This window comes from Chenopodium quinoa, unplaced genomic scaffold, assembly GCF_001683475.1.
Source record: "Chenopodium quinoa cultivar QQ74 unplaced genomic scaffold, ASM168347v1, whole genome shotgun sequence".
In the NCBI taxonomy this organism is placed as follows: Eukaryota; Viridiplantae; Streptophyta; class Magnoliopsida; order Caryophyllales; family Amaranthaceae; genus Chenopodium; species Chenopodium quinoa.
This window is the reverse complement of record NW_018742815.1, coordinates 2,497,144-2,551,146: the sequence shown is the minus strand read 5'-3', so window position 1 is coordinate 2,551,146 and position 54,003 is coordinate 2,497,144. Positions and strand designations below refer to the sequence as shown.

The 54,003-nt window shown below is 32.5% G+C and overlaps 3 protein-coding genes across 3 annotated transcripts; 1 reads left to right on the top strand and 2 right to left on the bottom strand.

Annotated features, from left to right (window-relative positions):
- Positions 1-6,593: 6,593 nt before the first annotated feature.
- LOC110725731 (floral homeotic protein PMADS 2-like) lies at positions 6,594-9,598 on the bottom strand. Its single transcript, XM_021905199.1, has 7 exons — positions 9,210-9,598; positions 8,994-9,060; positions 8,214-8,275; positions 7,930-8,029; positions 7,786-7,815; positions 7,557-7,601; positions 6,594-7,013 (listed from the first exon to the last, which is right to left on the bottom strand). Exons 1-7 carry the CDS (start codon positions 9,395-9,397, stop codon positions 6,894-6,896), a joined length of 612 nt encoding a protein of 203 aa, XP_021760891.1. The 5' UTR covers positions 9,398-9,598; the 3' UTR covers positions 6,594-6,893.
- A 14,046-nt stretch (positions 9,599-23,644) lies between these two features.
- On the bottom strand, positions 23,645-29,695 carry LOC110725730. Its single transcript, XM_021905198.1, has 6 exons — positions 29,099-29,695; positions 28,665-28,733; positions 27,593-27,697; positions 27,261-27,380; positions 24,075-24,164; positions 23,645-23,933 (listed from the first exon to the last, which is right to left on the bottom strand). The coding sequence occupies exons 1-6, from the start codon at positions 29,573-29,575 to the stop codon at positions 23,817-23,819; spliced, it is 978 nt and encodes a 325-aa protein (XP_021760890.1). The 5' UTR covers positions 29,576-29,695; the 3' UTR covers positions 23,645-23,816.
- A 4,293-nt stretch (positions 29,696-33,988) lies between these two features.
- Positions 33,989-50,252, top strand: LOC110725729 (ubinuclein-1-like). The gene is made up of 13 exons (XM_021905197.1): positions 33,989-35,113; positions 36,227-36,313; positions 36,478-36,567; positions 36,763-36,839; positions 37,290-37,827; positions 39,809-39,908; positions 40,017-40,126; positions 40,242-40,328; positions 40,760-40,885; positions 42,096-42,230; positions 42,358-42,405; positions 43,749-43,850; positions 49,452-50,252. Exons 1-13 carry the CDS (start codon positions 34,775-34,777, stop codon positions 49,959-49,961), a joined length of 2,349 nt encoding a protein of 782 aa, XP_021760889.1. The 5' UTR covers positions 33,989-34,774; the 3' UTR covers positions 49,962-50,252.
- The last annotated feature ends 3,751 nt before the right edge of the window (positions 50,253-54,003 follow it).

Genomic DNA, 54,003 nt, shown 5'->3' with positions numbered 1-54,003 from the left:
ATAAATATTACTTATTAATCTGATCCAATCACCCATTATACTTCCGCTGTCTCCAACAAATTTGGTATCAGAGCCGGAATAACTACATCATGGCTTCCAGTACATCAACACCATTTTTCTCTTATTCCCAACCGACACTTCCTATCTTTGATGGAGAATATTATGACTATTGGAGTAGTCAAATGCAAACATTCTTTATATCCCAAGATTTATGGGAGCTCGTGGAAGGAGGCTATGAAGACCTTTCAGAAAATCCTAATGAAGCACAACAAAAACTACACAAGGAAAACAAGAAAAAAGATGCACTTGTTTTACGATATATTCATGCAGCCGTGAGTAAAACTATATTTCCCCGCTTATATGGATTGAAAAAATCCAAAGAAGCTTGGGATACATTAAAACAAGGATTTCTAGGAAATGAAAAAGTTGTTGCTGTTAGATTACAAAATCTATGGAGAGATTTTGATAACCTGGAAATGCAAAAGACAGAAAATATCCAAGTTTATTTTTCACGAGTCACGGAAATAGTTAATCAAATAAGAAGTCTCGGTGATACATTAGAAGAAAAAAGAGTTGTTCGAAAAGTATTAAGAAGTATGACAAAAATATAACTCTGCCACATTTATAATAGAAGAGTCTAAGGACTTGTCAACTCTCACAATGCATGAGTTGATGGGATCTTTGGAATCACATGATCAAAAATTGAAAAGAAATGCAAATACCGATCAACTTGTAGATCAAGCGTTTCAATCCCAACTTAACATATCAAACAAACAATATCAAGGAGAGTCAGAGAAAAGAGGGGGAAACCAAAGAGGACATCAATATGGTAGAGGCCGTGGTACCCAAAATTTTAGCCGTGGCCGAGGACAAAGTAGAGGAAGAGGTCGCGGACAATATCAAAATTATCAACAAAGGTCAAATAATTCTTGTCGTATTTGTGGTAAGTCTAACCATCAATCATCTGAATGTTATTTTAAATGTAAGAGATGTCGTAATTCAAATCATTCTCAAAAAGATTGTTGGCATCAAAATGGAAATAATACAAATGAAGCGAATTTCACCGCTAACGCTGAAGGTGAACAATTATTTCTTACGTGCATGGATGCACAAAATAAGTCTAGCAATTTATGGTTTCTCGATAGTGGTTGTAGCAACCACATGACAGGAAATAAGGACATGTTCATCAAGTTAGATATAGGTGTAGAAAATCAAGTCACCTTAGGTGATGGAAAAAAGGCAAACGTCGAAGGACGAGGAGTCATTGCTGTTAATAGCAAAGCAAATAACACAAAATACATACATGATGTTCTTTATGTGCCTAATTTGACACATAATCTCCTAAGTGTTGGGCAACTTGTTCAACGAGGATATTCAGCAAATTTTGACAATGGGGAATGCATTGTTACGGACAAAAAATCTGGTACTATATTGGCGAAAGTACAAATGGCTGATAATAAAGTTTTCCCGCTTCATATGCCACAAAAGAAGCTGGCATTGCAAGCAAATGTTATGGATGAATCTTATCTATGGCACTTACGATATGGACACTTGAACCAAAAAGGATTACAATTATTGAAACAAAAAGACATGGTCGTGGGATTACCACACATTGATAAAAATATTCAAGTTTGTGAAGGATGTATATATGGAAAAATGCATCATCTTCCATTCCCAAAAACTTCATGGAGAGCTAAAGCTCCTCTTGAATTAGTACATGTAGATATATTTGGCCCCACAAGAAATCCTTCTCTACAAAATAAGAGGTATTTTCTATTATTTGTCGATGATTACACTCGTATGATGTGGATATATTTTATTGATCAAAAGTCAAATGCTTTCAATGTATTTCTCCAATTTACAACATTAGTTGAAAGACAAAGTGGTTATACGATAAAGACATTGAGAACTGATAGAGGGGGTGAATTTATATATAACCCTTTTATGGAGCATTGTAGAAATGAAGGAATAAAAAGACAATTGACAGTCTCACGAACACCTCAGCAGAATGGTGTAGCAGAGAGAAAGAATCGCACAATTGTAGAAATGGTAAGAAGCATGATGGAAGAAAAGACTCTTCCTAAAACATTATGGGCTGAAGCAGTAAATACAGCTATTTACATACTCAACTGTTCACCAACTAAAGCAGTTAGTAACAAGACTCCTTATGAAGCTTGGAATGGTAGAAAACTGGTTGTTAGTCATTTAAAAGTTTTTGGATGTATTGCATATGCCTTAAACAAAGATCAAGGTAAAGACAAGTTCGATCCAAAAGGGAGAAAGTATCTTTTTGTGGGATATAGTGATGAATCAAAAGGCTATCGTCTCTTAGACCCACAAGCTAAGAAGCTAATAGTCTCCAGAGACGTTATATTTGAAGAATCGGCAAAATGGAAATGGGATGATGAAATAGTTCATTTTCCTGGGCAAGAAGAAGCTATAAATTCTCGTAACCCAGCTCCAACAACAATAAATAATGAAGCAAACAGTCCGCATAGATCTCCTAATAATGTGTCAAATACACAAACACAAGAAACCCCATCTTCTCCACTTTTAAATCAACCAGGAAGAATTAGAAAAAGGCCTTCTTATTTGGATGATTACGAGTGCTATTTATCTAAAGCAAATGACACGGAAACATTAGCTTTATTTGCAAGTGAGCCTTCTAGCTATAAAGAAGCATCAAATGACGATGTTTGGATAAAAGCAATGGATGAAGAAATTGCTATGATTGAGAAAAACAAGACATGGGAGCTTGTTGATTACCCTGAAGGTAAAGATATTATTGGTCTAAAATGGGTTTATAAAACAAAACTAGACCAAGACGGAAATATTCAAAAACACAAAGCAAGGTTTGTTGTCAAAGGATATGCTCAAAAATCCGGAGTTGATTTCAATGAAACATTTGCTCCAGTAGCTCGTATTGAAACCATTAGGACAATGATAGCCATAGCTGCACAGAAAGAATTATATGTTTATCAACTTGATGTGAAATCCGCATTTCTGAATGGTGTATTAGAAGAAGAAGTGTATGTGGAGCAACCACAAGGTTATGAAATTCAAGGGCAAGAAGATAAAGTTTATCGTTTGCATAAAGCGCTCTATGGGCTTAAGCAAGCGCCAAGAGCTTGGAATAGTAGAATTGACAAATATTTTATGAATAACGGATTCAAAAAGAGTCCAAGTGAACCATCACTTTACATTAAAGAAAACAATGATGGGCATTTTCTCATTGTTTGTCTTTATGTTGATGATCTAATCTACACTGGAAATGATATGAAACTCATTAATGAGTTCAAAGAGTCTATGATGCAAGAATTTGAAATGACAGACTTAGGACTCATGAAATACTTTCTTGGAATTCAAGTTACGCAAACCAAGGGAGAAATTTTCTTTAATCAAGAAAAATATACTGTGGATCTCCTAAAGAAATTTCATATGGAAAATTGCAAACCAGTGAATACTCCTATGGCATTGAATGAAAAATTAAGTCAAGATGATGGAGCTAGTAAGGTCGATGGTAATGTGTACAGAAGTTTGGTAGGTTCTTTACTATACTTAACTCATACAAGACCTGACATAGCTCAAGCAGTGAATAAGGTATCAAGATTTATGAATAATCCTAGCAAATTACATTTTGCTGCCGCAAAAAGGATATTACGATATCTTCAAGGTACTAAGAAAGTAGGTCTAAGATACCAGAGTGAAGTTGATAAAGAATTGATTGGTTATACTGATAGTGATTGGGTTGGTTCCATTGATGATCGTAAGAGTACATCAGCCTACATTTTCTTAGGCACTAAGATAATATCATGGAATTCAAAGAAACAACAAACAATAGCACTTTCTTCTGCAGAAGCAGAATACATGTCTGCTACTGAAGCAGCATGTGAAGCAGTTTGGGTACGAAGAATTTTAAAAGACTTGGGTCTTCAGCAAGAAAGCCCCACGATGATATTTTGTGACAATATGTCTGCTATCGCTATGACAAAGAATCCAGTGTTTCATGCTAGAAGTAAACACATTGAGATTCGACATCATTTTATACGTGAATTAGTCAATAAAGAAGAAATACAGCTCGAGTTCATCAACACTAATGATCAGCCAGCAGATATGCTTACCAAAGCTATAACAACAGAAAAGTTCGAGAAATTTAAAACATTATTAAACATTGCAAATTAAGAGGGGGAATTTGTGAGATAAAAGTTAATTGTGCAATGTATAAACTATGTTAAGATAAGTAAAATTAAGAAAAACTAATAATAAAATAGTAAAACCTAAATAAAATGTAAAGCATATAATGCTCCTAAATTTTTTATCACTATTTATTTAGGATGAGTTTTTCCTATATAAACTGTAATTGATATCATTTTCAATATAAGAGAATATAATAAAAGAAAACATATTCTTCGGTATTATTTCATTTTCAAGAATAAATATAAGTAGGTGCGGCAGCTCTACTCGTTTCTCATATAGTTTATAAATATTACTTATTAATCTGATCCAATCACCCATTATACTTTCGCTGTCTCCAACAGTTAACCGTTGGTCATTTTGCATCATTTAGATGTACTTTTTTGTGTGTGCAAATGGTGCAATATCTGTTTTGTGGTAGTTTCTTTATCATCTTTTTTACTAGTGTGTTAAATGCTGTTTTTTAAAAAAAGTTTATTATTAGTACTTTAGACAAGAGTTTAGGATTATTTAATCTTTGTCCGATTATTTTTCGAGAATATTGATGAACTAGATTGGAGGGGGTGTTTATCAATTGACACGTGTCATATTGATTGGTATGTTTTGTGTTCTGTGAAAAATGAAGGTCTTAGTCGTAGGGAGAGTTAGGGTTTTGACCTAGCCATTCAAATCATTTTACAATTTCTTGTATGAAAGTCACACATATTATTCACCATCAAATCACATAGATGTGTGATAATTAAGCTAGATAATTGTGTGTTATTTTGTATATTTGTATAAATAGTATAGCTTGTTGAAACTCTTTTTGGTACAAAAATTTAGACATTGACTTTGTACAATTTTGGAAAAAAGATTGGATAAGCCAAGAGTAAGACTCATTTTCAGATGTAGTACATGTTCGAATCCTCTGTAATAAATGAATTAACGAAGATTATTGCCTTGACTCTTTTTCCTTTTTTTTTTTAATTTTTTATTTTAGCATATCGGAATCAAATTGGTCAGGCTAACACGAACCGCTTAGACCTGGTATGATTGACCCGATGTTGATAAGTACATTGGTATTCCATGTGCGCAAGGACATTTTTTTAAAAAAACTTTACATCAATGAACTATTAATTTCAAAACATTCAACTTAAAATAGTTAAAAATCAACGTGACTATATCACTAAGGACAACCCTAAGAATCGCATAACCTTTTAGCATTAATCCTATAACTTGTTTGTTGCATCTTGCAAGTACCTATATATGTGCTTAAAATTATTAGATGTAACTATATATATAAGTAGTCTAAGGATAGATTGAGACACCAAATGATCTACATACTACGATACTTAGTTGGATAAACAAGTCATTTAGTCATAATCAGTGAATGAGTGACCAATGTATCATGTGTGCGGTTGCTCTATGCGTGCAAGCCATACATTGCATTATCCATGCGCTCACTTGATCACACCTTCAATTCATTGTATGCACTCTCCACACACACATAGAAAAAGATGTATGTAGTATTATCATCATATTTATGTCGCTAATAATATGAAGTAACAATCAACCTTAATCAAAACTTCATCGTAAATTATGATCTCGTAATTGTCCTGAAAGAAATAAACTCGGTCTCACAAGTCACAACCATACGAACATTGATAAAAAAAAATAATTAAAAATAAAATAAAAAATTATGGTCTCGCTAAATTGAAAGAGACATACATTTAAAATAAATTAGAACAGGAAAATTTGCAAATTGCAGCCATTAAATTTTTTTTTTGCAAACTGCAGCCCAAAAGTTCGTATAAATTGTAAATTGCAGCCCGATTCAATTTTTTCATCGGTTTACAAGTTGAAAAATCTTCGGTTAAGGTTTTAGGGGTCATTTTAGCTCTTAAGGGCCTGAATTGAGCTCGGAATTAGCAAAAAAATAACGTGAGTATCTCGTTTTGCATAACAAAATTGTATCGATTTGTGGGAAACTGTAAATATGAGACACTTACGTTATTTTTTTTGCTAATTCCGAGCTCAATTCGGGCCCCTAAGGGCTAAAATGACCCCTAAAATCTTAACCGAAGATTTTTCAACATGTAAACCGATGAAAAAATTGAATCGGGCTGCAATTTACAATTTATACGAACTTTTGAACTGCAATTTGCAAAAAAAAAAATTAAATGTCTGCAATTTGCAAAATAAGAACTTTAAATGGCTGCAATTTGCAAATTTTTCATTAGAACACGAAGGGAGAATAACAAAATTAAATAGCCAATGCATGCTAAAAAAAAAAGCCACAATTTTCAATTATTTGCCTAATTAAAAAGATATATTTTGTGGAAATAATTAGGGTTAGAATATGATTTAACAAAGGAATATAGAATATATTAAGATTATTAACCATCATAATCAGCCATGACTTACATAACCACAATTCATTTGCTTAATTATCTTATTAGGTTCTTAGATTTTTGGAACGAACAAACAAGCTATTGATATATATAACAAGCACACACATACACGATACACCCACACAAATACATAGTATCAAGGCAATGATGATAGCCTTCAATTATTACAACACACACACGCTTGTAGCTAGCTAGCTAGGATCTTGTTCCGGGTATATATGGTATGGCCGGAGAAGTATATATAGTAACTAGCTAGCTATGCAAGCTAAGCTGCCATCGATAGCAGCATTTTTCCGAACATCAGATCATCTATATCCTTTCTTGTAGGTTTGGTTGCAATCGATAACCATAAGGAATCTGATAATGGAAGTCCCTCTCTTGTGGAGCATGGCGAACACCACCATCCATCATTTCATTTTCTTGCTTGTTCTGTGTATGTACAAGAATGCAAAACACAAAATAAGGAAATCATTCAACCAAATACATACTAATTAATTTAACATACATTCATATGAGGTATATATAACATAATAAGTAACTTAAAAAGTTTATAAAAACAAAAACACTTAGATTGGTTTTAGACCAAGGTATGTAATAGTGTATATAGCACAAAACAATTATAAGGCCCAGGAAACAACATACAATGATAAATTGGTAACAAAATTGTTCCAGCATAGTGATGACCAAGTGTCCAAGAAATAACTTAAGCTTAATTATATGCAAAAGTCTCATCACACAACATCGTGTGTTTATTTTGTTAGATTTAAGTACATTGGCCGAAATTAATTTTAGGATGCCCTGTGATAATCTTCTTCATAGTTAATTAATTAGGTTGCGTTTAGTTTTTTTTACTATGTATCACATAATTAATTAACTAAACAGGTATTTGTGTGTTTTTCATAAATCATTATCCTCGTGCTCACCAAGCATTAGTAAGCATGAAAGTAGCATTATGGAAATCAAAAAACTTACCAACATGTAAGTGAGCTGTTTCTCTTCCTCCTCAAGCATCGATGTCTGATCAATTTTCAACAATCACATTTTCATTCATAAATCAATGTACAGATAGGCCAATAAATCATTATTGATAATTCAGCAATAAATCTCAATGAATTATATTTGATGATCCAAATCAAATAACAGTAGAGTAGTTCAACAATAAATAGCAATTAGGTCAGTAATAATTAAATTTTACACTTACATTATTTTTGTGCATTGTATAAATTTCTATCTGTCAAAAACAATTAAACAAAAATAAGTAACATAAATACTCCTTGGTAAATAATAGACTCAATATAATCTCATCTTTTATTTCATTTATAAATCAATAAAATCATATACTTGCCTTCCTGTCATTAACTCTAGCAGTGCCAATATCCAGAGCTTCTTCGAGGCGAATCAAATCTGGGTATTGTAAAGATCCAATGTCCTCTCCATTCAAGTGCCTACATAAAGTTTATAAATGTAACACATGATCAATTAATTCTTTTTTTTTACCTTGTTAGATTATGTTATTTTCGAGTACTCCATATCATGCTACGAATTATAGAGGATCAAGTTTTGTTTAAAAAATTAATTTTAATACTTCATAATCCCAAAAAAATTAAGAGGTTGATTCTAATTAATTACCTGAGTTCAATCCGCATGTCATCATTTTCTTTCTTGACTCTATCTATCTCATTTTTGAGATTCTGAGAATACACAAATTTTGCATCATGAACCATAAATTAGCTTGTCAATAATGAAAAATAATAATTAGCTTAGAAACACAAACATTTTATTAACTTATTTAATAAAATTAGCAATTAATTAGTACACAACCCTTTACTTTTGCCAATATAAATTTACCTAAAAATGTGTAAGCAAAGAAGAACTAAAAAAATTATAATAAAAATGATATATGAATACAACTTATGTTTTTTTAATTGTAAATAGGGTTAGGGATGACCAAAAACAAAATCAACAAAAAGAATTTGATAAAAAAATAAAATAATAAAAAAATAAAATGGATATTTTGTTGAACTTGCATAGATCTATGATACAATAATTTTTTTAAAAAAAAATTAAAAATAAAATAAAATGGAAAAAAATAACTTGAATAGAAGAGATCTACAGGATGTAACATAACAAGTATTCAGATCTGATATCTAGGGTAGTATAGCTTTCCATATTTGTCAAAAACACCATAAAAATACTAATATAAAGCTTAATACTAAATCAAGCCCAACCCATTTATAGATCTGTTCATATGATCAATTTTCCTATTTTCTTACATATATTTCTATAAAATCCCAAAAAAATAAATTTAAAAACATAACAAACACCTATTAAAGAGTTTTTTTTTTTTTTTTTTTTTTTTTTTTTTTTACAAAAATTAAATTGTATGCAATAATTAATTCATCAACCCACCTCATGCTTAGCATCCCACAGCTTCGCCCCGGAAAATTCCTGGTATTTATCCAGTATATGTTCCAACCTTCAAAGAAAAATAAAATCAATTAAAAACTCTGACTATTACGGGTTTAAAGTACATAAACTATCAACACGGCTATTAATTCTGGACGGAGGGAGTAATAATAATAAAGTAAAGGATCGGAAATAAAAAGATTAAAGACGATGACATACGTGGTAGAAGGGCTATGGTAAGCATGCATTTTGCCATTGTTAGCAAAGATTACAACAGAAACCTTAGCATCACAAAGAACAGTAATTTCAGTAGCTTTTTTTATAATTCCATTTCTTCTCTTTGAGAATGTTACTTGCCTATTTGTTGAGTTTTCTATCCTCTTTATTTCTATTTTTCCTCTCCCCATTTTCTCTCTCTAAGTATTTATTTATTTTTTGTTGTTTTTAATTTGTAAACTAGCTAGTTTTTGAATAATAATGAAAGAAAGTAAGAAAATAAAAAAAAATTAAAAAAAATAATAAAAAAAAAAGTAATAAGAAAAAGAAAGGAATGAAGGACAAGGAACTTTCAAAGGGAGGGTAGTAGGGTTTGGCTGAAAAGGGGTTGGTGTATTTGACAAGTGATATTCAACTGAATTTAAAGATTGATTTTTTTTATTCTTAAAAAAAAATTAATAAAAAAATAATAAAAAATTTTAAAAAATGGAAATTTTACTTTCTTTAATTTTGATGGAAATATTGGGTTGTTGTTGATTAGTGTCACCTTGTTAACCGTTGGTCTATTGTTTGCATCATCATTGAGAGTGATGATTGATTGTTTGTGTTCTATTCCTTTTACTTTTTTTACTTGTTCATCTACTCTAGCATTGAAATCATGGTTACTTACATTATTTTGGTATGTTTGGGGAAGTTAACATAAAGTAGAATTCAATTCTATGGTATTTCATGAATGTTACTCCGTATTTCACAATATGTATTGAATTACAAGTACATTCATATTTGAAACTTATTTAAAAATAAATAAATAAATTTAAAAATTATGTACCATATTTTATTTTGGTGTGTGAAAAACAACTGGTTTTTGTTGGACGTTTTAGGAAACTAAGCTTCGTTACGAAAGTAATTACAAAAATGGTTGCGTGGCAAAAGTATTTACAAAAATAAGCTTTTGGGGTAAACCGCTGCCTCGGGCAGCGTTTTACTTTCTATTTTTTTTAAAAAAAAATTCTGCTACAAAAACGCTGCCCCAGGCAGCGTTTTTATAGTTTGACTTTTTTTTTTCCTCGTTTATTTTTTTTTAAAATTAATTAAAAAAAAAGGCAACAGCATAAAACGCTGCCCCAGGCAGCGTCTTATGCTTGAACATAAGACGCTGCCTGGGGCAGCGTTTTATCTGTATATGTTTACAGGTAAAACGCTGCCCCAGGCAGCGTTTTACCTGGTTGGCAGCACCAAACCAGTTTCTTGCCCCAACCCTCAACATCCTTCCAACACCACCCCCAACCTCCTTCCACCACCTCCAACCCCTTTCCACTACCGCCCTCCACCACCACCGCCTTCCAGCACCACCTTCCACCACCTCCAACCCCTTTCCACCACCGCCCTCCACCACCTCCAACCATCACCTCCACCACCTTCCACCTTCCACCACCACCGCCTTCCACCACCTCCAACCACCACCTTCCACCACCACCTCCAACCACCACCTTCCACCACCGCCTTCCACCGGCTTCCACCGCCTTCCACCACCTTCCTCCACCGCCGTCCACCACCTTCCACCCCGACCTCCCACCACCACAACCACCTTCCAACAACCATCCACCACCACCTCCAACAACCTTCCACCACCACCACCTCCAACAACCTTCCACCTCACACCACTACCTTCCACCACCACCGTTGACAAGTCAATATATACATAAATCAAAACATATTGGGAAACAAAGAACATAACACACAAATGTTGACCGAAAAACATTTATTATATTAGAAATGTAAATGTTATATACCTAATCTATACAAAAATTTTACTACATGAAATAACTAAGCTAACACTATCCCGATTCATCTATCCGGGGCAATTGATCTAGGTCAGGTAGCTCGGCCCTCTGTCTGACACGCCGCCGCCTGTAATGAGTAATGGTGGTGAATGGGTCTAGAGGCGGCGGGGGAGTCAGCTGGCTGGTATCTGGCACCTCCTGGGAGCCGGACGGTGCAGTGCTGTGGAAGGTGTAGTCCTCTGAGAATGTCGGCGTCGTAAAATCACCTCCACAACTACTCTGTCCGAGCTCGAACTGCGAATGCATCGAGTGGCCATCATACGTGTCCCGTTAGGGGACGAGGTAGTCGTGTCCATATCGACGCAAGCTGGCCATGCCCATATCCCGAACCCGCTGGACCTCGTTCCCGGTGGGCCCGTCAGCCAGGCTAAGGGACAGCGCGTCAACCATCGATGCCATGTATGCCGCCTGCAATAATCATTGATCAGTTATGCATAGAAACCTAAAAAGAGATGAAAATTAATCGGTTGGAAGTGAAACTCACATATCCATAAATCACGTCATATGCTGGATGGTAATGGGTGGAGGGAGGTGTGTAGCTGGGGTTGATGAAACGCCGGGTAATCCGCTGGTACCAGACCATGTACGGATCGTGAGGCTGGAGGACGCCCTGCATCGGTACACCGCCCACAACGAACTCCAGTCGGCGATGCCAGAGCTCTACGTACGCACGATGCTCCACCGACCAATCCGTCTCTGCCTTTCCTCGTCGGTCAACCCCGTGCAAACGAGTGCTGGTGTCACATGGCTGAGGGACCGGCTGACGTATCCCATATTGCCGCAAGACCCGGTCAGGGAGGTGACTCTCCACAACCTCAAAACAGATCACCGGGGTCCGAGCACGCCACTCTGCCTCATGCTCCAGCAAATGACCAGGCATGGCCTCCACTAACTCAGGAAGGTACGGATCCCATGTCACCTGCACATACACATCAAAAAAACGTCAGTGAACGCTAAACACATCAGACAGTAGAATAATGAGTACAAGTGAAGAAATACCTGGTCCTCAGTAAGTCGATCGAAGGCGTCTCGGTAGTACGGTAGACTCCTCGCCGCATGGGAAAGTGTGAGTCTAGGGGCAACCCACCTGCATCCGTATGCCTCGTCAGGTGTAGGAAGAGGGGGAGCGTCGTACGCCTGGTACTGCTCGTCTTGATCCAGCTCCCCCGGTCGATGCCTGACTGGCCTACCTGGCCGCCCGACGTGGAGATGCTCCCAAGACCAGAACTGTTACACGAATTAAAACGTAAGTGTTTACTATTCATCTATACGTCGAAGACCCAGGTTGCCCGGCCATTGCTGTATACGTCGCCCCATGTACAGGTGAAGCTATGTGAGAGCTGAACGGCATGTGAAATTGATCGTCATTCAACATTCGACTAAAAGATCCCATCCCATATTCAGCCGGGGGAGTGTCGTGTGAGGGCACTTGCGGCTGTGTGTTGTTACCGGAAATAAATGTAGAATGTGGTTCTGCCCTGGTACTTTGTTGGGTACAAATAGGCACCATCTCCACATAAATCTCGGTGGGAACACCCTTCAACGCTACAACGCTCCTTAAATCTTTCAAATGCTTATTCGAGGACACAGGTAACACTTGAACCCCATTCCCGGTCTCAAACCTCATTTTAATGTTTAGTTCAACACTCCCCGGGTTTGAACTAACGCTACTATGGACCTCGTTCATGAAATCACTGAAGGTCATGTTCGGTTCAAGTGTCAGTGGTTCCATATTTCCACCATTATACTCGACACGAGGTCCGTCAAACAAAAATTCACCTCCCCACCGGCACAACAAAACTACATTCTGTGCGGCCATATTCTACACAACAACCAAAACACATTACACTAAAACACACTAATCCATCTCTAAATCACATCCAACTAACCACTTTGGAACAACTAAGCATCACTAGGTCACCATTAACAAGAAATAATTCTAGAAATTCAAATACTTAACATCTTCAATATTTCAACACCAACAATTCTACATTATCCAAATTAATATTTAACAATCACAATTCATCAACTCAACCCTAAACCCCTAAATTCAACAAAAACCCCCAAAATTCAACATAAACCCTAGAAATTCAACAATTCAAGAAATTCAACAATAACCAATAATTCAACAACACTAACCAACAATTCAACAACACTAACCAACAATTCATGAATTCAACAACACTAACCAACAATTCAACAACAATATCCAACAATTCAATAATTCAACAACACTAACCAACAATTCAAGAATTCAACAAACATAACGAACAATTTGTAAATACTCAACTAATATTTAACCATACCTTGAATTGGATGTAATACGAAATTGGGTTGAAGAGGATTGAAGAGGAAATTTGGGAAGGGAAGGAAGAGGATTGCGAAGGAGGCGAAGGAATGAAGAGCAAACGTGATTGAAAACGAAGCTCGAGTTTCTGGTTTTACAACCAGACAGAAACGCTACCTGGGGCAGCGTTTCATTAACAAGATAAGACGCTGCCTGGGGCAGCGTTTTATGCTGTTGCCTTTTTTTAATTAATTTTAAAAAAAAATAAACGAGGAAAAAAAAAAGTCAAACTATAAAAACGCTGCCTGGGGCAGCGTTTTTGTAGCAGATTTTTTTTTTTAAAAAAATAGAGGGTAAAACGCTGCCCGAGGCAGCGGTTTACCCCAGAAGCTTATTTTTGTAAATACTTTTGCCACGCAACTAAATTTGTAATTATTTTCTTCGGGAAGCTTAGTTTCCTAAAACGTCCGTTTTTGTTGCTGCCTCTAGGGTCATATTCGATCTCATGGTTAGGGTTTATAATTTGCCCGGTCTAATAGGTGGTAAAATCAATTTCGAGTTTGTTTTTAAAATGTCTTATCATGAAAAATAATCCTACTCTCTTAGATCAATTTAATCCACACTCATTATTTTCAAGTAATTATGTTAAGCTATTAGGGAGGAATATAAAATTTGAAACACCCAATTTCAAGTATGGATTAGATTCAGTTCAAGTGTGTTTTTCTCAGTCTTAAATTGTTGTCATACTTGTATTATTTTTAATTGACAAATAGTTGATTGAGAGCTATAGTGACAACTACAATATTTTGCTCAGTCTTTATTCAAGTGTATTTTTAAGCTTTCTTTTAAATAATCTATGTACAACTATAGTGACTTTTATTACATACGAAGTAGTAAAAAAAATATATGTTTCAATAACTTCGAAATAAAATCAAGTCAATTACTCCGTAACATCTTAACTGTATACATTTGTCATTGGTGATCCACTACATACTTCTAAAATAAACTTGGAAGTATATATAGCATTTTTATTTTCTATATACTACCTCTATTTCATATTTTTGTAAATTTGGAATATTTTATATCTTATAAATAATACGCTAAAGTTGTAAAAAATTAAACATAATACGGAGGTAGTATGATGCATTTAACTTTATATATATATACATATTATGGTATTTATTTAAAGTCGATTTACAAGCTTTCATCATAAGAAAGTTAAATAAGAAATTTATCCAAAACTGAGGAAGTGGTACTTTGGAGAAGACTCGATCTTTTGGATACAAATAAATACAATTCTTTGTATGAATACAACTCCTTTAATTCTAAGGATACGTGTTTTGTTGATGGACAACTCTTCATCAGCTGACGGCCATTGGATTAGTTGTGTGATAATGATGGTCTCACCTCTCATGTGCATGATTAGCCGTAGGAGGGTTAGGGTCTTCACCTTCTAGATTAAGGACATGTTCTCTTCAGCTTAATTTCAGTTCATTTCAATTCAGCTCTAATCAGTTTAGTTCAGTTCAGTTCAGTTCAGATCAGCTCAATAAATCAGAACAGGCCCTTAACCTTGGACGTACATATCCTACATAGTCACGTGGAATATTGTTGAATTAATCTCGATTGCTAGTTTTAAATGTGTAATTTTATAAAATTAAAAAAAAAAAAAGTTAACTAAAAATACTATTATTACAATATTGCAATGAAAATTTTGCAAGACTAAGATTGTACAATAAATAAGACAATCTAAACAAAACGGAGGAAGTATTCAAGTATATGTTGGGAGTCTTGGAACATTGGGGAAAAACCTTCACACAAGAGCAAGTTTAGGCCAAGTCTTAAGATTCGTGGTGACATCATCAATTTGAATCTTAAGACATATGCTCAAGACTTTTCCCATTTTTCTTCAAAAATCTCAAGCAAGTCTCAAGTTGAGTCTTGAAATTTCAAGACTCAACTTAAGACTTGAGATTGGGACTAGGGCTGTACAAAGTGCGGTTTAGACCGTACCAAACCGCGCAATTTTGCGGTTTGGTGCGGTTTGAAAATTGCAGGCGGTTTCCAAAATTATTGAGACCAAACCGCACCGCAAACCGCACTTTAATGCGGTTTGCGATTTTTATACTATATTTTCATTAAAATTATATAAAAGAACTAAAATATATTAGCTAATTTTTTACTATTAGTTAATTAAAGGTTAATAAAAAGAGTTTAATATTTAAATTATCAACTAATAATTATAATATAAAATAAAAGTTTTGTTTTAAAAAGAATAATTACAATTTTAATAAAATACGATTAAACCGCAAACCGCACCGCACCAAACCGCATCTTACGGTGCGGGTTTTTTAAAAGTGCGGTTTGGTGCGGTTTGAAAAAATTACAAACCGCACTTTTACGGTTTGGTGCGGTTTATGATCCAAACCGCTCCGCGAACACCCCTAATTGGGACCCACTTCACCCATCTCACATTTATTTTTATTATTCCTTTTTTTATTTTTACACTTTTCTACATATAATATGTCAAATATTTAAGTCTTAGGGCTAAAGTGATAAATTTGTGTAAATCTTAGTGAGTCTTAACAAGAATTTTATGACATCATTTTCATTGAGGACCACAAAAATTGATGTCACAAAAAACTTGCTCTAACTTCACCATCAAGTCGAATTTAATTATGTTCAAAATAAAGTACTACGTAGTTTGAAAAAAAAAAAAAAAAAAAAAAGTCAAAGTATTTGGTTAATAGTATGATCGTATATTATTTAGGCGTGTAAGAAATGATATAAATCCGTACTACTATGATGAGATACATGCATGTGATATTAATAGAAGCTTGTAAATGATTAGACTTTTGTTGTTTACGTGCTTCAATTAATTACAACTACAAATAATGCCTTGATTAGACAATGACCTTGTACTATTATGGATAAAGATTGGAATATACCCTTATTAGTGATATTGCTGCTTATGTCCTGTACTTTCGTTTTCTGTTTAAGGAAAGAAAACAATGCTATAAATTAGAGAAGTCGTCTCTCAACATTACAATTTACTAAATTTAGAATATGTACCAATGTACATGTTACATAATGGGAAATAACTTTGATGCTCTTCTCACTTAGGGTTTGCCGTCAAGGATATTCTTAACGCCGCTGTTGAAAGAAAATTTGGTTAAACGTAATTTTTATAGCGGTAAAGATGAAGTTAAGGCTTGGATCTCCTCTTTTGATCATGGGTTAGGTTCAGGTGAGGTTGTTTTTCTTGCATTGAGCTTTGACCATTGGTCCATTTTTTCGTGTTGTGGCTTTAGTTGTGATAGGAAGGTCTCGCGATAGTAAATAACAGAGGTAAATTATGCTCTTTTTTAAGTACGACCAGAAGCAATAAGAGTGCATTTCAAGAAATCAAGTTCCTACAAAATCTTTCCTCACAACAACAAAAAAAAAAAAAAAAAAAAAAAAAGGAAGTTTCCTTCAAAGATGAAGAGTTTAAGCTTTTGTTATTGTTTTAGTTGTTATGTAAAGTCTAGTTTAGCCAATTTAATAAGTAGTTTGTTGAACTTTTATTTAGCTTGTAATAGCTATTGATTAAAGCATGTCAGATGTCACACAAAAAAATATTTTTAAAAAAAAAATAATAATAACAAGACAAAATTGATATTGAGTATTACTCTCAATCTTTTTGTTAACTAATTGTCCGAATCCTTGTAGCAAGCATGCAAATACTAATTTTAACATCATCTAGAATGTAGAGCTTGTATCAATTAGAAATACAAAGAATTACTTTTTACAATTTAATTATCCTCAAGTGTGTGTCTAAAATCTATTCTTTTCTGAGAGATAAAACTGTTTTGATAGAATATGCTAGCTACTTTCACAGTGAACTACTTGTATAGTATACTTTCTCCGCCTCATAATACTTGACACACTTTTCATTTTTGGCCGTTCCACAATAACTTGACACATTACCAATTTTGAAGATGGACCACTGTTATAAAATTATTTTCCTTTACACTCCATGGGCCCACTACTTTTTAGGAAATAATACTACCTCCGTTTCATATTTTTTGCAACTTTAGGGTATTATTAGTGAGGTGCGGAGTATGAAATATTCTGAAGTTGAAAAAATATGAAACGGAAGTAGTAAAAAATTTAGACCACCCTCCCCCCTTCATGACAACTAGCCCCGCTTAGTTTTTTATTAATAAAGTAATATAAAAGAGCATGTTTTCTACAATAAACAAATATATATTAAAAGGACCAATATTATGAGACAGAGGGAGTATGATTTTTAAAAAAACAGTTTAATCATTATGGTATTAGAGAAACTCTCTTTAAATTTTGATTTTGAAAATTTAAAACAGTACAACACGTATCTAAAAACGATAATTAAATATGTCCAACTTAATTACTGCTTGTAACATCCAAACTATTGTATGTTTTTATTTTGCAAAATCTTGTATATTGCAGTCTCACAAAAACTTACATTAGACTAAGAGCAAGTTTAGCCCCAAGTCTTAAGACTTAGACGTGACATCATTTTTGGTGGTCCCCATTGAAAATTATGTCATCAAATTCTTGTTAAAACTCACTAAGACTTACACAAATTTATCACTTTAGCCAACTTAAATATTTGACATATTATATGTAGAAAAGTGTAAAAAAAAGAAAGAAAAAAGGATAATAAAAATAAAAATGAAGTGGGTGAAGTGGGTCCCAATCTCAAGTCTTAAGTTGAGTCTTGAAATTTCAAGACTCAACTTAAGACTTGCTTGAGATTTTTGAAGAAAAATGGAAAAAGTCTTAAGTATAAATCTTAAGACTCAAAACGATGATATCACCCCAAGTCTTAAGACTTGGGGCTAAACTTGCTCTAAGGAAGCTTTTTATTACTATTGCTACTACTATTACTATTCACGTGATGGCTTGATACTATTTTAGAGATAAACTAGTGTTATTTTCCAACCCACCAGACTTTCTTTAGTTTCAAATAATATTTCCAAAATAACGATGTAGAAGTGTCAATTCGAATTAAATTGATAGAGATGTTGGCCTAAATGTGAAGTTACTATGAACACATTCATTAAAAAAAATGATGTGGAAGTGTCAATCTATCTATCTGTATAAAATTTATACTAAAATCTATATATTATACTAAAAGACAAGCGCCTCCATGTGAGACTGACAAATGTCTCTCTATGATTCGCTGCCTTTTTTTAATTTTTTATATATTATACATTTATGTTTCCATATTAAAAAAATATTCTTAATATTTTATTTTAAATAACTACATAAACTATTATAGTAAAGTATAGCAATATTATTTCTAAAATAGTTTTAGGATAATATTTTGGGAAATTGCCTTTATTAATAGCATAGAGTGATATTTCTTTGCTCATGATGTAATCAGTTATTATAATAGGTGGTCGTGAAAATGGTTAGAACGTTTATTATAATAAAGTTTGGCAATATTATTGCAACATAATGAGCGAAGGAAAGAATTATACAAGTATTTCGGATTACATAATATGAGTTTAATGGTCAGAGAATCTATTATAGTAAAGACTACAAATATAATGACAGCATGATACGTTAAAAATAAAATACGATAAAAAAATACGATAAAAATAAAATATTTTAATTAAAAATATTTAAATCAAATCATAGTATTCAAATAATAAAATAAGATACAATTTTTTTCTGTATTTTCATCTATATAAATAGTAGCCATAGTCATAACATATATGTCTTTATAATTATCATTTTAAGGTCATATTATATATCTATATTATATAAAGATTAATATATTGTTCTTCAACATGACATTTACTATGATATTTGACCTTACCCCTCTTAAAAAAGCATGGTGAATATATTAAATTAACTTTGATTAAAAATATATATAACTAATGTAATTTTAGATTAATATAGAATCTATGAATTGTTAATATACAAATTATTGAAATTAAATTAACTTAGATTAAAAAATATATATCTAATGTAACCTTTTCCTAAAAAAGAGTCAAACAACATTTTCCTAACAATAATTATGCCAAAAATTTATGCATAGATAATAATTAAAATTTTCGTACAATTTTAAAATATTATTTTTAATTAACATAGATTTGTAATGAAATTTGTATTATAATCTATATAAATAATCGTCATATCATAATTGTCTTTATAATTTTCATTTTAAGGTCATATTATATATCTATATTATGTAAAGATTAATATATTGTTCTTCAATATGACATTCACTATGATATTTGACCTTACCCCTCTTAAAAAATCATGGTGAATAAATTAAATTAACTTTGATTAAATATAAATAAATATATATATATATGTGTGTGTGTATACATATATATATATATATGTATATAAAATGTAATTTTAGATTAATATAGAGTCTATGAATTGTTAATATACAAATTATTGAAATTAAATTAACTTAGATTAAAAAATATATATCTTATGTAACTTTTTCCTAAAAAAGAGTCAAACAACATTTTCCTAACAATAATTATGCCAAAAATTTATGCATAGATAATAATTAAAATTTTCGTACAATTTTAAAATATTATTTTTAATTAACATAGATTTGTAATGAAATTTGTATTATAATCTATATAAATAATCGTCATAGTCATAATTGTCTTTATAATTTTCAGTTTAAGGTCATATTATATATCTATATTATGTAAAGATTAATATATTGTTCTTCAATATGACATTCACTATGATATTTGACCTTACCCCTCTTAAAAAATCATGGTGAATAAATTAAATTAACTTTGATTAAATATATATATATATATATATATATATATAATGTAATTTTAGATTAATATAGAGTCTATAAATTGTTAATATACAGATTATTGAAATTAAATTAACTTAGATTAAAAAATATATATCTTATGTAATTTTTTCCTAAAAAAGAGTCAAACAACATTTTCCTAACAATAATTATGCCAAAATTTTATGCATATATAATAATTAAAGATTTCGTACAGTTTTAAAATATTATTTTTAACTAACATAGATTGGTAATGAAATTTATATGAAGAATATTCTCATTTCTATAACCATTAAATTTTCATATTCCTTACTAATTTAATGCTAATATTCAAATTTTAATATTACAGTATAAGAATACATATCCATAAAAAAAAATACTACATACATGATTGGGTACTTGATGAAATTTGTCTTTTATTCTTAAAAATCTTAATAAAAATATTTCATTCGTATAAAAATTAACCAATATCCGTATCTATATATTTGTGTTGTATTCTATCAGTTGTTGATTGGTTGTATGGATATTATGTACTCCGTAATTGTTTTTGACACAATGTTTTGCTTAGGAAAAATGTATATAGTGGTGGGTCAAATATAAGGTAAGTCATTATTGAGTCTAAAATTTTAGTAAATACGACGAGTAAATCAAATATTCGATTTGTATAGCTGCTGAAAGTGAATAGTATGGTAAGAAAATTTTAGTTTTTATCTACGGGAGGTAGGAAAGATTTACTCATTTAGTCTATATCTCTTATAGTTATGTGGATTATTATTCATTTATTTTTCAAATAAACAAATAACATTATATATAAAAAAAAGGAAATAAAATAAAATAAATCCAAACGACATAATTAATTTGTTAGTGAAAATGAACCCTTTGAATTATGTTAGTTTTTTTTTTCTTTTCCTACGGGATTAATAATGTTTTTTTTTCAAAAAATTAATAAATTGATTTATAAATCGTGCATCGCACGGGCACTATGCTAGTTTATACTAAAAGACAAGCGCCTCAATGTGAGGATGACAAATGTCACTCTCTCATTGGCTTATCTTATGTATAAAATATATCTATATAATTACTGTTTACATATTCAAGCATAGTTATTTTTGTTAAACTACAAACATTAAAAGCAAGTTTCTATAAATGCATAAGATTTTCATGATTTCCTAACATAAATATTGATTTAATTTTTTATAATAAATATATACTTTCCAATACTACAAATAATCCATAAAATCTTTCCAATCTTTATTTATAGTTAAGTTAAAGAATAATAACTAATTTGAAGCAATATGATTAAAGTGGCATAATTAAGAAAACAAATATTTCGTATTTTGAAAGGCTAATATTGTTTTTTTATGAAAATTAAATAAAATCGATAATATTTAGTTTGACGTCAATTATGAAATCAATACAAACATTTTTTTAAAAAAAATCAGATGTACAATAAAATATTATGCACCTATTATAAAAGCTACCCTGTAATGAATGAAAGTGATTTATGCTTTATTGATAAAAGTTACCCAGAATAGTCTACAAGTTATCCTAAATTCAATTCAAGTAATCGAATGAATACAAAAGTTTTTGATAAAGATACAAAATAGTGTAAAAATTACTTTTATCGTTTTTTGTACTCCTTGACAAATACTGAATGTTGAGCCGAAATGTTGTCTTGGAAAAAAATACATAATCTTGAACATAAATTTAATTTTAATCGGCGTTTCATTTTCTATACAATGTTTTTTACAATGTCCTTTTGTTTTTCTTGCATTAAAAAAAAATGAACCAATAACCAATCTAAACAAGAAGAATAAAAGTTAAATTGAATTAGACATTTGACGGAAAAGGGATAGATATAAAATGTATTATAACTATTACTCATGTTTTAAATTGTAATATTCGTATTAACAATGCTTTTATTTATGAATTTTTTTTAGAAAAACTAACATTTTGATTTCGTGCATTGCTCATGTACTATACTAGATATACAACAATCATGTGCAACAATGCTGTTTTATACATAATAATACTTTTAACTATAATAGTATGTGTATATAATATAATATTTTTTATAATATAAAAAGGTATATGTATATAATATAATATTTTATAACACGTGTCCTCCATATCAAGTGTAGTCCCAATCACCACTACACCAATTGGTTGTTGGTGTAGTGGTGATTGAGACTACACTTGGTAGGGAGGACCTGTGTGCTCCCCTGCAACAACAATCGGAAGGGGAGTGGAACCTAATAACCTAGAACTGATCCTCAAATCTGGATTAGCCCAAAGGGTGAACCGGATAGAACACCCAAAACTCAATGCATATATGACGGGAATTAACTTATCCTTTATCTATCTTATACAAAACTCCAAAGTCTATTTTTTTTTTTTCAAAATATGATAATAACATTTGTAAATTTTTGTTAATATGAAAGATATAAACCTATCAAAATGTATATATAATTAAATTGTTTAATAACTTATATCGAATGCGTAGTTTTATTAAAATTATTTGCATGTAATCATTAAATGTGTTGGATGTTGTGTAGCTATGCAATTTCCAAAACTTTAAATGAGCGACTTTGATTTAGTGATTGTACGGTAAAAAAATATTGACTTCGATCTTGAAATCTAATAGTCTAATAAATTCTAAATAGAAAAATTAAAACAAAAGGAAATGAAAATAGTATATGGCTTTAAATATTGAAATAAACACAACCTTTTAAATCAATTTAGCGAATTCAAGAGACAATTTTAAGGCATTTAAAATTAAATGGGGGAAAATGTATGTAACAAGAACATTTTTAGATATATAAATGTCCATGCACTATTATAAGAGTTTTGTTAACCTTTTTATAATTAAGTTAGGGATAAATCTTAGTAATATATACTCCGTATATTTTATTTATATAAAACTATCAGTATCCATACCTATATACAAAAAGTATTTGTGTCATATACTATATTTAATCAGTTGTTGGTTATATATATGACTATTATATAATATATAGTCTTTGGCACAATGCTTAACTTAGGAAAATATATGTTCTAGTAGGTCAAATATAAGGTTATTATTGTGTCTATAGATTTAATGAGTGCGACGGGTAAATAATACATGTATATATTAGATTGATTGTAGCTACTAATGAGGATGGTATGATAAGAAAAATTTAGTTTTTTCTCAACGGGAGATATAAATAAATTAGTCCACTTCTTATATAGCTATGTGGAGTATTATTTAATTATTTTTCAATTAATAAAATAACATTATAAAAAATTAAAAGAAATTCAAATAACATAAAATACTATTCAAATAACGTGTTCCTTTAATTTTATTTTTTTTATTGACCATTAGTACAAATCCTTTAATAGTAAATAAATTACCTTTGTTTTTATTTTTATTTTTCCTATGGGTTTAATAATTTGATTTATAACACGTGCATCGCACGGGCACTATGCTAGTTCAAATTAAATTGATAGAGATCTTGGCCTAAATGTGAAGTTACTCTATGAACACATTCATTTTCTGGGTCTGGCTAATTTGGTAGTACAACATGACAACTTGACTATTTAATTGAGTTTCTATCATAAATAATAAGTGCTCTGCAATGTACATTAGTGATTACTAAGGAGAGTTACAAATCATGCCTGCCTTGCTAATGGAAGCGGTTCTAGATCCAATTCGATATGCTGAAATCACGTAGCTTCCTTAAATGTTTCTCCATGTCTTGCCTAGATTTTGTCCACTCTTCCCGTTCTATAACAGTGGTTGGATCGTCTCTTTGATTCTGCACCATACATCAGGTAAATTAATTAGCAACTCCCAAATACGGGGTATGCAGGTTTAACATGAAATGATTCAAAAGAGGGGGAGGGGAGATAAAGAGGGGGGGGGGGGGGGGATGTGTTATCAGAATAAGGATACTGACCGCAGGAATTATTTTGAAGGAGTTCCCGTTATCACATATGACAAGCAAGTCATCCTTTCTGTCCCTCTTTCTCCCTTCTGGCACTGTGACCTAATCAATGGAAAGACCCAATCAGTCAGCAAACTCATCAATACAAGAATATGATGGAGCATGATAACAAAACAGAACATAGGAATACCCTCATGCACACATAAAAAATGCATGTAATTAGAGCATAATGATCACACTAAGACTGCCAAAGTTATCAATCATACCAAACTAAGCCCAAGGAGGGAGAGATTAAGCATGCAGGAAAGAACAGCTGATATGTATACTTGGAACACATGGACAACTAAACCAATGTTTCTGAAAAATGATAATGGCCATGGTTTCTCAGTTTAAAAAAAATGTACAGAACTAGAAGACCATGCTGTGGACAGCATGATGATGAAGATACAAAGAAAAATACTATAGCAGGATCCTAGAGGCTTGTGTCATACAACCATTCATGTTACGATTAAAACGAGTGTGAAAATATGATGCAATATGGATATAGCGGAAAAATGAAAGGCCAAGCTGGATTGTTAAAAGTATAACTTGCCAAATATGATATCTTTTTTTTTCAGCCAATTTTGGTTGAGTTAAAAAGTCAGAATCAAAATGATGGTCACGGAAGGAAACAAGAAGACAGAAGCAACTGGCAGAGATTTAAAGAATGGAATGGAGAAGCCGAGAAGCATTATCTTGGCAGGCTTGGAACTAATGAAACCATTGGAGCATCAGGGCATCAGAATGCAAAAGCAGTGGGTTACACTTCTCCACATTGATTACAATCTAACTCAATAAATGCAGTACAGTACAGCAGTAGCAAGGCCTATAGATAAAATTTTATCATTTAATAGAATTAGAAGTTTCCCTAGATTGTATTGAAAAGAAGCATGATCCATCAAGGGACAGAATTCAAATGCATAACCAAATATTAAGTCAATTAGGGACCTAATAGGTGCTGTGATTTCCTACTGCAGATGTAATCATCGAGTTTTTGATTGCTTGTCTTCCTATAGTACTAAGTAGATGATAATTATTCTGGTGTATTATTGCAGATTCATGATAAAGATAGCACGTAATTTTATGGGATTTCAAAAACACTCAATGAAGGGAGAGGAAGTTTACATGGCTATATTTGTAATGGTTCTTTCACTTCTTTGGAACGAGGATGTTATCTTCAATTTATATTAGCAGTACATAGTAGACTACAACAGCCAATGTTCCCTTTAACATGGGGGAAGAATCACAATAGAGCTAGAGATGCAGGAGCAGCAGGACTACATAGCCAATAATCTCTCAAGTACAATTGTACAGAGAGCCTCCTCCTCTTACATGCAAGAAATTGAAATTGACAGGCCATATATTGATAAATGCATACAAAAAATTTAACTACTACTAGAAAAACTGGTGGACGTGATATAGTCAAAACAGACAAATCATAAAATGAAAATTTAAGTGTAAACTACACCCTTTGGTTGAAAGTTGACCCATAGTCCAGGGTCAAAGTGGGGAATTTAATAAACTACTCCATACTAATCCGTATTATTTTTATCTCTTGACCGCATCAATTATGATTCTAAAGGTTTAGAAATAAGTTCAGTGAGCAGGTAAACAAGCAGAAAACATAAGGATCCAAGGGTACTGACTAACATCAATTAGACAAATATGTATATCCCACTCGCCAGAATGTTCTAAATAATACAGCTAGTTACATAACCTATCTATTCTTCCTCTCCTATACACGATTACTGCCAATATATATATGTATCTATTCCATCACACCCATGGAGTCCATTCCTGCAATCCATCATCACAGTTACTCCCTCAGCCCCCTTTTGTTTGACCCAGTTTCCTAATCGATATGAAAGAACATCACTTTACTCTCACATTCACTATATTTGGTCCCACCATTTCAGTGTCCTACCAATTTGGTCCATTATCATCTCTACTCGACCTAAAATGAAGGAAGTAAAATGACCTAAAAAGAACAAGCACAAGGGAAGAGATTACAAACTAAATGCTCCAAACGAGTGACAGCTTCCAACACCCTTCTCATGGGTTCATTTCTCATCATGGTTACGCCAACCCGGGATAACTTTCTCACTTCTCCAATGTAGATGTTACATACACGCAAACACCTCCATTTCTTATATAGATCTCATGACAAGAATGCTCTCATAAAGCCATTTTTATTCATGTCATAAATGGATAAACAAGCTTCCAAACAACATCCAGTGCAGTTCATGACAAATAAACAGGACTTTTTTAAGAAAGAATTATTCAAAATGACAAAATGTAAAAGGTAATACTGGTAAATTGGCAATGACTATTAAGGCCACACAGCCAGGCCTTTTGGACTGATGAGGCAGTATATACTGTGACTGCTAGTGCGTGGTAGAAAAAGTGGACAGAACTTATAGCAGAAAGTAATCACCAGACTTGGTCAATCTTCCATGTGCTTCTTGTAATTCCCAGCACAAAGGTCAAACCGTAATTTTAAAAGAATCAATTGCACAACACCAACAAAAATTCTATTTTACAAAAACCCAACTTCAGAACTTCTAATAAAATTTGCACCTTAAGGCTTTTAAACTCTGAACAGTAAATCATCGCGTTCAATGTGTGGGCATAATTCGCATAAGATAACTGAAGTTCCTCCAAACATCCTACCCATACAAGGCATACATCCCCAAGGTAAAAAGGGGGAAGGAGGGAGGGGGAGAAGAATCACAAAGTTCCCACAAATTTGTTACCCTTTTTACGATTTTGTTTCCTATTATCCTCCCCTGCCTCCAATGCTTCTTTTAGTTCATCTGTATGATCTAATTCTTCAAATTTGACGCCTCGTTCATTTATTATCTTATTTACAATTTGCTGGTATCAGCCCAAAAAAAGCAGCCCAATTAGTTGCTAGGAAGATTTATCCAATTAATCTTGGCATCAACATCTATACATGGTTGAAAATATGCGGAGTATTGAATTTTACACAACTGCCCCAATAAGGATCCTACTGACAGTGAGGCAGGTGAATTGGATTGTGAGGAGGTGTAGCCCATATGCATCATGAGTCTAGTACACAGGAAACTATTTAAATTTCCGTAGATAACTTTTAGCCACAAGTGTAAAGAGCTAAAATAAAGGATAAAGGATAATCCTTACCAATACTTTTGCACGTGTAATAGACTTTGTTCTTGAATCGATAACATATATCTCCTCGAAATCTAAAACAAATTCCGGGTCGTTTAATCTCCTATTTCTATAATGTTTTGTCAGGAAAACCTGAAAAATAGCCAGATAATAATCTCATTAAATGACAATTTTGGTCAGCTAGCAAGTACAGGACAGGCTGATCACAATTTTTGAAAGAAAAAGATAACATATATACCAAGTCTCCATCACATATTCACAGGCATTAAGTAATTGAACTTGGCTATAGCCATGCAAACAAAAAGTGGGGAATTAATTTTAACCAAAAAAAAAAGTCCATTTACCTTCGAGACTTCTCGCTCAGATTTATACATTGGATCTCGAGGGGCATCAATTGGTGGTTCAGTCACATTGTAGCATCCATAATCACTCTTTGCACATCGAATATACTGCACTTTACACATAATTACAAAAATAAGAAGATGATATACTAAAATATTGGTTTACACTTGCAAAAAGATCACAAACAAAAAGTAAATCAAATTATCATAGGCTCGTAGCATAGAATATAACCTACTTTATTGGAAATAATCAATTTTCTCTCTAGTTTCACCAAAGATGAATATAGACTAAGGAAACAGCCGAGAAATCATCAAGCATGCTAGCCTAGTGACCTTTCAGAATTGATTTACTCGACCTGGTTAGCTTAGGTTAGTGGAGCAGATTGTTAATTTCAACACATGCTAATGACCTTTCAAAGGTGATCTACTGGACCCAATAAGCTTAGGTTACAGGAGTGGCATGTTTAATTAAGCTCACAAATTACGACCTAAAGAGTTTGGGCCCTTGATAGTTGAAATTTTATGGTTGTGGGAAGATGAACATTCGAGAAATCTACCCCCCACCACCACCACCACTTGCATAAACAAACCAAATTGTAATTTTTGTCCCTTTGAGCTAACGTTGAAGATGGGAATCAAGGCTATGAATTCAAGTCTACTTACTAGAAAAGGGTTCCTTTAAAAGGGAATGTGACTAAACCTTGCCAAATGCCTTTAAATGTGGTTTAGGTAGATGATGTTGTTAACATAAATTTAGACTGCAAGAGACTAATTCATTTCTTATTTAATTTAGTTTAATTTGACAATGTAGGCCATTTTGATTTCTAATGGTTGAATGAGAATAGTCTCTTTGTAAAGGTTGGGGAACAAGCGACTAGACTTTAGAACATCCACTTTGGCATTGTAACACTATACTACATAAATCTAACCCGCTCTTGGAAGCAATGGGATAGTGGCTTCCATTTCAGTCTAATAACTGAGATACTAAGCATTTCCAAATTCCACCAATACATTTATATCGCACAATTGACTCCTCAAACACATAAATTAAAGTAGCCAGATGAAACAAGCTAACCTTATCAGGCATGGGAGCCAGAACTTTGGGAATTGAGTAAACATCTGTGTCTGGTGGTGTAACATACATCTGCAGAAAACGTCAAAGAGTAAAGTTACAAAATTATGACAAATTCACAAATGAGAAACATCAAAAATGTCAACAAACTACTATTAATAAGTATAATAACAAATTATGAAGAGCTTCTAACCAAAAAAATTCAGCAATCTCACAAATACATAATCAACAGCAACTCTCCATCAATTTAACTATAAACCCAGAAAATTCAGCAATCTCACACATACATAATCAACAGTAAACTCTCCATCAATTTAACTATAAACCCAGAAAATTCTCAAAAAATGTAATGTAATTATAAACAACATATGCATCAAATCATTTACTAAAGTTCATAATTTTAAGAATTAAAACAAGACAAAAACAAATTTCTTTACCTCTCTAAAATCATAAACATCATTATCAGGATCAGGGGGTTTCCGAATAAAGAAATCACAATCAAACAAACAAATCTTATGAAACTCCTCTTCATTAATCCGATAATCAACCACCAAATCAGAATCCCTTTCTTGAGTATTAACAAAATTCTTACTCTGAACAACCTGAATAACCTCATCATCATTCATCCCAACAGAAGAGACAACCCCAAGTGGTTCATATTCAACATCGAAATCCTTCTTGTTATCGACTTCCTCCACCTCCTCATCGTCCATTTCGTAGTCATCTCCTCCGCCATCGGCGTCGCCGTCATCGGAGAAAACCCGAAAGTCGCGGAGTTTGAGAGGGGTGAAGAGGGGTTTTGGGGAGAGGAGAGAGAAAGTGGTGGTGGGGGGAGGAGAGAGAGTGGAGAGTGGGAGGAATGGAGGTTTTGGAGGGAGGAATTTGGTGGGAAGAAGAAGGAAGGTGGATGTCATGGTGAGAGTTTGAGAGGTTTTAGGAGGGGATAAGCAAGAGAGTTGGAGTGTCAAATTTAGGAGTACTTTCAAAATGGGTCATTTGGTGTCTTTTTTATTTGGATAAATCTAATCAACGGGGTATGAAGCCTTAACTAATACGCACTATTATTAAAGCAAATAAAAAGGACAGCATCCTCTCGTAAATTGGTGAGCCCTGTGAACCACGCTATTTATGTACCTTGTAAATAGTGCAGTGTTGAAAGGTGGAGTCTAAATGTTGTATCTGCTGCACCAGTCGTGTATGACAGATATCCCCATCACTCCGCAAAAAAGTGACAAGAGTATAAGAATCTGTAAATATCAAAGGTGGCTGAATATTATGATTTGATGCCCATTATAATGCATACAAACAAGTTTGGGCTTCCGAATGGAGAGATGAAGTGCATAACCCAAAATTACTCCCTCTAATAATTTTCTCGTAGAGAGGATCTGTATTATTCAGACACTAACTCATTCTTGCTTGTGATGTGTCTTTGCACCACACGGCCTCTATCTGAATTTGAACCAAGTTCAAACTTGTGAGATTTTTTCCTGAATGGGCTACATAAAACCTCAGCGAGGGGCAAACCCTTGTGAGTAGAAGAAGAGGGGAAGCTTCTATAGCAGCATCCTCATCCATAAAGATAACATGAGATTGTAGGATGTCAAAAATTTATAATCCAATTGGTTGTGTGATAGGCATATTAGGATTGAACACCCTGTTGCTAAATAACCAAAGAGTACCAACGATGGTGCTAATGTTGGGACTCAAAATCCCATCATAACTAATGATTTGGATATAATCTTGAATCCAATATGAGAGAGAAAGGTATCCATGAACTTGTGAGTGGATGGCCAAACTGCCATCCTTCCATGTTGTTCTTACAATATTGCAATCCCTAAACAAATGGTTAAAACCTTCGACATATGTACTACAAAGGTCACGTGACACTTTTGGAATTGATACCTCCTTTGCTGAATTTAGGGATGTTCATTTCGGCTCAAATCAGTTCAGTTTAGTTCAGTTCAGCTCAGCTCCAATCAGTTCTGTTCAGTTGATAAGCTCCAATCAGTTCAGTTCAGTTCAGCTCCTAATTTTCCTCTATCATAAAATATTCATTTCAAATCTATTCAGTTCAGTTCGCTTCAGCTCCAATCAGTTCAGTAAATATGAACAAGCCCTTAGACCTGGTTCTTTTCGCCGAACTTTTGAAATTAATTTTTATGAGCTAAAATTATTTTTACTAATTCTCAATCATATTTTTTTTTTAAGTTATTAAATTTTAACGAATAAAAATATTTATTTTTACTAAATTGAAATTAACTTTGCTGAACTAAACTTTTTTTTTACTGAAGTTAAACTATTTTAAGTTATTTATTATTTTAAGGTGAAGATAACATGACTTTATAATAAATAATAAATATAATAATAATAATAATAATAATAATAATAATAATAATTGTATATTCTGTAATATTTAGAGGTGTCAAAGGTCGTTCAGTACGGCTTTGTACAATTTGAATCATAATGTTATATTGTTTTTTAAAACTTTTTTTATATAGAGAGGCATAGTGGTAATGATTTAGACGAAATTTGATCATATATCGTGACTACCACCCTTTAGGAATCTAGCAAGCTAATTTAATTGATCATCCATATGTGGATTCATAAATAAGTTATAATGTATTTGGGTCTATTCACATACAAGGACATATTTAGACTTTCAATTGGGGTGCTACTCGTACAAGTTCAATCAATATTGGGTAGCATATTGTAAGAAATAAAATCAACTACATGTATAATTGATTGTAGACTTTGTTGTCAAGTAGGTTAGATTAGTTGAATTGATTCAGGCTACTTTTGACTTTCGAATACTGTTTAAGTTACTAGTGAGTCATTTTAGTTGGGCCAACTTGGATATTAAAAGCAATGTGTTAAGGTAAATTATATTTTATTTTATTTTATTTTTTTTACCAATACACTGTCTTAATAATATTGTAAATTGTGTAAACATAGGGCCTGTTCCGATTGACTGAACTCAGCTGAACTGAACCGAACTGAACTGAACTTATTAATTAGCGATTTTTAACTACGGATTAATGATCTTTGATTATTTATTGATTATTTATTACTATACATATGTGTATATACAAATGTACATAATAATAATAATAATAATAATAATAATAATAATATTATTATTATTATTAATTATTGATGATTATTATTATTATTATTTATTGATTATTATTATTATTATTATTATTATTATTATTATTGTTGTTGTTGTTATTATTATTATTATTTATTGATTATTATTATTATTATTTATTGATTATTATTATTAGTATTATTATTTCAATTATTATTGTTATTATTATTATTATTTATTGATTATTATTATTATTATTTATTACTTATTGATTATTATTATTATTGTTGTTGTTATTATTATTATTATTATTGTTGTTGTTGTTGTTGTTGTCGTTGTAATAAAGAATGAAATTTGGCTTTATATCATTAGCAATATCATAAGACGTAAATTAAGAGTTGAACTGAACTGAACTAAACTAAACTGAATTGAACTGAATTTCAACGGAAGAGAACAGGCCCATAGTTGGGTATCGATTTTAGACATGAAATGCTGTATTTCAAAGTTTAGAAAGACTTTAATTTAGCATGATAATCTAATATAAATTATGCATATAACAAAAAGAAATTTTGCAATCGAATGAGTTAAGAAACAACGTCATGTAATTTTCTTTTTCTTTCTCTCTCTCTTTTTTTTTTTAATCAAGAGTGAACTTTTGATTAATGTAAGTCTAATAATTAGTGACCCCTATGTCTCTATGTGTTTGTCTTGTTGCATTTTTGTGAGTTAAATTTAAAAACTTTGATTTCAAATTATCACCAATCTATTATAAATTGTTAAAAAAAAATCTTGTGGGATCTTTTTAAATTAATTTTAATGTCAACTTTTAGGATGTCAAAGTTTTATAAATTATACATAAGTCAATTTGGAGATATTTACATATTAAGACGTGTCTTTAAAAATTGTGAAAAGTATAATAATGAGTCAAACAGATGAGGACAATGGGAGTAGTAAACTACGACTAAAGGTTGGTTTCATGCTATATGCATCCTTTGTTTTAGGGGTGTTGGGTAAACTAATTATTTGATAACCGAAAAGAATTACAAGAACAATACAATTACAAATAGAGCTAGCAAATTTGAACTTGCAACCTAATGTATAAATTCCCTCAATCTTAAGTTCTTAACCACAAAGAAATGTCTCATTGGTTGTTCCTAAATAGTATGCACTTTGTATTTGCTTGTTTGTTTTATAAAACAAATTAAAACATGAGATAATGTCATTACTTTTCAAGTGGTGTGTTTTTGGCATGTATTAAGCTACCTAAATTTTATCTTTAAATATTTATTTTATAATATTAACTCTATAATAAACACGGAGCATAATTATATGTGTTAATAATAGTATAAATATAGGTTATGTTGAAGTGTAAATTTCTCAAAACAACAAATGTAAGTGTCCTACATTAAGAAAATAAGAGAAAGTGTCCTATATATTTTTTTTTTTGGGGGGGGGACTATTCCTCTTATTGGCGTATGGTTTTGTAATGGAACCTCATTGGACTTGTGATTTGGTCCAATATTATGGGTAACTCGCATATGAGGGGAGCTGAGTGGGGGAATATTGAGCCCATAAACAAATCCACACGTATGAGCAAAATAAGTCACTTCAACAAAAATAAGATTTGTGACTTCACTCAAATTTTTAATAACTATATTTTACATATAATAAGATAATAATCTTTTAAAAACAATAGTAATCTTTCCTTAGGGTAATAATACATTTTAAAGGATCCAATGTGATGTAATTGATAGTTTCTTTCTATGGTTGATTTTTTTTTGCTGTATTTTATTCCTTTTCAATTGGTATAATGTAAAATTTAAAATTCCAATGTAGAACTACATCTTTAGTTTCTTTTTATTGTTGATTTTTTTTAACCCTTTTTTAAAAAATTTGTGGTGGATTTGGATAAAATACAGTGCAATTTTGTAAGAAAAAGTTGGCAAAATTTGGATTAGATAGATTTCAATTTGTGATCACAAAAGATATTAAATAAACAAGGAATAATAAAAGTTATTTATTAAAAAAATAAGAATAAAAGTTAAGATATATTAATCACAATGTGAAACATGAAAGAGTTACACAAAAATTCTAAATAGCTAAATAATAATCCAAAATACCCTCAAATGTTTAAAATTATATGTAAGAAAACTAATAGATAAAAAACCTTCAAATAAATCTGTTAAACAAAACCGACTAATAAAACCGTTTAATAAAAACAAGCTCAATAACCTTGGATAGCAAAGCACAAAAAATACAGAATTTTGACCTAAAGTATAAAGAAAACAAATCGAAAAAGACATTTAATACAAACAAGTAATAAAGATTGTGATTAGATATTAATGGACACCAAATGATCCAAAACCAAAATGAAGTGGTAAGATACTCTATATTCTATTCTTATGCATTGCCACAAAATTAGCCTTTCATCACTCCTCTCCCTTTTGCTATCATCACATTGACCCATAACTTTTACCCTAAAACCTCTTTAACCAAAAAACCATGTTCCATAATCCAAATTCTCCCCTAATCTTCTTTGATTAACCCCATTAATCAAATCCCAAATTACCCCAAAAAATACCATTATTTTTCTTTCTTTCTTCTTCTTCCAAATCTCAAATTCTCTTCACTCATATTTTTGCATCAAATTTTTTTTGGGTAAATTTTTTTTAAAAAAAAAACACAAACATAAAAATTAGATTTGAGAAGAAGATTAAGAGAGAGGAAAGAAAAAACTCACACACAGTATGGTAAAGCGCAGCCATCGAACGGAAGAAGGATGAAGATGACAACAACAACGTTTCTTCCCGGTTAAAAAATAAATAAAAAAAAACCTCTTTTTTTTTTCTTCTTCGAAACGTTTCGTATATCCCGCCATTGTTACCTTCTTCCATTTTCTCTCTCCTCTCTCTTCTTCCTTTGTTCTTCATTCTTCAACCAATTCGATCTTCTTCGGTTTCGATTTCGATTTCCTCGGTTTTGATTCTTCGGTTTGATTTGGAGTGGTGAATTCTAGGGTTTATAAATGGTGGAAGGAGGAATTGCCGGAGAATCGTCGAATTCGGCGTCGAGAGGGCCGTCGGCGTGCGCGAAAATCGGTGACCGGACTAGGTTTACGGTGGAGCTGAGACCTGGTGAGACTACCATTGTTTCATGGAAGAAGCTTATGAAAGATGCTGCTAAGACTGATGGTTCCTCTTCTTCCGCCGCTGCCGCCGCCGCTCCTGCTGCTCCTGCTGCTACCGTTCCTGTCGCTGCTGTTGCGGCTGCTGCGAGTGGTGCGGTTGCCGCTACCGCGGCTGCTGTTGCCGCTCCTACGGGACCAAATAATTCGCTTACCGCGCTCGAGTCTCGCCTTGCTCCGGTATAATTAGCATTGTTGTGTTATTAGTCTTGTGAATTTCCAGTGTTGGGAGTTTGATTTCGTTTTTATTTTATTTTATTTGGATTAGAAATTAGAATGCCGTGTAATGTTGCTCAATTGAAGTTAGTTTTATGTGTTTTTGTTGATTGTTGTTTTCAAAGGTTTCGAGCAATGAATTTCAGATTGTTGTTTGTGTTGGTTATTATTGTAGACTAATGTTAATTGGCAATTGAATTCAGTTTTTGCGAGATGTAAACGATTAGAGATATAGTGATACCGGATTGTGATCGAATTTTAAATTAGGCATATTTTGTTGAGTTCATTATTCTTGAGCTGTTTGTATTAGCCGAGTAGCCAGTGTTGGGTTTAATATTAGGATTTCCGCTTGTATTTATTTGAAATCACTTGAAATTATAGTGCAAGTATATCTAAGTGTGATCTGTTGTTGGATGTGTGTTAATTACATAGTACATTGTTTATTGTTGATCTTCAATTCATTCGATTAGCTATTTTTGACTTTAATTTTTCAGCTGACAAGTGTGGCATGTTTATATCACCAAAACGGAAGAAGAGGGGGGGGGGGGTAGAGGCCTCCATTCTTATAAAACAGGGTCATTTATCATCTGACATTAATGATATTTTCTCCCTTTTGTTTAGATAGATCAAAGAGTTTTTGGGATATTACTTTTTATTTTGCCATATCAGTCATCACAGTAACCGTAGCTAGATTTGCTTTAGTTCATTGTGTTCATGTTCTTCTACATATTCCTCGAGTAGACATTATATAGTCAATCATTTGTATTTGATTGTGTGCAAATGATGTGTTGAGGTTTTGATTGAAAAAGTATGCTCCTTGATCTTTGAAAATAAATAAGAACAGCTTTTGGATGTGAGGATTTTGACCCTTCATGTTGAAACATTGCACTTTAATTTTGGCTTAATTACTTGGTTATTTACTTTGGAAAGATTTCTTTTCTCCGTGCTGATTTGTCGTAGTTCCTATTTTTATTTAGCCAAGAGTAAATAGATTCTGGGAGTTTATCTTCTTTGTTGAAATTTAGAGATTTAAGTAGTAACATATGTTAAGATGTTGTTTGCTTCTCACAATTGTAGGGACAACCTGCTGCAAATGATATGAATGATGCACCTGCTCCTAATCGTTTCAGTGCCGTTATTGAGAAGATTGAGCGTCTGTATACGGTGAGAACATTTTATTGATTAATGGAGTGATAGGCTTTCATGTTAAGTGTTTTCTTGGAAATTTTCTCCTCTTTGTCAAAAACTAATAACAGGCTAGTTGGTCCTTTGTCTTGAAGGTTGTTTCTGTTTTTTTATTTTTTTAACGGTTGAACTTACCTTCTCAGGGCAAGGATAGTGATGATGAAGATCTTGATGACATTCCAGATGACGATCAATATGATACCGAAGATTCATTTATTGATGATGCTGAACTGGTTGGTACTTGTATCTGTACTGAATTGTGTGGAGACATTTGGCTTTGTTTCTGTCCTTTTAGTTTGTTTGCCTTTGAACTTTGGAGTTGTTTGCCTCTGCTATGACTTAATTTGAGATCAAAATTTTGACGATCACTGTTGGCAGTGGTTATATCTTTATATGAATTAAATCTGCTTGTCCATATTATTGTTCAGGATGAGTACTTCGAAGTTGACAAGTCAAAGACTAAGCATGATGGTTACTTTGTGAATCGGGGTACACTGGAGAAAGTGTAAGTACTTAATTGTTTACCATTCATTGTATTGTCTTTATGCTCTGACTGTGCTCCTGCTGAGAGTATAACAGAAAAATATGAATTTTTTTTCATCATAATTGTTAAGTTGAAAGAATTTTGTTCGACATTTGGAGCCCTTTTGTTATAGCTTTTGTTTGTTGTGCGGCTGTGCCCTTGTTAAATGTTTCTCTTAGCCAATCTCCCTCCCCCCTCTCTTTGTCCAAAAAAAGTCTATGTTTTTATATATAATTTTTAATTTTTTAATATTTTATCATCTTCAAAAGAAAAGTAACTGCTCTTCCCTTGTTTAAGATTTGAAGTTCCTTTTTTTCTTCAAATTGGAAATCTCTATCTATTTTGTTTTCTTACCTAAAATTACACTGACTCAACTTCTAAGTATGGCCTAATATTTCATATTTTTATTTGATGTTTCTTCCTTTAACCTAGAATTGAGCCAGTGGAATCAGTTAGTCAGCAGCCAAAGAAGAGGAGGAGGAAGGAAGTAGCAAAGGCTCCTGGGGATAATCATGATGGTCAGGGTGCCATTAAGCCCATGAAAGTGGGTAAAAAGGGTGCTGGCAAGTCTGCCTCATCAGCTGACAAGGGCGTTTTGCCTACATCGCAATGTCCTTCATTGAAGAGCTCTGAAGACATGAAATTTCAGAACATTCTGAAAAACATTGCTGACAGTAAATCTTTGTTTGATCCTTATGCATCTTTGAGGACTTCACATGGTGATACATCATCAGCTTTAGCAGAGAACAGTGACAAGCAAAAGACTGGGATAATGGGAAAAAATTCTAGTGGCAAGCTGAGAGAGGCTAGCGAAAATGGCGATAAATCCGAATTTATACATAAAAGTCAATCCCTTAAGCCAAACCATGTTGAGGAATCTGATTTAGCTGCACAGCCAAAGGATAAGATTGGCATGCGTGAAAGGATAGACCTTAATCTTCCTGACAATAAGCAGACTATACAGCCTATGGTAAGCAGATGCCCTTTACTTTGATGGGCTCTACTCTTGTGATTTAAGATGTTGCTTACATTTTGTTGCCTTCTGAGTTCATTTTGTAAGCTTGAAAGTATGTCATAATGACATCTGATTTGCAGAATTTGGCATTATTTTCTCTCTGAAGTTTTGTATTGCATTTCCTTGTCATATTCTCTATTAAATTTGTTAAGAACACAAATAAGGCTATTATCTTTGTTAAGTAAAAGTCAAAACTCAAGAGTCATACATTTTGTGTGTACACAACAGCAATATGTATTGTTGTTGGCTTTGTAATGGTATCGTTACAACCTCTATAATATAAAATAACTCTTGGTTGTATTTATTTACTCCCTTTGTTCTAGTTATAGGGTCATGCTTGTGTGTGTGTGTGTGTGTGTGTGTGAGTTTTAAAAGAAAGATGTTTTATATTCTAGGATGGATGGGGTACTTATAGTATGTCATAACTAAAGGATGAATACGATAAATATTAATGAGTTTTCTTTGTAAGCTCAAAAGTAACTGCCATAGTTAATTAATTCCAATCCTTTTGTCTGTGTATCCTGAGTAAATTATCTTGTCCTATGTGACTTGACTGTAGAGTTTTTCGTCTGCTTTCTTGATGATTTCTCCTTCCTCTAAGCGGGGTTGTAATTGGTCTGCTTTTGCCGTAAATTTTGGGAGATGCAATCATACTATGTTTGTGAACTTGGCATTAATAGTTAAGACTAACTAAAGGTGTATAAGTATATGGATTCTTCAATTTTACCATGTTTGTTTATGGGTTGAGAAAACAATAAAAAGTATAAATGTAGAACTGTGGAAATCTTATTGTTAAAAATGGGTAATATAGTGTTCTTTTCAAAATCGATGGAAAAATTATTGAAAACTGTGGAAACTTATAATACTCGTGGTTTTACTTGCAATGTCAATATTTTCCCTCATCAAACAAACCACACAAAGAAAGCTAAGTAAACATTTCCTTTAATTTCAGTTGCCAAACAAATAAAACTTGTTATCTAAAATGTTTGCTTTTCTACATATTTCCGTACTTTTACTTTTCCATAGATTTACTCATTTATAAAGTTTCCGAACACTATTAATGTTAATCATTCAACCTGAGTTTACCGTTTCTGTATTTGTTTCGCTGCCTTCCTTCTTTGGTAGCTTTCAATGATGCATAATTGTCATTAATGTCCATCTGCTTGGAGCTCTATGCAATGTGTGATGGCTAACGGCAGTGTGAAAAGGCTTGCAAATCCTGTAGTTTATATTATTAACTGTTATGATGTTATGACACAGCTGTGTTAGTATCCAGTGATTTTATAACTTATTAGTTCTAAAATGTGTAAAACATTCTGTGTAGGATCATTGTAACTATACATTTTCACATAGGAAACATTTGCCTTGCTTTGTCTAGTCGCATACATATGCCTCTCACCTTATGCTTAGCTTTTGGAACCTTGTCACCTCTGTGCACTTCATGCCTTATAAAACACTGGTTAATGGGTTTTAATTATATTTTATTTTCTCAATGATGCTCTGTTTTCAGTTGTCTTATAGATGGTGTTTACCAAAAAATTCTGTTTCCGCACATTTACATTAACTATTGACTTTTCTTGTTATAGATTTTTTCCCCCCTAGTTGTTTATGCCTGTTAAATTCATTCCATAATCCTGGTTCTGGAGTTGGACTTCTGGTCAATCTATCCTTGATGAAAAGATTGTAGTAATGACCGCATCAATTAAGGGCTTACATAAGACTATAAGAGTGCATTTGACTTTTCTGATGGCTAGATTCCTCCTGTCACTTCATCCAATTCTTGCCTTTTGGTTTAAAGTTCTTTTCTATTATTACATATAGGCTTTCTCCCTTTTCTTCTTAGGTGGTTTATTCATTGCACAAAACTGCAGGTTCTTTGGATTGCTATGTATGTTTTTGCAGTAATCAGTATTTTGACTTGATTTTTCATATGCAGAAAATTTCTGTTTTGCATAAAAAGGAAGGTTCTAGTGTTAAGCCCAAAGCTAATGTGTTGGAGAAGGCCGTCAGAGAACTGGAAAAGGCAGTTGCAGAATGTGAGGACCATGCTTTCTTGGCATTGGTTCATCGATACTGATATCTGATAACAATTGCTGTATCTTTTTTATAGGCCCGATTGTAATTTTGTTTCTCCAACCTTGCAGCGAGACCACCAGCTCCAGATGCTCAAGATGCTGACTCATCAGGGCAGTCTGTCAAAAGAAGATTGCCTCGAGAAATCAAGCAGCGGCTTGCCAAAGTCTCTAGACTTGCTGTATGTGAACATAATCTGGATTGGAACCTCTTTTTGTATATCTTCTGGTTTTTATCTTTATTTTTCTTACATCTTTGTATATAAAAATTAAAGCAATCTGCTCATGGTTTTGCAGCATGCAAACAATGGTAAGGTGTCAAAGGAACTCCTGAACCGTCTTATGGATAGTTTGGGGCATTTAATTCAGCTCAGAACCTTAAAGGTAACTGTTCAATAGTAGTTACTGATCTGAGCTTTGACATGTTTGTTGATGAGACGTTATAAGCTACCCAAGCTGCAATCTCCATTTGACATGTTCAAGACGCTTCCTCTTCTAGTATTCTTCTTCTTATGTGATGAAAATTTTACCAAGTGTGATTCTTACTGCTGTTCTGTTTTATGATAATAGAACTGTGAGGGTTTCACTATTTGTGAACAATTGTGACATATTATAACTATCTGCTTACAGCTGATATTATGATCTGTCATCTTGGATAAGATAGAAAACTGGTTGGTTATCTCTTAGTTATTGGTCTTCTTGCTGCTGATGGATGTATCTGATTGGTTACTTCTTAGTTATAGTTGAATGAGCTTGAGTCTAATGTGCAGTGGTTTTATATCATTTTAAAATATCTCTTTTGTATTAATTGACAGAGGCACCTAAAACTAATGATGACCATGAGCTTGTCTGCGAAACAAGAGAAAGATGACAAGTTCCAACAAACAAAGAAGGAGGTTGTTGAAATGATTAAAACTCGTATTCCGTCCCTGATGTCTAAGGTACGCACATCCATGCACTTTTATGTTATCTCTTAAATAGATTTTTGTGGAAGGCCGTTGTACCTTTAGAAAGTATTTTCTTTGTAAGATTTAAATAATACTTTCTTCTGTAAGCTTCCTATTCTGTTCTGAGTTTGTAGGACTATAAACTTTATGACCTGGTGGACTAGTAGCTTTAATAGATTAAAGTGTTGGTGTTTGGCTGTTTGCCAAACCTAAGATAGTGATTTGTTCCTTTTCTTTTATAAGGATAACTATCTAAGGTTTTTGTGGAAAGTTGTTGCTCCTTTTGAAAACATCTAATAAACATGCTCTTTTGGTGCACACATCTAATAAATTTGTAAGATATAGATGAAACTTTTCTTCTGTAGTCTTCCTATTTTGTTTGGTGTGTACTGTGTAGGACTATAGTTTCTATGACCTGGTGTACTGGTAACTGTTATTGATTAATGTGTTGGTGTTTGTCAAACCTAAAAACGGGGATTGTTCTTTATCATTTAAAAGGATAACTATCTAAGGCTTTTGTGGAAGGCTGTTGCCTTTCGAATAAACATATTCTATTAAATCTGTAGTAATACATAAACTTCTCCTGTAATCTCCCTCTTCTGCTTCGGGTAATCGGGTGTGTAAAATTATAGGCTTTACTACCTGGTGGATTAGTAGCTTTAATAGATTAATGTGTTGGTGTTTTCCAAACCTGAGAAAGAGATCTGTTCTTATTCTTTAAAAAGGATAGTTATTTGAAAATTTGTTAAAGAATTTTGGATTTAGATGAGTTAAGAGCTCAGATTCCATATGCTGCTGTGATATACTGGGTTTGGAGCTGTGATATACATGTCTGATACCAATAATATTCATGTTGCTGATGCAATGATTTGTTGAGGTAAGTCAAAGTTAAGATCCAATGTAGTATATGTTTATCTGCTTTATGGTAACTGATACAACAAAGTGTTGTATTGAAGATCCTGCTGAGGGCAGGGTCCTGGGTAGGGAAAGATGCCTGTAGGAATAGGTCTGTTTCTGAAATACTTGCAATGATCTTGGTCTAATACTTTGAAAGAACATGATTACTTCCTGTAGCTCATTACATTTGTCTTGTTTAAAAAAAAAACATTCAGAAGAGTTTAAGAGGATTAATAGTTAGAGATTAGGAGCTATGCTCTTTGCAGAGGGTATAATCTGAATTTACCAATGTTGCACCTATTTGCAGGCAGCTGAACAACAAGGTGGAGGATCGGGTGAATTTCAAGAGGGTGGTCTTTTAGAAAAGACAGGAAAAGGGCAGATTTGTATGGATGCTACATTGGAGGATAAGATTTGTGATCTCTATGATATTTTCGTTGATGTATGACCATCAATACTAAATTTCATTTAAGCAAATATATACCCAAAAAAAATAATAAATTATAAAAATGAACGATTTTCTTTTATAGTTTTTAATCTAGGATAAGTCATTTTTTTTCTTTAATCAGGGACTTGATGAAGATGCAACTCCTCAAGTCAGAAAATTATATGCTGAGGTATGCTACTATTTCATCGCTGTCCGTTTGTAGCATGCTATTGCTCGCCTCTATGGCTCCGCTTTCCTTTTTAATTTGTTTTTTCTATTGGTCATGTCATGTATGAGTTATTATTTCTTCAATGGTGCAATATGTTCTTACCTGGTGATTCTTGTATACCAAGGAGCCTGTATCATCACTCTAGAGAAAAATTAGACAATAAATATGCATGCAATATATTCTAACTTGATAGTCCATTTATCTTTTTAATCGGCTGCTCTTGCTAAACTTGTTGAGTTGTTGAAGTGATATAGTCCATCAAGCCTTTTAAAATCTTATGTGATAAATTCTCGGTTTGAGCATCACAGTATTCTAGGAGTGTTGCCAGCATTACTAAAGGCAATGCTGATATGACCAACAGCTTGCCTATCTCTGTGTATTTTTTTCTAGTCTTTTTTCCCCCTTCCTTGATTTAGAAAGCCGGTCACTTGTTTAATTTAATAGGTACTATCACTAATACATTAATAACCACTTATTCTTGAACAATTAAATATTACTTTTTTTTTTTAGAGTGCATCGGTTCGACCGGCATATAGTCTTAGGAAAGTAAGTTGAATGGAGTAAAATATTGTTATGTGGGGTCTCTTGGGGAATTAAAAGTTATACTCCAGGGATGTGAGAGGAGGGAACTAATTAAAAAAAAGTTTTAAGAGTGGGGACCATTTGAGGAGAAAGATATAATAAAAAATAAGGATGTCTAAAAAAAAGAAGTGATGCACTTAAAAAAACAGCCAGTATTGGAAAGTGATGCAATAAAGCTTTTATTTATAAGCCTTGGAGGCGCTTAAAATGGATGGAGTACTGTTTAATGTTTTGTATTGCAGTATCCCTGAGTTAGCTGATATGCATGAAGGAACCAAACTTTTTTTCTAATTTGATTCATAATCTGATGTAGCTGGGCCATTTATATAGAGTGCTTGCTCACAATATAAATTTTCTTTTTTGTTAACCATTGGAGATTTGTCTTAGAGATATTTATGAAGTAATGGTGCTATGGCACCGTTTCCAAATTTTACATATTGCTGCTCTTGGCAATCTGGGATTTGAGAGATTAGCTTATTTCAATGTTTCAAGGTGTTTGTTGACTTAGTTCTTAGTTGTTCATTGCTTTTTGAATTTCGCTTTTCAATTGCTAGTCAATTGTGGCATCTACCTGTTTTCTGCAGAAACACTTCATAGCCATGACTTTTGTTACTCTTTACTTTATTCTGTTGTTTGTTTCAGTGGCATTACTTGCATTGCATCTTTTTCTTTTTTTCTTTTTTTTTAAAAGATAAATTGATATTCATTGTTTCATTATTTAGCTTGCTGAACTATGGCCTAAAGGAGTCATGGACAATCATGGGATCAAGCGTGCTATCTGTCGAGCAAAAGAACGGAAGAGGGCACTGAATGAGAAGAATAAGGTGGGGATGATCTCTGAGTATTATATGTACATCTACTGAGCTTTGGATGTCAGCAAGGGTTGCTTACTACAATCTGTTGTTTCTTATGGTCTTCTATTTGCTTGTTTTCTGGTGTGGACAGTAGTGTCTATTGTTTTTTTTCACTTACACAGGGCATATTATTTTCAGTTTAGTGGTGATGTGGGGTTAGAGACTACATGGTACATGTTAATCAGTTCATGTGTGGAATTTTAATTGATAGCAATCACAGCATGGTTGTGCTATTTGAAACAAGGTTCTTGACCTCTGTAGTTTAGATACATTTTTTTCTTTGTTCTTTTTGGCTTGCCTAGAAGATTGTCCTAGGTGTCTTTTCCATTTGAAACTCTTATTGCCTGAACTTTTACTTAGACATAATTTGTCTTCATGCTACTCTCAGGGTTTGTTGTGTTTATTCTTTATGTGATAAGGTCTTCATCTCTTCTTTTTTGTTCTGCTTGATTTTGTTTTCCTATGGTAGCTGTTTGTGATAATCTTATTTAAAGTTTGATCTAGTAATCTTTTCTGTGATGATTTTTCAATATCAGGGTAGCTTTAACAAAGTGCAATTTGTCGAATCATTTTTCTTTCTCTAGTGTTATTATTTATCGTGATTTTACTTTATTTATGAGTTTGATTTATTGGGGTTGGAGAAAGGAGGAGTTCTACTTGTATAACAGTCAATTACTTCTTTTCATTAGGTTATTTTTATATCACTTTATCAAATATTACTTCCTGAACTATTTTGCTCCCTCTCTTCATCTGTAATGCTGTTCTTTCTAGGATCTTTTGTGAAGTTCCTTTTGAGCGGCCTACTGATGAAGAGAATGAAAACCAAGAGAGTGTAAACAAACCTTGTACTCCCTTTACTTTGGATCAGTCATTAGCTCATGGCACTAAGTATTGCACATAGTCAAGACTTTAAGACAATATAGGTTGTGGGAATGAGTTATGACTTTATAAAATAAAGTGGGATTATCAGAGCATTTATATGGCGTGAAAAGGGATATTGGGACTTGATAATATAAATTTGAGTTGGTGGAGCAATTTTAGAGGGCTAGGTGGGTAATGGTCTGATTATCGGTGCGGCGTGGCACGCCGAAAAATGGGATCAGTTTCCCCTCCCAAAGCTGTGTATCTACCATTTTCCTTCAAGTGAGTTAACCCGGGCCAGGCTGACTCTTACTCATGTTAAAGTATAAGCTTGCTTTTCCCTTGCTTTTCTGCTCTATAAAGGTATTTTTTACTAGTATGGAGCCACCTTCTGTGTACTGCATGCGAAAGTCCCGTTCTTTTGCTCGAATGTGACTCCTTTGGTTGGCCATTCACCTGTCGCACCGACTCGCAACCAGGTAGTGTCCAGGAGCTACCCGTTTCTCCTGGCTAGTACCCGCCTTTATATTGTGTGAAAATGAGAGTAGGATTTTATAATGTATAGTGAAGCTAGGAGCTATTTAATATTACTGGGTCCTTTCCCAATGATGAAGTGTTGTAGTCAATCAGAAGCGATTGATAAAGGTAAATGCTGTGATTTATCTGATATGGTAAGATTATGAATTTAAGATCTACACTTTCTTGGAATTGGCTTGATCTTTTTTAGGTTCAAACTCTTCTGACCACATGATTGGTGGTAGATCTTGTAGATGGCTGTGATCTTTATGGGTAAGGACCATGGTCTTGTTTTGATTAGTTCTTACTTCTTAGTCCCTACTACCGAAATTATTTATGTATTTTTCTCCAACCGATCACATTCGTATTTACCTTATCTAACATTGATTTGGAAGCTGTTTTGAAGACTGCCGCTTCAATGATGCAGCTATGATAGTTTGGCCTTTTTATATCTAGCAATTGCTGTCTTTAGATATCATTCTACTTCAATTTCTAGAGTATCTCAATAAAGTGCTTTAAAGATAAAAAGTCATTATTGATGTGCTAAGCTTGCCTCTCCCCATTCCGTGTACAAAAAAGGAAAAGACAACAATGCTTAACAAAATGAGTGATGGCAAGAAGCCAAGAAGTTTAAGTGGTTCAAACTTTTAAGTAGCATGGACACAAAATACTTAGTGATCCCTTTATTATGCTTTTGATGTGGTAGTTTCTGCACTTTTAGTTCTTTTTTTGAGTCTCCATTCAGGATTTGTTCCTTTTTTTTTTCTTCACCGCTGTCCATGGTACTTGGCTATTATTAGCTAATCTAGGAGAGTTTCCATTTTGGAGAATTGCCACAAAAGGTGTATGTGCTGCTTACTGTTAACTAATGTGAGACAAAAATGACTGTTAAGTTGATTAAGGGTATTATTCTAAGGAATTTTGTTATATAGAAAGTTGCCCTTAAATGAAAAGATAACATACCAAATTTGTTACTAAAATGTTTTATTGGAAGTGTAAGGAATATATAGGGTCATTCTTGCGTCTTATGCTATGTTACATGGACTCAGGTACCCTTGTCCGACACGGGTATGTCTCCAAGCGTCCGACTCGGCTATTTTGTAAAAAAAAAAATTCATAGTTTTGAACCAAAAGTGAAATATCCAAGTGTCATACCCATGTTCGAGTGTCGAGGGTCCAACATAGGAACTCTTATGTTTAATTATTACGTGACTCGTATATTTATTGCTGAACTTACAAAGTCTACAGAATACTTTGCATTTATATATGATTTTGCTTGATCTGTTAGGTTTTTAAAACTCGCATGATATGTAAATTATTGTTATGCATTCTTGTAAACACTGGTATGCATTTCCTCACAAAAAAAAAAAAAAAAAAAAAAAAAAAAAAAAAACATTGGTATGCATTCTAGTAAAATATTAGTGTTCTGATGTTCACTTGTATGTTAACTAATAACGTACATGCATAATAACATACGTGCATTTTTGCTAGGACCAGAGATCTGGCAATTTTTTCTATTTAATGGGGCCTAGAATCGGGTTCAGGGGTTTATTTGATATTGGACATGTTTATTTTCTGGAACTTATGTCCTCTTCTTAAATTAATGTGTGCCATTTCATATCTGGGGTACAAGGGTGTTTTCAGGTGCTTGGATTGATGTGGAGCATTAGTACTTTGCTCAAAAATAATCTTAAGTAGAAATATCTTTCCCTTTTTTTTTGGACTGCCGAGAATCTCCCTTTAGTCCGTATACCATGTTTGTTGGTATGTGGCAATAAAGCCAATAATTCTTGATAATGTTTTTTTTGGACTGCTGAGAATCTCCCTTTAGTCCTTATACCTTGTTTGGTATGTGGCAATACATTAGTTAACAATGAATTTGTTAGCATATTTGTAAGGAAAGTCGTATATCTATGACATGGTAATTCTAGTGTATTCCAATTTATTTATTTTCCATAATTTTTTCCGTTACCATCCAATTACTATGAACACTAGTTTGGGGATGGGTTTGCATTACTATGAACACTATACGTTTGGACAATACAATCTTTGCAAAATTTCACTTAATATCATTCTTTTCGCTTATTATGACTTTATGATCACCTATCTGATGTGTTGTTAATGTTCTAATCTTTGTTTTGGTAATTTATTTATTTATTTATATTTATTTTAGTTAGTATAAAGGAAGACTTAGTTGTCTCAAGTTTTCATTTCCTCACAAAAATCAGGTTTTACACTTGTATAAGTGCCAGCTGTAAGAGGCTATTGTATTTTCCTTTCTATATAAATGTTTGTTTAGGTATTTTTATTTTTACTACATGTATATTCCCGTGCCATGGTACTAGGGATATATGGTTTTGTGTGTGTGGTGAACTAGTTTACTTATTTCTCATGCTGGGCTGTATTTGTAGTCTGAATTCAAGCATTCAGATTGCGAATTGTTATGGATATTTGAGGTAGATACAAAAAGAAAGCATAAATGATGATCGAATGGAAATCTTTATTTGATATTCTGAATTAGAATTCCAGCCAACAACTCAACAAGTATGATCTTGGGAAATGTCCTGATAATGTGTAATTAGCTACTGTTTTGATCTGCCACTTTCGTTGTGTATTGATGGACCTTTGGGTGGATAATGTTGTGAGATCATCAAATAAAGTAGCAATTTGTTATAATTTGGACTGCTATTTCTATTTATAGTAATTCCATTTCAATTACTATGTAAAACTGCTTGTAATTGTGGCATTGGGCTCTTCCTTGGTTTCTCTTTTTGTGTCACTCCTCCCTTTATCCCACCCCATAGGCTTGTTAGTTTGTCTTTTGGGATCTCTTAATCAGTGGTGGATGCCCTTTTCTAATTTTTTTTTTTTCTTTTTTTTTTCTTTTTTTGTTTCTAAAGCATCAGCCTAGCCTGGTCATGTATTCTTAACTAAGTGTTAAATATTTAAAGTTTAAATGCTAACTTCCTTATGATAGTAAATTCTTAGGGATTGTGATTTTCATCTTTTAAGATACTCCATTGCCATTAAAAGGTATTGATCATCTGAGCTGGTTCCACATTGTCTCTCCTTTCGCCATTTGTACTTGATTTCTTCTGTAAAATGCTGCTTGAATCTGGTTAACCAATTCAGCTTATATGGTTGATTTTGATCCTCTCTCTCTCTCTTCTTTTATTTATTTATTTATTTTTGTTGGGGGGGGGGGTGGTTGTGGTTAAAAAAACTGTTTTGATTTATAATGTTTGCCTGATTGATCCAAGTTAGTTTACTTTAATCCAATTAGGCTGTTGTTTGTCATTGCGTTCATTTGATATGTTTTAAATTAATTTACTTTGACCCTATTTGCTTGTAATTAATGCTACTGAATAAAATTTGATCTTATTCAGTTGATTGTGATCCATTTGATCAAATATGGCTTAATTTAAATTGGTTTACATTGTTCTAATGAGGTTTGACTGATCCAAGTTAAATGATTGTATTTCTTGAAATATGAGAAACATTTTGTTGATGTTGTTTTGTAAAACTTTGTTGTTTGTAATGCTCCATTCTTATACTAGCTCTTTGTCACATAGTCTTGTTTAGCTTTGGTCCAAAAAGAAATAGGCTAGACTCCATTTTGATTACTCAAGGTGATCTTTTCATCCCCTTACTGATTCATTTTGCTCCGTGCTAGCTGAATTTAGTTACCCTTGCATTCTTGTTTTTGCTTTTACTTCAGTGCTTTTGTTGTTTTGGGTATATAGCTCATATTTTGACAAGAAATAGGTTAGCTTCCATTTTGATCACTCGTGGTGATCCTCTCATTCCCTTACTGATTCATTCTGCTCCGTGATAGCTTAATTTAATTACCCTTGTGTTTTTGTTTTTGCTTTTACTTCAGTTCTCTTGTTGTTTTTTGGTGAATACCTCATTTCACCATTATTTGTTTCTACTTGAACATGGAATTCATACCTGAGATAGTGAGATGATCAGCATCATTTGGATTGTGAGATTGTGCATTTACATTTTGTGGGTTTGTTATTGGCTTTAAACTTGTTTCAATTCATCCGATATGCTGCTGTGTGGGAATGTATTAAGTATTTTTTTTATAGTTTAACCTTGCATAGTCATGAGCAGTTATAATCTGAAGCCATATGCCATGATGATGACCTTTAACTATGAATTAATGAAATATTCTGCTCCTGTACTCTGCAGGACCAGGAGAAAATCAGGAGGAAAAAAGTGCTAGCTGCAAACACAGAAGAAACTGTTCGTGTTGAGTCTAGTTCAGCTGTTCAATCGCAGTTTGTGGACACGAAAATGGTCTCTGATCCCAGTATAGCTGTTGCAACTCAGCAAAATAGATTTTCCACTGTAACAAGTGTCGCACCTGCAACTACGACTGCAGTTAGCACAAGTATTGCCACTTCTGTGTCAATCCCCCCGACAAATGTGCCCAATTTTGAACGTTTGAAGCAAGAGAAAGTGAAGGTAACACAGAACAATTCTCTGATAGATGGTAGGATTGATATGGGTGTAAAGAAAAAGGTAAAGAAGAGGACGGAAAACCTGTTGGGAGAGATACCCTTGCGTTCTGAGAAGCTATCTTCTCATCAAGGCGATGATAGACAAAAACAGCCCAAACATGCTGCAACTGCTGGCCAACTCCAGAATTCTTCTCTTAAGTCAAGTTACGACGAGTTCCGGTTTGAACCACTGACGTGATCAATACATCATCATCGTGAACCTGCTTGTGTAACAAAGTTGATTTTTTTTATTTATTTTTTAAATCTTTATTTCTCATCTCGCCCCTGGCTCCATTTGTCTTCAGCAGGTGAGTTTAGCTTAGCCAGTTTTGTAATTAAATTTCCTTTTCCTTCTTTTAGAAGCTCATTTTTACAATTGAATAGAAAAAGTAGAGCTGTATGTCACCGGTAGCTGATAATCATTCATACATCCTTTCTGAATCGTCTCTCTTCCCTAGCTTTATACAGCCCGAAAGGGCGAGTTTAACCAGTTTCATCACTCTTTTGCAATACATCCATTAATTTGCTGTAGTTGTTGAGGTCTGAGTTTCTTATCGTTATGATTTCAAGATGAGACAAACTTTGATGGGAAGGTTTTTTTTTTTTTTTTTTTTTTTTTTTTCAAGTTAACACCCTCCTCCACTCTTCTTACCAACAATTATAAAACAATTTACACTATAAAGCTCAATCTTTAACATGAGGCAAACATAGTACTGAATTTGTTACTAACTGTACAACCCCGATTTAGTATGATTCAATAAATATTCGATTGGGAATTTTGGGGTGGAGAAATTAATCAATTACTGGTATGAGTGCAGTTGCACTTTGAATTACGATATGGATCATGATTCTCGAACACATTTACTATTTTCTTGCTAATTTATGCTTTGTATGTATTTGCTACTACATATGTTTATGAATTTAAACTACTCAAATGTTTGTAATTTTATAACTGTTCTCATTAAATATTTAAATATGAAATTATTGTTCATTACTCTGTACTTTTCAAGTATATACAATGAGCTTGCCTAGCTCCTCATAGTGGTAAACAAATTTGCTATGATAATATGATATTTTTATAAATAAATCAATCGACAATTTTATCCTATCACCATCAATTGTAGAGCCTATATTAATGGATTTTTTTAAAATTTATTTACAAAAATGTCATGTGATAAACAGGCACGGTCTCGACATTTTTTGGGCCCTAGGCGAAACAAGACATAAGGGCCATTTATTTTATTTTTTCTTTGTTTTTTTTTTCGCCACTTTAATTTAGTATACGAAGTATTTCGTATTCTACTCACATATTCTACTTTTTTCTTCATGAATATTTAAATAATATCAGTTTTACATAATTTTTATTTGATAATGATGTTTATAGTTGGAATCACAGAATGATCTTGGCAATGTAAATGATGCAAGTATATGATATTAAATTTTAAAGATAATAAACAAATTAAACAATAAATTAAAAAATAATAATTTATACCTAGATATCTCCTAAGTACACGTGTCATCACCATATAAAAAATTTTACCGCCAAAATAATTTTTTTTTTTTTTTAATATATAAGTTTGTTACTATATCTAAAGGTGAAGTTTTTGGCTTATATTTAGGGAGTGATATTTAACAATAATAATTTAAATAAAATTAAAAAAATAGTGATATTGAATAAAATGTTAGGTATTAAAGTACTATTTAGGATATCACCAAATGTTTTTTTTTTTTCAATTATCGACCAGAATAACATTGAGTACTTTATTAACAAGAAAAGAGTAGATTTTATATTACAAATACTAAAATCTTATTAATTCTTCTATCTCACATTAATTGTAAATCGTAATGTAATGTAGACATTGATATTAATCTAATGGTATATCACAATGTTTATTGTACTTTTTTATGTTTTTATTTGTACTTATAATAATTCGTTTTGTATAGTTTCTAATAAATAAATAGTAAAATATTATTGTAAATCCGTGCATAGCATGGATTTTGAACTAGTAATAATAATAAAACCAACCAAACAAACGGGACACATTTAAAAGTTAAAACTCATATCATAATTCATAAATGAAAAACAGGGGGAAACTAGGAAACAATGAGAAGGTGATTTAGGTGGCTTAATTAAGTTATAAAATTACCTTAATTTTCATTTTAAATTTCATATTTTTTTATTATAGGATGATTACGTTCATGCCTCAATTAAAACTAAATTTGTTCAACACTTTCGTCTAATATTGATTGAAGGAAAATTTTACTCAATATAAGTAAAAAAAATAATTTAAATTTTCCAAAATAATTTTTCGTGTGATTAGAAACTATTTCATGACAAATTTGAAGATTTTGTATCTGTTTATTCCCCCCTCTCAACCTCATTTGATATAAAATTTCACAAATGTGACTCAATTTTGAAAAATTTACTCTGATTAGGAATGACAATTGGATTGAAAATATTATAATTGAAATATGCGGATAAAAATCAAAGAAATGAATTTATATATTTGTAATTCACCTATTATCACGCCCAAACTTGATTGGGATCCTATTAGAAATGTTGATGGCACAAGTTTTCTGATTCACCTATCATTATCTTTCTGTACTACTTTTTTAACGATATCATAATTTTTTGATTTATTTTTTTGATTTATTTAATATGAGAAAGATAATGTAACAAGTAATATATCAGTAAACATAATTATATATGTCAATATTATTGCAAATTTACCATTTTTTATTAGTGAATTCAAATTAACCTAAAAACAAATTATATTAAAATTATTTATAAATTAACACATTACGTAAAACTATATATAGGGAACTAAGGGTCTTATTTTACTCATTATAACTTCCTTTGTTGTGTTTGTTCCAACTTATTTGTCTGTAAATTAAACATATTCACTCTATTGGATCTATTTGTTATATATTCTTGTTCTATACATTGATATCTTGAATTCATAACTGGTTCAAAGGATTAATTGTTAGGTTTGAAATTTGTTTGTTATCACATTAAGGAAACAAAAAGGAAATTATGGTTTTTAAGTGAAATCGGATGAGTTTTTGTGTGTGTAGGATTGGGTTGGCATAAGATATACTAAAGGTTATTCATTACAATAAAGATTCTATTCCAGTGGTTTAATGGGTTAAGGAATTTGGTATCATTCAATTTTTATTTTTATTTATTTATTTATTTATTTATTTATTTATTTATTTGTGGTTGGTTAGAACGAAAATCTCTTAGGTGAAAAAGTGTAACACAAATTAGTTGTGAGATTTTGTGATTATCCGTATAAAGGTAAAAATTTAGTTATTATAGTCAAATTAATTGTAGTTCGTCTCCTCACATTCTTTTTATTGTGATTACCTTGTAGGATTTTTGGCTAATATTTATTTAGACTTAGTATATGTTTTTTCATCAATAGTTAATAGATGAAGTTCTTATAACTCGAATTCTATGTTTTCCCGGCTCTTTTTACAAAATGATGGATGAAGTTATAGTTGAAAATTATTGGAATGATGAAAAATAAGATATAGAGAGAGATAATTCCATAAATCAACCTGCACGTGAGAAAGAGCGCACTTAAGAAAGATCGATCACTCAAAAATAGAGAAAGATTACTTAATAAAATCAATTCAATTAGTTTAGGGGAGAGAGACCACTTAAGGAAGATTTCTTACGAAAAATAGGGTAATTAGCTTAGGAGAGAGAAAAACCACTTTAAAAAAATAGGGCAATTAATTTATAGAATAGGTTTACTAAAATGTTTAAGAAATAGAAAGAACACTTACGAAAATTATAGCAATTTTTTAAAAAATACAAATGGCAACCTTATCTTATTATCGGTTTGCTATTAGCTATAATCATCTTTTTAAAATTGTCTATATATTATTCTACAATATTTGGTCAACCAGTATTTTTTCCAAAGCATAAATGAATAACATCACATAAATTCATAATTCGTGATTAATAAATAACTAATCAAATTTATACTATTCCTCTCTCGCCTCTTCCTCTTTCCCTCTCTAAACAACCCTAAAGGGGCTACCATCATCATCTCTTTGATGATGGTAAGCCCCAATTCTTTCTTTATCTCCTTTGTTTTTAGTTTTGTAGTCATTAATAATCCTCCTTGCTCTCTCTTTATGAGAGTTTTCTTCTCAATTTTTGGGTTTATTCTCTCTTATTGTGAGAGTTTAGTGTTTGGCTTTCTTATCTTCCCTTATGGAAGATTGGAATT

Bases quoted from the DNA above. Each gene is read 5' to 3' on its own strand.
- LOC110725731 (XM_021905199.1), bottom strand. From the start codon at position 9,397: ATGGGGAGAGGAAAAATAGAAATAAAGAGGATAGAAAACTCAACAAAT. The intron at 8,030-8,213 runs GTAATTAATTAG...AACTTTATGTAG, and splicing joins GACATGCGGATTGAACTCAG to GCACTTGAATGGAGAGGACA. The intron at 7,816-7,929 runs GCAAGTATATGA...TGTTTTTGACAG, and splicing joins CTAGAGTTAATGACAGGAAG to ATAGAAATTTATACAATGCA.
- LOC110725730 (XM_021905198.1), bottom strand. From the start codon at position 29,575: ATGACATCCACCTTCCTTCTTCTTCCCACCAAATTCCTCCCTCCAAAA. The intron at 27,698-28,664 runs GTTAGCTTGTTT...TGTAAAGTGCAG, and splicing joins TGGCTCCCATGCCTGATAAG to TATATTCGATGTGCAAAGAG. The intron at 23,934-24,074 runs GTCAGTATCCTT...TGTATGGTGCAG, and splicing joins CCTTCAAAATAATTCCTGCG to AATCAAAGAGACGATCCAAC.
- LOC110725729 (XM_021905197.1), top strand. From the start codon at position 34,775: ATGGTGGAAGGAGGAATTGCCGGAGAATCGTCGAATTCGGCGTCGAGA. The intron at 42,231-42,357 runs GTATGACCATCA...TTCTTTAATCAG, and splicing joins TCTATGATATTTTCGTTGAT to GGACTTGATGAAGATGCAAC. The intron at 42,406-43,748 runs GTATGCTACTAT...TTCATTATTTAG, and splicing joins TCAGAAAATTATATGCTGAG to CTTGCTGAACTATGGCCTAA.